At 32.5% G+C, this 72,089-nt stretch overlaps 3 protein-coding genes and 1 pseudogene across 4 annotated transcripts; 1 reads left to right on the top strand and 3 right to left on the bottom strand.

Annotated features, from left to right (window-relative positions):
* Positions 1–32,377: 32,377 nt before the first annotated feature.
* LOC139867598 (probable protein phosphatase 2C 33) lies at positions 32,378–36,616 on the top strand. The gene is made up of 5 exons (XM_071855967.1): positions 32,378–33,253; positions 33,939–34,292; positions 34,386–34,503; positions 35,324–35,547; positions 35,868–36,616. The coding sequence occupies exons 1-5, from the start codon at positions 33,002–33,004 to the stop codon at positions 36,342–36,344; spliced, it is 1,425 nt and encodes a 474-aa protein (XP_071712068.1). The 5' UTR covers positions 32,378–33,001; the 3' UTR covers positions 36,345–36,616.
* Positions 36,617–37,307: 691 nt separating this feature from the next.
* On the bottom strand, positions 37,308–39,920 carry LOC139866734 (aquaporin TIP3-1-like). The gene is made up of 3 exons (XM_071855022.1): positions 39,788–39,920; positions 38,148–38,398; positions 37,308–37,974 (listed from the first exon to the last, which is right to left on the bottom strand). Exons 1-3 carry the CDS (start codon positions 39,918–39,920, stop codon positions 37,585–37,587), a joined length of 774 nt encoding a protein of 257 aa, XP_071711123.1. The 3' UTR covers positions 37,308–37,584.
* A 1,376-nt stretch (positions 39,921–41,296) lies between these two features.
* LOC139866082 (uncharacterized) lies at positions 41,297–47,064 on the bottom strand. 2 transcript variants are annotated; one of them, XM_071854213.1, is made up of 7 exons: positions 46,407–47,064; positions 45,589–45,827; positions 44,390–44,981; positions 43,391–43,724; positions 43,151–43,248; positions 42,547–42,741; positions 41,297–42,248 (listed from the first exon to the last, which is right to left on the bottom strand). In XM_071854213.1, the coding sequence occupies exons 1-7, from the start codon at positions 46,590–46,592 to the stop codon at positions 41,583–41,585; spliced, it is 2,310 nt and encodes a 769-aa protein (XP_071710314.1). In that variant the 5' UTR covers positions 46,593–47,064; the 3' UTR covers positions 41,297–41,582. The 2 variants fall into 2 exon arrangements, with proteins under 2 accessions (XP_071710314.1, XP_071710313.1); XM_071854212.1 differs by having other exon boundaries at positions 41,299–42,248; positions 43,370–43,724; positions 46,407–47,061.
* Positions 47,065–64,445: 17,381 nt separating this feature from the next.
* LOC139869010 (endoribonuclease Dicer homolog 2-like) lies at positions 64,446–70,915 on the bottom strand (annotated as a pseudogene).
* Between the last annotated feature and the right edge of the window lie 1,174 nt (positions 70,916–72,089).

Below are 72,089 nucleotides of genomic sequence, written 5' to 3'. Positions count from 1 at the left end.
TCTCCCCACACTTAGTTAGCTGTGGTATCAAAATTGTGATTAACTTCGTTGTCAACTTCCATTGGACTATCTATGTAATGTTTAACTCTGTGACCATTAACCTTAAATTCAATCCCATTTGAATTTATCAATTCTACTGTTCCGTATGGGAAAACTCTTTTGACTATGAATGGTCCAGACCATCTTGATTTCAATTTTCCAGGAAATAGCTTGAATCGTGAATTGAAAAGAAGAACTTTGTCTCCTTCTTTAAATTCTTTTGAAATTCTGATTCTTTTATCATGCCATTTCTTCGTTCTTTCCTTATAGATTAACGAATTTTTGTATGCTTCTTGTCTTAATTCTTCTAATTCGTTTAGTTGACTTAACCGTAGACGTCCAGCTTCATGTAAATCAAGATTACATGTCTTCAAAGCCCAAAATGCTTTGTGTTCAATTTCTACTGGAAGATGACATGTTTTTCCGTAAACGAGTTTAAAAGGTGTGGTTCCAATTGGAGTTTTTGTAGGCTGTTCTAAAAGCCCAGAGTGCATCCTCCAATTTAATGGACCATTCCTTCGGATTTGATCCTACGGTTTTCTCTAGAATACGTTTTAAAGCTCGGTTGGTATTTTCAACTTGTCCACTTGTCTGTGGATGATATGCGGTGGAGATTTTATGAGTTACTCCATATCTTTTAAGAACTTTCTCAAGTTGATTATTACAGAAATGAGTACCCCGATCACTTATTAAAGCTTTCGGTGTTCCAAACCTTGCAAAAAGACGTTTTAAAAAGTTGACTACAACTCGTGCATCATTAGTTGGGAGAGCTTGTGCTTCCGCCCATTTAGATACATAATCAATGGCAACGAGAATGTATAGATTATTATGAGATTTTGGAAATGGACCCATAAAGTCAATACCCCAGATGTCAAATACTTCACATACTTGAATGACATTTTGTGGCATTTCATCACGTTGACTTATTTTTCCGGCCCTTTGACAAGCATCACAGGATTTGCAAAGAAGGTGTGCGTCTTTGTAAATTGTAGGCCAATAGAATCCAGCATCATAAACTTTTATTGCTGTTAGTTGAGGCCCATAATGCCCTCCTGTTGGTCCTGTGTGACAATGGTTTAAGATTTTACTAGCTTCCTCCCCGAATACACATCGGCGTATTATTCCATCGGGATAACTTTTAAACAAATGTGGATCTTCCCATAAATAGTGTTTTATATCACTAAAGAATTTCTTTCATTTTTGGTACGACAATCCTTTTTCAAGGAATCCACATACTAAATAGTTTGCATAGTCTGCAAACCATGGAATTTCATTATAATCTATCGTCAATAGATATTCATCAGGAAAGTTGTCTTGTATGGCCGATTCATTTAGAACTTCTAATTCGGGATTTTCAAGACGAGAAAGATGATCAGCGGCGAGATTTTCTACTCCTCTTTTATCTCGGATTTCAATATCGAACTCTTGTAAGAGTAAGATCCAACGGATTAATTTTGGTTTAGCATCTTGTTTCGAAAATAGGTATCTAAGAGCAGAATGGTCAGTATAGACCACCGTTTTAGCTAGAATGAGATATGATCGAAATTTGTCAAAAGTAAAGACAATAGCAAGGAGTTCTTTTTCAGTAGTTGTGTAATTTGTTTGTGCTCCTTGTAACGTCTTACTAGCATAATATATAGGTTGAAATCGTTTTTCAATCCTTTGTCCTAAAACGGCTCCCATTGCAAAATCACTTGCATCGCACATAAGTTCAAATGGTAGATTCCAATTTGGTGTTATCATGATCGGCGCATTAGTGAGTTTTTCTTTAAGAATATTAAAAGATTTAATGCATTCATCTGAAAAGATGAATGGAGCATCTTTTTCTAGGAGTTTATTCATAGGAGTGGCAATTTTAGAAAAATCTTTTATGAAACGTCGGTAAAAACCGGCATGCCCTAGAAAACTCCTAACTTCTCTAACATTGGTGGGATGTGGAAGTTTAGCAATTACATCTACTTTAGCTCTATCCACTTCAATTCCTTCTTTTGAAATTTTATGACCAAGAACGATGCCTTCTTTAACCATGAAATGGCATTTCTCCCAATTAAGAACTAGATTTGATTGTTCACGTCTAATAAGCATTCGTTCAAGATTAACTAGACATGATTCAAATGTATCACCGAAGACTGAAAAGTCATCCATGAAAACTTCCATGCATTCTTCTATCATGTCGTGAAAAATCGCCATCATGAACCTTTGAAAGGTTGCAGGGGCGTTGCAAAGTCCAAATGGCATGCGTTTGTAAGCAAAAGTACCATAAGGGCACGTGAACGTGGTTTTTTCTTGGTCCTCGGGTGCTATTAGAATTTGAAAATATCCGGAAAAACCATCAAGAAAACAATAGTAACTATTTCCGGCTAATCTTTCCAACATTTAATCAATAAAAGGTAAGGGAAAGTGATCTTTTCTGGTGGCGTCATTTAATTTTCTATAATCAATACAAACACGCCATCCTGTTACAGTCCTAGTAGGAATAATCTCATTTTTCTCATTTGTAATGACAGTCATGCCACCCATGGACTATCAGAAATTGGATAAATTAAACCTGCATCTAGCAGTTTAATAATTTCTTTCTTAACAACATCTTGCATATTAGGATTTAGTCTTCGTTGGCGTTGCACATATGTTTTATGACCTTCTTCCATAAGAATTTTATGTGTGCAATACAAAGGACTTATTCCTTTAATATCATGAATCTTCCATGCAATAGCTGGTTTATGAGCATTCAACACAGAAATGAGTTGAGATTTTTCATTTTCAGTAAGAGAAGACGATATTATTACAGGTAATTTAGATTCATCATGTAAATAAGCGTATTCCAAATGGTTTGGAAGTGGTTTTAACTCTAATTTCGGTGGTTCTTCTATCGATGATTTATACCGATATATGTCTTCCTCTTTTAGCATTTGAATTTCTTCTATTGTTGGTTCGTATCCATTAGCCATAAGTGTAGCTAACATTTCAGTTTCATCAATTGGTTCAGTTCCTTCTCCTAAAGAACATTCTCCTGTTCCTTGTAATTCTGAAAATTCTTCTAACAATTCTGCATGTGATTCTATAGTTTGAATATAATAACATGTGTCATCTGCAAATTGCAGTTGTTGCATTGCTCTTTCAACTGAAAAAGTAACACTCTCATCCTCTATACTTAGGGTCAGTTTCTTACCAAACACGTCTATCATTGCTTTAGCCGTGTTTAAGAATGGTCTTCCTAATATGAGAGGAACTTAAGAATCTTCTTCCATGTCCAGAATAACAAAATCTACTGGAAATACTAAAGTACCAACTTTAACTAGCATGTTTTCCATTATCCCTCTAGGATATTTTACTGATCGATCGGCTAGTTGTATGCTTATTCTTGTTAGTTTCAATTCTCCAAGGTCTAGTTTAGCGTATAGTGAATACGGCATTAAATTTATACTAGCACCTAAATCTGCCAATGCTTCTATTGAACTAAGACTACTCAGAAAACATGGAATTGTGAAACTTCCTGGATCAGATAGTTTTTCTGGTATCTTATTCAACAGCACTGCAGAACAATTAGCATTCATAGTAACAGCCGAGAGTTCTTCCATTTTCTTTCTATTCGTGATTAGATCTTTCAGAAATTTAGCATATCTAGGCATTCATGAAATCACATCAATGAAAGGAAGATTTACATTTATCTTTTTAAACATATCCAAGAATTTGGATTGCTCGGCTTCAAGTCTCTCTTTTCTCATTTTACTCGGGTAAGGAAGTGGTGGTTGGTATGGTTTAACATAAGGTTTAGCCTTAACTGTGTTATCTTCATTAACCTTTTCAACTACCGGTTCTTTTTTCTTATCTTGATTAGGTTGTGGTTCTTGTGAATTAGGAATATCTTCATTAGAAATTACAGGTATTTCAGGTGATTTAAGTGTCATACCACTTCTTGTGGTAATGGCTTTAGCTGTTTCATTCCGGGGGTTAGCATTTGTATCACTAGGTAGACTTCCCAGTTTTCTTTCACCTATTAACCTTGCTAGGTTACTTACTTCTTGTTCCAGATTTTAAATAGAAGTTTGTTGATTTATAAATGCTTGAGCATTTTGTTCATTCGTTTGTTTATGAGATGTGAAAAACTGTGTTTGAGATTCAACTAGCTTCGTCATCATATCTTCTAAATTTGGCTTTTTATCATCGGTTTGTGGTGGTTTGTTTTGAAAATTAGGTCTTTGCTGATTGTAAGTATAATTGGATACTTGTTGATTGCTAGGACCTTGTTGGTTGTTGTATGGAACATTTCGATTATAATTCTAGTTTTGATTGTAAATCGGTCTTGGCGGTTGATAATTATTCTGATAATTATTTCCAGGCCTTTGGTTTAGATATGAAACATTCTCTCTTTGTTCCATTGTTAGTTCAATACTGAGACAATCTTTTGTCAAATGTGGTCCTCCACACTGCTCACAACTAATTCGTATTGAGTGTATATCCTTAGTCATCTTTTCCATTTGTCTCTCGACAGCATCTATCTTTGCGGAAATGGAATCTAAGTCATGACTAGAATCGGCTCTAGCTGCTTTAGATGATCTAACGATATCTTTTTCTTGGTGCCACTCATGTGAGTGGGAAGCAGTGTTATCAATAATTTTGTAAGCATCAGTTTCTGTTTTCTTCAAAATGGAACCACCAGCTGCTATGTCTATGTATTTCCTTGTAGTGATGTCGCATCCTTGGTAGAATATTTGTACTATTTGACAAGTGTCTAAACCATGTTGCGGACATCCTCTCAATAACTTTCCAAATCTGGTCCACGCCTCATATAGAGTTTCATTTGGCTTTTGTGTGAACGTAACAATTTCTCCTTGAAGTCTTACGGCTTTAGATGCCGGAAAGAATTGTTTAAGAAATTTTTCAACTAAAACGTCCCATGTATCAATCGCCCCTTCAGGTAACGATTCTAACCAATCTTTGGCTTCTCCCTTTAAAGTCCAGGGAAATAACATGAGATATATCTGTTCATCCTCCACTTCTCTTATTTTAAACAGAGTGCAGATCCTATTAAAGGTACGAAGATGTTCATTTGGATCTTCCTTCGGCGAACCACTAAATTGGCATTGATTAGTCACCATGTGTAGAATTTGTCCTTTGATTTCATAATCTGGCGCATTAATGTCAGGATGAGTAATTGCGTGACCTTGGCCAGTGCGTTTAGCTCTCATTCGGTCTTCCATACTTAAAGGTTCCAGATTTTCCATGATTGAATTTGTTGAATCTGAATCACTAGAGTATTCTGTTTTAATGGTTCGTTCCTCAACAATCTCTGTTTGAATGGTTGGTGGTTCCGGAGGAAAGATTAGTGGTTCAGGATCTCAGAATCGTCCCTGAATATTCTCCGGATTCTCAATTGTGAGGTCGGGTTCAAAAAATGGATTATCGGAAATTTGAATTGGAGTACTTGGTCGACTGGATGACGATTCTAAAGAAAAATCAACGGCGACAATATTTGCGAGATGTCTTGATCGAGTTACAGGTGGTGAACGTATAAAAGGTGGTGAACGTTTTGCTCGGTGCATTCACTGAATATCCTATTAGTTTTTAAAAAGAAAGAAAAATTATATAAGTTATCCAATTAATAGACTTTTCTGATTTTGCCCACGTTTCGAATAGCCAAAAGATGCAGCAGAGGGGCAGGATTCGTTTGGTCTCAATATAATTGAGTACTGTTTGGATCCAATAACCCGGTCCATGTACAAATCCAACTATTACTACGAACCAGAAAATTTTGATGTCTATCAATTTAACCGCTTAAAATAATTTTTCATAATTTAAAGAAATTTAGAGAAGAAGTAGAAAATTCTATGTCCTAAAAACTAGAATGGAGAGAAATAAGAAAGAAAAAGTGCGCGTCGGTATTAATATTGGAGAAATAAGAAAGAAAAAGAGTGACTTATAAAACTTTAAAACACTCGACTAACCCAACCTTATTATTATCACTAACTTAAAATTAAAATTGCGAATTGAGATTACTAATTGGAGTGATAATTGATACATAGGTAAAAGGCGTCGAAAAAATAAAAATAAGAAAGTAGCGCGTTGAAACTTAAAAAGGAACTAAAAACTAAGAATTAAAAGTTGCGTCTAAAAATATTAAAGCTTACAAGTAAAACTATATCCCAAATGGTAATATCTTAAAAAGGAACTAAAAATTAAAAACGGCTTCGCAAAATTCTAAAGCACCTAAATCTTAGTCTAAAGAAAAAGTACTTAAGGGATTTTACGGCAAAGCCTAAAAATCTATAAGTAAACACAAAATAACTATGGCAAAAACTATGACTTAAAACTAAATACGAGCGAAAAATACAAAAATTACGCTAAAAACAAAAAAGGAACAAAATATAAAAATAAACTAAAAGTTGTAAAAATTACAATTTTTATAAAAATATTATTTTTATATTATTTATTTAATAAAACTATTAATTTTATAAATTAATTAAACTAATTATAACTTAATAATACAAATTAAATAAATAACTAAATTAACTAATTAAATAATCTAAACCTTAGGGTTTAAATTAAATTATAATAATAATAATTACCCCGTAATGATTACAGAATTAGGGTTGTTTGTGTGGCCTGTCAGAAGACATCCGCGAGTGCGGATAGTCCCAGTTCAAAACCTCCGCGAGTCGCGGAGGGTTCAATTTCAGCTCAAAAGGGGTCGATTTTTACAGGTTCAGTTTTTTTTTTATTTTTAGCATTGCGCTTTCGGCGTTTATGTTCCCCGGCAGCGGCGCCAAAAATACTTGATGTTATGCGAGGTGTATATGAAATAGCTTATATTTTACTAGGAAAAACTATTAAATACTATACAATTTTACACAAGATATTTATTTATTTATAGAATGGATATACTTAAACCTTGCTACAACACTTATAGGCAGTGTACCTAATCGTACAGTAGTGTAGTTTTTAGTAAGTCCGGTTCGTTCCACAGGGAAATCTTTTAAACAAAGCTTAACGCTATATTAGTTTTATCTTATAAAAATACAAATATATATAAGTAATATTATTATTATAAAAGGGGGGTTTTTACCGTTTAATGACCGGTTTGTCGATTTTAAAACTTTAGTCTCAGTTAAAACCTAATGTAAAATATTAAATAAATAAAAGACTTAATTTAAAGCGTAAAATAAATAACGATAATGAAATTGCAATAAATAAAAGTGTGATGAAATAAAATTGCGATAATTAAAAAGTGCGATAATTAAAAGTGCAATTAAATACAATGACAATAAATAAAAATGTGATAATTAGAAGTGCAATTAAATATGAAAATAAAGGAATTATATATGGAATAAAAGAATTATGCTTATTTAAACTTCCATAATCATGATGTTTGATGTGTTGATTTTAGTTTATTCTCATGGGTTAATTGTTCTTTGTCCTGGATTATTCAATATGTCCGTCTGGTTTTTGTCCATAACAGTCCATCAGTCATAAATATAAAGTGCGAGTGTCCTCGTCAAATTATCCTTATACCCGAAGTTAAATATTCCAACTAATTGGGGACTTAAACTGTAACAAGGTCTTAATACTTTGTTTAACAATTACACCAGGATATTGACTGCGTGTAATCTAAGGTTTTAATACTTTGTTATCAATTATGCCAAGTGTCCTTGTACATAATTTCACCCATGTTTTAATAATTCCATAGACTATTAATCCATTCCCGTGTCCGGTTAAATGAACGATTATTCGTACATATAAATATCCCGCCCATCGTGTCCGATCGAGTGTATATGGTTATTTATAGGGATGTCCAATTGTAAATCTTTATATTAAAATTAACAAACTATCATTTAGTTAAACAAATATAAAGCCCATTAATAGCCCATAGTCTAATTTCCACAAGTGTCGTTGATGTTATGCGAGGTGTATATGAAATAGCTTATATTTTACTAGGAAAAACTATTAAATACTATACAATTTTACACAAGATATTTATTTATTTATAGAATGGATATACTTAAACCTTGCTACAACACTTATAGGCAGTGTACCTAATCGTGCAGTAGTGTAGTTTTTAGTAAGTCCGGTTCGTTCCACACGAAAATCTTTAAACAAAGCTTAACGCTATATTAGTTTTACTTTATAAAAATACAAATATATATATAAGTAATATTATTAATATAAAGGGGGGTTTTACCGTTTAATGACCAGTTTGTCGATTTTAAAACTTTAGTCGCAGTTAAAACCTAATGTAAAATATTAAACAAATAAAAGACTTAATTTAAAGCGTAAAGTAAATAACGATAATGAAATTGCAATAAATAAAAGTGCGATGAAATAAAATTGCGATAATTAAAAATTGCGATAATTAAAAGTGCAATTAAATACAATGACAATAAATAAAAGTGCGATAATTAGAAGTGCAATTAAATATGAAAATAAAGGAATTATGCTTATTTAAACTTCCGTAATCATGATGTTTGACCTGTTGATTTTAGTTTTATGCCCATGGGTTAATTGTCCTTTGTCCTGGATTATTTAATATGTCCATCTGGTTTTTGTCCATAACAGTCCATCAGTCATAAATATAAAGTGCGAGTGTCCTCGTCAAATTATCCTTATACTCGAAGTCAAATATTCCAACTAATTGGGGACTTAAACTGTAACAAGGTCTTAATACTTTGTTTAATAATTACACCAGGTTATCGACTGCGTGTAACCCAAGGTTTTAATACTTTGTTATCAATTATGCCAAGTGTCCTTGTACATAATTTCACCCCTGTTTTAATAATTCCATAGACTATTAATCCATTCCCGTGTCCGGTTAAATGAACGATTATTCGTACATATAAATATCCCGCCCATCGTGTCCGGTCGAGTGTATATGGTTATTTATAGGGACGTCTAATTGTAAATCTTTATATTAAAATTAACAAACTATCATTTAGTTAAACAAGTATAAAGCCCATTAATAGCCCATAGTCTAATTTCCACAAGTGTCGTTCTTTTGTCCAAACCCCAATTATGGTACAAAGCCCAATTACCCAAATTTAAATATTTAGCCCAACATCATGATTACTTCGGTATTAAATAGGCATAATAATAACTTAGCTACGAGACATTAAATTAAAAAGGTTGAACATAACTTACAATGATTAAAAATAGCGTAGCGTTACACGGACAGAATTTCGACTTACACCCTTACAACATTCGCTAACATACCCTTATTATTAGGATTTAAAATTAAAATTAAAATTAAAATTAAAATATATATATATATATATATATATATATATATATATAAGTTTACGTATGAGTGAATAGAAAAAGATGTGTAAATTTCGGCCGAATGCTTGGCCTTTTATAGGCCCACGTCTTACTATTTGACCTCCGCGAGTGCGGATGTTTTTTGCCTTTATAAGCTCCGCGAGTGCGGAGCTGTGGATTCTAGCTGACACAAGCTTGGCTCCTAGCTTGCCGACGGTTTTATAATATAATATAATATATATATTAATTTTAAGAATTAATTATATATTATATTATATTCATGTGCATAGTTGACTTGTAATTTTTAGTCCGTTGCGTCGAGCGTTGAGAGTTGACTCTGGTCCCGGTTCCGGATTTTCGAACGTCCTTGCGTACAATTTAATATCTTGTACTTTGCATTTCGAATCTTGTACTCTTGTAATTTTGAGACGTTTCTTATCAATAATTGGAACCACTTTGATTGTATTTTGTACTTTTGAGCTTTTTGGTCGTTTGGTCTTCAATTCGTCGAATCTGTCTTTTGTCTTCACCTTTTATTATTTAAACGAATATCACTTGTAAATAGAACAGTTGCAACTAAAAGCATGTCTTTCTTGAGGGATAATGCTATGAAATATATGTTCTTTTTTAGCATTATCAGTCGTTCTTTTGTCCAAACCCCAATTATGGTACAAAGTCCAATAACCCAATTTTAATATTTTTAGTCAAACATCACGATTACTTCGGCATTAAATAAGCATAATAATAGCTTAGCTACGAGACATTAATGAAAATAACATAAACATAACTTACAGTGGGTGTTATTAGCGTAGTGGTACACGGACAGAGTTTTGACTTACAAAACCTTAAAACATTCGACTAATCGATCCTTATTATTATCACTAACTTAAAATTAAAATTACAAATTGAGATTACGATTTGGAGTGATACTTAATACATAAAAATGGAAAGAAAATTATATATAAAATATAAAAGGTATCTCAAAACCGTCGAATTGCATGGGCTTTTAAAGAGTTCTATGCTCCGCGAGTGCGGTTGATTTTACTCTTCAGAGCTCCGCGAGTGCGGAGCCCACAATTTCAGCTCACCAAACCAGGATCCTAAGCTGCCGACGATTTTTATAATATAATATAATATATATATTAATTTTAAGAATTAATTATATATTATATTATATTCATGTGCATAGTTGATTTGTAATTTTTAGTCCGTTGCGTCGAGCGTTGAGAGTTGACTCTGGTCCCGGTTCCGGATTTTTGAACGTCCTTGCGTACAATTTAATATCTTGTATTTTGCGTTTCGAATCTTGTACTCTTGTAATTTTGAGACGTTTCTTATCAATAATTGGAACCTCTTTGATTGTACTTTGTACTTTTGAGCTTTTTGGTCGTTTGCGTCTTCAATTCGTCGAATCTGTCTTTTGTCTTCACCTTTTATTATTTAAACGAATATCACTTGTAAATAGAACAATTGCAACTAAAAGCTTGTCTTTCTTGAGGGATAATGCGATGAAATATATGTTCGTTTTTAGCATTATCAGATAACTTCGGACATGATAAATTCACCATCATTCTGGGAAAACTTCTGACATGATAAATTCGCCATCATTCCGGGACAACTTCGGACATGATAAATCCGCCATCATTCCGGGACAACTTCGGACATGATAAATTCGCCATCATTCTGGGACAACTTCGGACATGATAAAAAGGGCATATTCGATTTCGATAATTCAACCATAGAATGTAGTTTCGATTACTTGTGTCTATTTCGTAAAACAGTTATAATAGTAGCGCATGTATTCTCAGTCCCAAAAATATATATTGCAAAAGCATTTAAAAAGGGAGCAAATGAAACTCACGCATATAAATATTGTAAAACAGTTAATAAAGCATTTGCATGTATTCTCAGCCCAAAAATGTAAAGAGTAAAAAGGGCAAATGAAACTCACAATATTGTATTTTGTAGTAAAAATACATATGACGGCATTGAACAACTGAACAATGCAAGGTTGGCCTCGGATTCACGAACCTATATCATTTATATATATTAAAACATATTCTTGTAATCGAATAATTCTATATATTATTATTAATGATGTATTTGTTATATTTAATAATTTATAAATTTCATTATTTATTTATATATTTTCATTTTTGTTTATAGAAATTTTAATATAGTTAGGTTATGTAATTTAAATATATTTGTGTATATGTAATCTTTACTTTTTTTTATTTTTTTTTATACTTATAACCTTAACAATATCTTAAAACCTTTATTTTCTTAATCATAATAATTTTAATGGTATTGATAATACTACTAATAATAATAATAATGATAGTAAAGATGTTACTTTTAATGACACTATTATTTTTAACAAAAAAACGATAGGTTTGAAAATAATGTTACTTTTAGTAATAATAGTATTACTAAATATACTAATATTGATAATAATAATAACTATAATAATTTTACTACTAATGATATTAATGATATTATTAGGAATGATATTCATGTTAATACTGATTCTTATAATAATAATAATAGACATCTTATTAATAATGATAATATTAATAGTCATATTACTTAGTAATAATACTTTTATTGATAATAATATTAGTAATAACATTAATAATAATCATAATCATAATCGTAGCTAGGATTATAATAATAATAATAAATGGTAACTAATATTTATATTAGTAATAGTTTTATAAAAATTAATAGTAACGATCATATTAAAAATATTTAGTGATAATACTAGTAATGATAATAGTAATAATATTAGTAATAACAATACAATTATAGTATTAATCTTTGTGTATATAATAACAATTATAATTACTAATAATAGCAATAACCATAACAATAATAATAATACTAATAACAACAACAACAACAACAATAATAATAATAATAATAATAATAATAATAATAATAATAATAATAATAATAATAATAATAATAATAATAATAATAATTAAACTAATAATAATAATACTAATAATAATAATAATAATAAAATAGAAAACTACCTCATAAAAGGGCTTCAAAAAAAATTATGTGCCTCTCACGAGGCTCGAACCCCCGACCTCTCGAAAACCCGAAACACTCCTAACCATTGGGCTGTCGCCCATTTATCTGCTTCATAATCCCTCGAATTTATTATAACCCGTATATCCATTCCTGTTATATAATCATCTTCTTCACTATTTGATCGACCAGGGAAATCCAACTCTTAAGCAAATAACTAATTAATGTTTGACATATCATTTGAAATTTAATTGCAATTAATCTGTAATGAACGCTGGTTCAATTAAATGAAATAAAAGAATAAAAGAAAACTGATGTGCAGTTCGTGAAGAACACAGTTCATCATAAGTCCAAATTTCAAATTCCAAAACGTTTTAGCTAACAATTATAACATAAATTAGGTAGTAAAACATTCCTAAAAACTATCTGGGTCATTAATTTAACTTGAAACATCAGTTTGATTACGTATTTCACCAAGAACAAAAGTTTGACTTTTTGGATAATGAACTTTGACTCGTAAATTAGAAATTTATACAAAGAATTAGAAATTGAAAACTTACAGATAGTTAAAAGGGATCATTCCTAACAGAACTGTATTAATGGATTTTGAAATATTATTTGAATTCGAGCTTTTGATCAAATGGGTCAAGAACAGAGGTCGTGTTCCTGTTCTTCAAGTTTTTAATTTGATTCTTATGATTTTAAATTGAATTACGTTTGCTGAGTATTATATAAAGATTAAAAGATATAATCACGGCTATTGTGACCCAATTAACATTGTTTTCTAGCTTAATTGGCTCCACAGGATTATTCGTTCAGTACTTATAATAATAAAAAAAATTACGAATTCCATTTAGTTGTACGATCGATCGTGATGTTTTACAATTAAGGAGACAGGAGACAAGAGTTAAATACAGTTGATAGCAACAAGAAACATAATTTGATACTTTAAATAAAAAAAATTACGCATTTAATTATTTTTATATATGTATATACTATATTTTGTACACGTATATGTATATGTATCTGATCATAATATACACGTATAATCTATGTTAATAATATACAATAAATAATCTGTATTAATAATAATATACACGTATATTAATAATAATGTTAATATATATATAAATAATAATAATGTATTTCATACTAATGGTAATAATTTCAATAATTCTCTAAATTAATAATTAAATAATTTAATAATGATACTAATATTCCTAATAATACTTTATTAATAAGAATAATAATTGAATAATAATAACAAAGATAATAATAAATATTAATGATAATGTTCATAACATTGATAACGATATTAATAAAATACTGATACAAATATTGACAATATTAGACTACTAGTAATATTAATAATAATACTGTCTAATAATAATACTAATATTTATAATAATAACTGACATTATAACTTTACTACTAGTTATAATAATGATATTAATAATAATAACAATAATTAATCAAATTTCAATTAGTACAATTATAATAATATTAATAATACTAATATTATTATTAATAATAATAATGAATATAATAACTATAACTAATCTTGTAATTATATCTAATATATTAATATTATAATTTATTAATTATGTAATATTATATCATATGTTACATGGTAACATTTATTGAATATTTAATTACAATATAACAATTATTGGTAGTAATCACATATATATAACTAAATAATACTATCATATGTATATTTATATATATATATATATATATATATATATATATATATATATATATATATATATATATATATATATATATATTCTTTTTAATAGTAATTTTAATTATTCTATTTATTATTTTACATAATTAATTCTAATTGTCTAAAAGTATTTTATTAATTCAGATTGTTATATATATACATGTATTTATATTTATATATGTATATTTACATATTTGTTATACACAATTGTTCGTGAATCATCGAAAGTAGTCAAAGGTTAACTGAATCCATGTAAACAATTCCAGAAATTTTAAGGCTCAACTTTATAAACTTTGCTTATCGTGTCGAAATCATATAAGAATAAAGTTTAAATTTGGTCAGAAATTTTCGGGTCGTCACAGTACCTACCTGTTAAAGAAATTTCGTCCCGAAATTTGATCGAGGTCATCATGGCTAACAATAAAAATATTTTCATGACGAATATGAGCTGTTAGATAGAGTTTTATCGTCAGTGAGTAATATGGATAAAACGATTCATTTATGCGAAGCGTACGAGTGAAGTTATCACAAAAGTTTGAAACAAAGAAATAGAAATTCGTCTTAACTTTTGATGTAGTCATGGTTGATTTCCGAAATTCCAGAGATTTAAAGATAATTTCGAATCTATATAAGATTTGATTCTTCGGTAATTCAGAAAATTAGGATATCTCTAATTCAATGCGGAGATCTGCCTTGATTTCTTTATCAGATATTTCATTATAAATTAACTTCTTCTGTTCCATTACTTTTACCATTCCTATACTCAATTTCCAAATTCAAAAGATTGTGAAAATGCTTAATCCAGTTCCGATCCTTGTCCTTATCATGACTATCACAACAATCATTCTCCTTTCCAACTTCCACTAGAGGAATCGGTTTACTTCTACTTAGCCCTTGGGGTTATAGTGTTTTTAATTCTCCCGTGTCTTTATGTTGCGATAAACATTGATATACACGGTTTGTAATTTATGTGCTGTTATCGGGCTTTATATTTTCCCTTATATGTCGGAGTTCCACGCTTTTGTTATTCTCTTCCCGACTTCAAGTCAAGCGAATAATGTTCCAGAATTCGTAGGTATGAAGTTTCGAATGAACATGACTGATGTTCTAAGAGAGAGATTTTAATAGCACGATCTTGATTGATTAAATTACCAGAATTCAGGAGAAGAGATAGAACTATCAGGAAGATATGTTCTTGATATGTTTAGAGATTATGTAGAACGTAAGAGTCGTGTAACATGGCACATGATGATGTTATGATCTGTGAATCATCACGTTCCATTAGAAACTCAGCAGGACTTACTGTAATATAATCACGTTGATCAAGTGTCATTATATTATACTAACTCATGCTTCAGTTCCCAACACTACTTCAAAAACATTCATAATTCAACCCTAAGTTTTCAGAGATTTAGAAACTAAAACAGTTTTCACAGATAGTGTGGAGAGATAATTAATATCGGACAAGAATATTTATGAAGATATTTTCAAAAATATTGAGGATATTAATAAAGAAAGATACGGTGATATCTTAGAATTTCAGAATCAAATTGTGATGAAGATATTCATTCACGATGATTTAGAGCGGTTAAGGAGTAAGGTATTCGCTAAAGATTTCATCAAAAACAGAATCATTAGGATTCTTTGAAGGCAGATTTATTCTCTGTGATTTGTCTACAGCCTCCTTCTTGGTTTACTCAATCCGTTTTCCAGTTTCAACTTTTTTGAGCTTTGCAAACATACTATTATTTATCATCAAACTTCCGACTGTTAAAGTCGTGTACAGTTTTTGCTGCTGTATTCAACTTTTTCAGAATTTGAAGTATTGATTTGTAGACTGGTGCTTTTCAGAATTTCAGAATGAAAGATCATAATTCTAAGAGATAAATGTTATATGTATACATATAATTGTTGATGTAGAAACGTTGCGAGATTTGAAATACTGATTGCTGATTCTCAGTAATTGGTATGGCAATTCTCGTTATAAGATGCGGATGAGTATATGATAGGGTTTCAATGAATATAATAATTTTTTTTTCGAGAAGTCAAAGATAAATGAAGTTGTTGGTAAGTTCACTACTAATGTGGTGGGATATAAACGATTCTCCGGTAACGATGACGAAAGACGAACTTATATATCAAAGTTATAATAGAGTTTATTCAAATGAAAAGTCGAAATTGATTTGCTGAAGCTGTGAAAAAATTTGCTAATTTGAACAGGGATTGCAAAGCTATTTTCGATAATAACAATGCTAAATGAGCTAGCACAGATACATGTTAAACGTTTACTCATGTTCCGAGTGTTTTCAGGTGCATAACTATATGCATCAATCTTTCCTTCCGTAGATAAGATGAAGCTGGTTCATTCTCTCGATTGAGGTATTTTCAAGAATCATGAATGGTTTGAACGCAGATTGTAATTGTCAAGATACAAATGAGGTTTAAGATGAAATCAAGTGGCAAACTTGAAGAAGTATTTAGTTTCATATATTATAATCAATATTTTAATTCATTTTAATTGTCCACTGTTATTAGTCCACAATTAGTAGTCCACAGTTTGCAGTTCAATAATTCATATATAGTTTAATATATTATATTTGAATTAATTAATATGTATCGTGACCCATTGTATACATGTCTCAGACTCGATCACAACTCAAAGTATATATATTATTTTTGAATCAACCTCAACCCTGTATAGCTAACTCGATCATTACCGCATATAGAGTGTCTATGGTTATTCCAAATAATATATATAGATGCGTCGATATGATATGTCAAAACCTTGTATACGTGTCCCAATATTTAAAGTGCGTAAAATAAATAACAGAAATTAAATGACGATAAATAAAATTGCGAAAATATAAATTGCGATAATTAAATTGCGATAAATAAAATGTAATCAGTTAGCTAGGAACAGTTAGCGTGGATTCTTAAATTTTTTTTTCTCATAGTTAATTTGTTTGTTTCCAACAAATTTTATTTTGTCCAGTGTTTTCTTCATTATGCCACTTGTTGGATTCTGATAAGTCAAAATTCAAATATGAAATTGAATGAAGATGGTTATTTTGTGGTGAACAGATTCGTATATCTGTGGATGTAAGTAGGATAGTAGATGACTGTTGAATCAGATTCGAAGAATGTACAATTTAACTTATTAATGTGAAATCTAAATATTCCTCGGGTATTACCTAACCGTTAAAATATTTTCACCATTTACAGTTTGTACAAAATAACTTTCAATTACAATCTTTATGAAAATATATATACATATATATTTTCTTCAGATGTAATCATGGATTTAATGAGTTAATATGATATTAAACTCATTTGGTTTTCGGTTTGAGCTAGAATAAGAAATCTCTAAAACTATTAGGAACTACATATTCTTTGCAGAATGTTTCTTCAATGAAGTTATGGATCAATACTTCATCGTTAACTATTAGGAACCACATATTCTTCGCAGAATATTTCTTCAATGAAGTTATGGATCAATACTTCATCGTTCATTGTTGTTGGTACTCCTTGGTATCTATGGTGCGTATGATGTTGATGTTTGTGGGACATTTTGTGATATTGAATCATGGGATGTGTATGTTGTGGATGGTGGTACTGGTTATGTTGCTGATGCTGCTGATGGTGGTACTGTTGCTGCCGGTGTTGCCGCTGGTGTTTGTAAGTTGTGCACCATATTCTCCAAATTGATTACTCGAGAACGAAGTTCGTTAACTTCTACAATTACACCGGGATGATTGTCGGTCGGAACGAGCGAATGAATAAGATCTAGAATTCGAGATAGTATATAATCATGACGAGATACCCTGGAAATGAGAGAGAAAATGGTATTACGAATAGGTTCGCCGGTAAGTGCTTTAGGTTCTTCGTCAAGAGGGCAATGTGGTGGATGGAAGGGATCACCTTCTTCTTATCTCCAATGATTAAGTAGGCTACGAACCCATCCCCAATTCATCCAGAATAGATGATGGCTAATTGGTTGATTCATTCCGGTAACACTATTTTCGGAGCTTGAGCGAAAATCCATATCGGGATAGCTGTCGGAATTCGAGGGACTTGAACTAGTTGCGAGTTCCATCTTGTAAGGTTAGATAAAGGGTTTTCAATATGAAATGATTCTCGGATATCGGATGATATTCTAATTACATAGAATACCTATGTATATAGTACAGAAGATCTCATAGATTACGGAGGGAAATAAGGAAACGTGTCAGACAAGATTTAATGTGATGGGATATGAATTTGTCTGTACACCATCCATGCAATAACTGCAATAAGAAGCGTCGAGACCAGAAATGATAGGTAGATATTTTTCGACAAAGAACGGTAAGCAAAACTTTTGACATGCAGACCAGGTCCAAGTCCAGACTTATTAAGGTAACCTAACAACTACTAGGTCGAAGTCCAGACTCACTAATGCATCCTAACAACTACCTGTTAGACACACTAATGCAAGACCTGGTTCGCTACGACCACCGCTCTGATACCAACTCTAATGACCCGTCCTAATTCATCTGGACGAATACATTACATTTGGTTACATTGCGAGGTACTTGACCTCTATATGATACATTTTACAAACATTGCATTCGTTTTTAAAAGACAAACTTTCTTTACATCGAAAGTTGACGGCATGCATACCATTTCATAATCTATCCAACCATAATTGACTTAATAATAATCTTGATGAACTCATCGACTCGAATGCAACGTCTTTTGAAATATGCCATGAATGACTCTAAATAATATCTCTAAAATGAGCAAATGCACAGCGGAAGATTTCTTTCATACCTGAGAATAAACATGCTTTCAAGTGTCAACCAAAAGATTGGTGAGTTCATAGGTTTATCGTAAATAATAAAATTCATCATTTTAATAGACCACAAGATTTAATATTCCCATTTCTCATAAACATCATGCATAAAATTCATTCATATAGATTGAACACCTGGTAATCGATCTTAACAAGTTGCATATAGAATATCCTCATCATTCCGGGACAACTTCGAACATGATAAATTCACCATCATTCCGAGAAAACTTCGGACATGATAAATTCGCCATCATTCTGGGACAACTTCGGACATGATAAATTCGCCATCAATCCGGGACAACTTCGGACATGATAAATTCGTCATCATTCCGGGACAACTTCGGAAATGATAAAAAGGGCATATTCGATTTCAATAATTCAACCATAGAATGTAGTTTAGATTACTTGTGTCTATTTCGTAAAACAGTTATAATAGTAGCGCATGTATTCTCAGTCCCAAAAATATATATTGCAAAAGCATTTAGAAAGGGAGCAAATGAAACTCACGCATATAAATATTGTAAAACAGTTAATAAAGCATTTGCATGTATTCTCAGCCCAAAAATGTAAAGAGTAAAAAGGGCAAATGAAACTCACAATATTGTATTTTGTAGTAAAAATACATATGACGGCATTGAACACCTGAACAATGCAAGGTTGGCCTCGGATTCACGAACCTATATCATTTATATATATATTAAAACATATTCTTGTAATCGAATAATTCTATATATTATTATTAATGATGTATTTGTTATATTTAATAATCTATAAATTTCATTATTTATTTATATATTTTCATTTTTGTTTATAGAAATTTTAATATAGTTAGGTTATGTAATTTAAATATATTTGTGTATATGTAATCTTTATTTTATTTTTTATTTTTATACTTATAACCTTAACAATATCTTAAAACCTTTATTTTCTTAATCATAATAATTTTAATGATATTGATAATACTACTACTAATAATAATAATGATAGTAAAGATGCTGCTTTTAATGATACTATTATTTTTAACAAAAAAACGACAGGTTTGAAAATAATGTTACTTTTAGTAATAATAGTATTACTAAATATACTAATATTGATAATAATAATAACTATAATAATTTTACTACTAATGATATTAATAATAATGATAATGATAATACAAATAATAATAATGATATTGTTAGGAATGATATTCATGTTAATACTGATTCTTATAATAATAATAATAATAATAATAGAAATCTTATTAATAATGATAATATTAATAGTCATATTACTTAGTAATAATACTTTTATTGATAATAATATTAGTAATAACATTAATAATAATCATAATCATAATCGTAGCTAGGGTTATAATAATAATAATAAATGGTAACTAATATTTATATTAGTAATAGTTTTATAAAAATTAATAGTAATGATCATAATAAAAATATTTAGTGATAATACTAGTAATGATAATAGTAATAATATTAGTAATAACAATACAATTATAGTATTAATCTTTGTGTATATAATAACAATTATAATTACTAATAATAACAATAACCATAACAATAATAATAATACTAATAACAATAATAATAATAATAATAATAATAATAATAATAATAATAATAATAATAATAATAATAATAATAATAATAATAAAATAGAAAACTACCTCATAAAAGGGCTTCAAAAAAAATTATGTGCCTCTCACGAGGCTCGAACCCCCGACCTCTCAAAAACCCGAAACACTCCTAACCATTGGGCTGTCGCCCATTTATCTACTTCATAATCCCTCGAATTTATTATAACCCGTATATCCATTCCTGTTATATAATCATCTTCTTCACTATTTGATCGACCAGGGAAATGCAAATCTTAAGCAAATAACTAATTAATGTTTGACGTATCATTTGAAATTTAATTGCAATTAATCTGTAATGAACGCTGGTTCAATTACACGAAATAAAAGAATAAAAGAAAACTGATGTGCAGTTCGTGAAGAACACAGTTCATCCTAAGTCCAAATTTCAAATTCCAAAACGTTTTAGCTAACAATTATAACATAAATTAGGTAGTAAAACATTCCTAAAAACTCTCTGGGTCGTTAATTTAACTTGAAACATCAGTTTGATTACGAATTTCACCAAGAACAAAAGTTTGACTTTTTGGATAATCAACTTTGACTCGTAAATTAGAAATTTATACAAAGAATTGGAAATCAAAAATTTACAGATAGTTAAAAGAGATCATTCCTAACAGAACTGTATTAATGGATTTTGAAATATTATTTGAATTCGAGCTTTTGATCAAATGGGTCAAGAACAGAGGTTGTGTTCCTGTTCTTCAAGTTTTTAATTTGATTCTTACGATTTTAAATTGAATTACGTTTGCTGAGTATTATATAAAGATTAAAAGATATAATCACAGCTATTGTGACCCAATTAACATTGTTTTCTAGCTTAATTGGCTCCACAGGATTATTCGTTCAGTACTTATAATAATAAAAAAAATACGAATTCCATTTAGTTGTACGATCGATCGTGATGTTTTACAATTAAGGAGATAGAAGACAAGAGTTAAATACAGTTGATAGCAACAAGAAACAGAATTTGATACTTTAGACAAAAAAAATATGCAATTAATTATTTTTATATATGTATATACTGTATTTTGTACACGTATATGTATATGTATCTGATCATAATATACACGTATAATCTGTGTTAATAATATACAATAAATAATCTGTATTAATAATAATATACACGTATATTAATAATAATGTTAATATATATCTAAATAATAATAATGCATTTCATACTAATGGTAATAATTTCAATAATTCTCTAAATTAATAATTAAATAATTAAATAATGATACTAATATTCCTAATAATACTTTATTAATAAGAATAACAATTAGATAATAATAACACAGATAATAATAAATATTAATGATAATGTTCATAACATTGATAACGATATTAATAAAATACTGATACAAATATTGACAATATTAGACTACTAGTAATATTAATAATAATACTGTCTAATAATAATACTAATATTTATAATAATAACTGACATTATAACTTTACTACTAGTTATAATAATGATATTAATAATAATAACAATAATTAATCAAATTTCAATTAGTACAATTATAATAATATTAATAATACTAATATTATTATTAATTATAATAATGAATATAATAATAATATAATAACTATAACTAATCTTGTAATTATATCTAATATATTAATATTACAATTTATTAATTATGTAATATTATATCATATGTTACATGATAACATTTATTGAATATTTAATTGCAATATAACAATTATTGGTAGTAATCACATATACATAACTAAATAATACTATCATATGTATATTTAATATTTATATATATATATACATAACTAAATAATACTATCATATGTGTGTATATATATATATATATATATATATATATATATATATATATATTCTTTTTAATAGTAAATTTAATTATTCTATTTATTATTTTACATAATTAATTCTAATTGACTAAAAGTATTTTATTAATTTAGATTGTTATATATATACATGTATTTATATTTATATATGTATATTTACATATTTGTTATACACAATTGTTCGTGAATCGTCGGAAGTAGTCAAAGGTTAACTGAATCCATGTAAACAATTCCAGAAATTTTAAGGCTCAACTTTATAAATTTTGCTTATCGTGTCGAAATCATATAAGAATAAAGTTTAAATTTGGTCAGAAATTTCCGGGTCGTCACAGCTTAGACGTTGTTGCTTCCGCTGTTAGACTTGCTGTCTTGGTGTTATAGACTTGCCGTTACAGACTTGCTGTGTTAGACTTCCGCTGCATTACTTAGAGATGTCTCAATCATGGAACTTTTATTTTGCATTCGTAACTTATGTTATTTTGAATAATGGCTTTGTAACGACCTCTGTGTCACGTTATCTTTTGTAAAACGTTATCTTTTCATGAATGCAAAACTGGTTTTCAAATAGCATATAGTGTTTGACCTTGTAATGATCCTGTTGTTGATGATCCGTACACGATGGTTTTGTACGGGGCGTCACAAATAGTCACCACTATCACAAACTCCAACCCAAAATGAAAATCAAACAACAAAAATTCAGATTAGGATATACCTCAAACACCAAAAGGATGCCTAGAGGCTAGATACACCAAGATGAACTCCAAATCAAGCATGCATCACCATCTTCCTCCTCCTCCAAAGCTTTCTCTCACTAGAAACCCCTTTCTCTCACTAAGGGTTGAGTTTTGTGAGTGATAATAAAATGAGATATGCTCCAAAATCAATTTTAGGTGTTTAAAACCCGCCACATGCAAATTGTATCTAAGTGCCTAAAATAAAATAAATTGCAAAACAACTCAGTTCTACCCGCCCAGGGTCGCGGCGCGACGAATGCCCAATTCAGAATTCGGGGTGTTACACCATATTACACTATTTTATTGCAAAATTGAAACTCTTATGAATATATTTACACAAAGAAGACAAGAAAGTTTGATTGGAGTCTAATTTTTGTTGTTTCAATGTGTCATATTAGATCTTATAAATTGTTTCAAACTAGATTGTTCATGGGACTTGGTCGGCTTTGTTTAATTGATAAAACTTTTATTGAGTAATGACTTCATCTATGTTAGAGTTTTCTCTTGATTGTTAGAATGGAATGGGTATTAAGACGAGGAAGTTTTGAAGGTTAACTAGATCGGCAACATTTAAATGCGGGAAAATTTTTATTAAACTAAAACACTAGCAAGGTGCTAGTGATTAAAAAACGATTACAAGGGGGTGTTAAACCAAGTTAACCATGAAGTGATGAAGGTACAACTTTACATCTAGATTGTAACCATGAAAAAGCAAATAAATGAGGACAATAGAACAATTCACCTTTCCGAATACTATTGGTACCAAAGACAGTATCATTGCAAAGACGCCATATCCACCACATAACGACCGAGATAATACACGAGAGTCTATCCATTTGCAAAGTCGAGCCCGTATAGGAATCCAACTGTGCAAATATATCATCTACTGAAGAAAAATTAGGCCATGAACCGCCTAACCAACTCCTTTTTTGCAATCCAAAGTGCAAAAAATGTGTGACACGAAGTAAACAAATGATCTTGACTTTCAACACCGAAACTACATACATGACAAATGATCATGCCAATGTCAAGTCCTCGGAAAATAAGATTCAACCATGTTGATAAACGATCTCGTATAAGGCGCCAAATAAAAATATTAACCTTGGCAGGCAGAAATTTACTCCATCTTGTGCAAGGCAATAAAGAAGGTAGAAGCTAATCATCATCTCTCGTTCCTTTTTACCATGAACAAGCCGTCACTTTCAATATTTCAAACCCAATTATCCGGTTAATCTGTGATACTAACCGGTTGCAAATCAATCACTAACGAATCAATATGATAATTTCCCAAAGGAGATCGAAACCAGGACCAACTAAAACCATTCCCATGTATGCGATCACGTACAAGACAGTTTGGATTATTGTCTAACCTGAAGAGGCGATTGTATCGCGATGCTAGGGTGAAATTAAATGAGTTTTAAGTAACCGAACCCATAGTAAGTCTGGTACAGTAGTCGATCTCCAGCACTATATTAAATGAGTTTAAACTCCCGATATCTATACCTCATTCTCTTTCGAAGCTAAGATAGAATTCCAGCTGGACCAATGCATCTTCTTAGTAGTCAATGTGTCTCCCCAGAAGAAAGAAACTCGAGTTTTTTTCAACATATGAAGCACATACTATTTAATGTGTAGCCATCGATCTCTTCTCCTTCCGTTCTTATGTTGTATGATGATGCCATTAGTGAATTGATCAAAATTATTCCAGATTGAGTTTTTGATAATGAAACGTAATGTAACAATGTTATGGTGGCAGAGGAAAATTAAACGTCGATTGTGTTTAATTTTGAGTGGAAACTATAGCCTGTAGGGTATTGTGAGGTTACGTGGTAGTGAGTTCTATGTTAAAAGACGAAAAATCCCAATTTGTGGAGATCACGTGATAGGTTTAACCCGATGATATTAACTTCAATTAAATCTTGAGACCATTCTTGTATAACTAAAAACTTTAACCAACCTAGATCAATTTAAAGTTTAGATCCTCTCTTTATTTTTGGTTTAAACTTTGAGGACCAACTATGATATTTTTTTTCATTAAAAATCATGATAAATACCACGTGATTATTGATTTTTAGTGTTGCATTAAAATCATGAATATATTTCTTAACAAAATAGTGGAACATTCTTTCGAACCCAATCCTTTCACTGACGCTTTCATGAACAATCAAGGCTTCGTAAATGCCTCGTTGGGAGAAAATCATTTGGCAAGCCACAAAATGAACGTGTAGATATACAATTTGGAATCACCGAACAATAAAGTCTTTCGCAACAAGCCATGGTTACCAAGTGCCATCAGAAAATTCAGATTCATAGCTTTAATTGGTTATCTAAAAGACTTAAGAAGGTATCTCTCGATTGACACCAATAGTTAATCAACCCCGATTTATACGTTTCGTCAGCCAACAAAAGGACCGGAGTGGGTTAACTTTAATGAGACATCTCTCCTCACTTTCATCATCGGTGACAAAAGAGAAATGGAAATACTCAAATTGATATGTATACTTGGTCTTGTACATATTCGATGTCCAACAGAATGCTCAATTCGTGTTTGGGCCTGGCCCATTTATTTGTAAGTTTTAGTGATGTGATATATAAATAAAATTTCTTGCTTTTTTATATAAAAAAAAAAGACTATTGTTACCTGCTATGTTCTTGGTTTTGAGAATTTTCGGTTTCAGTATTTTTGATATCAGTAGCGGTTTGGTATGGCGAAAGTGATTATGGAAACCAAATTTCGAATATTAAGTTTTTAATGATACATCAATAAGTTAAAGTGTCCTTCTCAGGGCCGGTCCTGAGTTTTCCGGTGCCCCGAGCGAGGCGGTAAAAAAAGGCCCCTATGAATATAACTTAAAAGTTCATACTTCATACTATATTTTAAAGTGAGATTGAATACAATATACAATATATACATACATAATATATACAATATACAATGAATCATAATTCAAAAGTTCATACCTCATACTAAATTCATTATTTGTTAAAGTACATAAACAACTTGATGCATAAAAATATACATTTGTTAATTATGAAAATTGTCAGTCGAAATATAACTTCAAAGAGCAAAAATGTTGAGTACCCATAAAAAAAAGAACTCACATATCAGTATATAACCACTCATGCTAACAAACATTTTAATTCAATAGCTGCTATCTAAATTCTAACAGAGGTGTTTGTGTGATTTTAAAATGAAACTAAAAAGTAAATGTTGTAGGTGACGTTAAAAAGTAATCTAACTTTGTTGGAAATCAGAAAGAACATTGATTGGGCCTGATTCACTTGTTTAAGACTTCTGTCAAATGTTAAGTCTTGGACCCGGTGATTCTTATGTGGGTATTTATATAAATATTGGGCCCCTAAAAATTTTGGGCCTGTGCAAATGTTCATGTTGCACCCTCATTGGGCCGAGCCTGGTCCTTCTTTTTACAGCTAATTGTGTTATTTATATTTACATTCTAAGTAACATGATTCAAGTTGTAACAAGGATATAATGTAACCTCTAAGTTCAATCAATACTGTTGTGCACTTCAGGAGTTCAGGGCATCTAGTGAAGATCGGATCTAATATAATTGGAGGAAACTTAGGAAAGCCAATGAGAATCATACAACCAAATCAACTTCGTCAATAACAGTTAAAACTAATGTTGAAATTTGTATGAAGCTATAAAGTATTTTCACTAATAAAACATAAAGAACTTAAAGTTTTTTTTTTGGTAGATTACAATTGTAAAGCGTCCATTTAATAAATGGTGGAAGAACTCAAATGTTATGTAAATTCGGGATCATTCGGTATTATACCGATAATACCGATACCAGTACCGGTACCACCGTACCGTTTTATTAATTCAATTCTTGATTTTGAACAATTCCGGTTTCGGTACTTTCGGTATCGGTAGGGTACTCGTATCGATCTCATCCCTGATCACGACTAACCAGTTTCATACAACTAATTACTATAATTCTAGATCCGTGCATCACACGGGCATAAAAATGCCGTTTAAAATAGTCCTACTCCTCAAGTTAATACTCCATTCATTTACTCTATGGTTATATAAATGTTAATGTTATGATGAGAGTACAATGTATCATGTGGCTTAGTTTACTATTGACAGGTTTACATAACTTTGTCTGGTTTTAATGCTCATTGAACAAGATTAATTGGTCATACAACTTTTAAGACCCTTCATAAGGATATGGTTAATTTTTGATTACTCGTATTAATTATCCCAATTCATGTTGATGGCAACGGAGACAGAAGCCAGGACCACCACAGAATATTGTCCGCTTTGGGAACAGCGAGCCACCAGCGACTCAACTGCCCTCACGGGTTTAAAACGCGTCCTGTGAGGAAGAGGTATCAAGCCACATATAAGGGCCTTTGTTTTTGCCTCTCCAACCGATGTGGGAAAGGGGTGAAGGTCACCCCAACAATCCCCCCCAACATCGGTGTGGTAACCCCAGCTCTGATACCAGTTGATGGCAACGGAGACAGAAGCCAGGACCACCACAGAATATTGTCCGCTTTGGGAACAGCGAGCCACCAGCGACTCAACTGCCCTCACGGGTTTAAAACGCGTCCTGTGAGGAAGAGGTATCAAGCCACATATAAGGGCCTTTGTTTTTGCCTCTCCAACCGATGTGGGAAAGGGGTGAAGGTCACCCCAACAATTCAGAGTAACAACTACTATTAGCCAACCAGAAATATTATATTAATAATTTTTTAATATAAATTAAATTTTAGCTTGTAGTTGAAACATGTAATTATCTAATGATCTGTTGTTCACGTTGCCACATATATACCACATGTTGATGATGTGGACCAATAATTTAGACAGTTATTTTGCTAAATATAATTATGATCATTTAATCTACTTCACTTTTTTCCTAATTATCTATCAATTTAAATTATTTTGTTGACTACTCACTGATTAATTTTTATTAGTCACTGACTTTGATTCGAACGGGATATCGGAATCCACCCACATGATCATTTTCTGGGACGAACATTATAGTCCTACCGTTCCTCAGGAGGAAACTCTTACGACGAATCCATACGTGCATTACATTGGTAAAACCCCTCGGGTGAGGTTGAACGCAAAAGGTTTGCAACTTCCGAGGCCCATGAAATGCCTCAAAGGAAATATTTTGTAGTTCAAGGGAATCGAACCTCTGACATCCCTTGTGAAAAATCATGTCATCAACAATACACCAACACTCTGAGGTTACACTCACTTATTAATTGCAAAGCATAAAATAAAGTCTGGCATCAAGTATTGAAATGGTGGGGTCAAGGTTGCAAAATTCGCTATTCGGGGATTAATCGGTCGAGACTTTGAAAGGATTAATCGGAAATTCGGAGATTAATCGGGGATTAACCGGATTGTATTTTATACAATTAAAAGATAAATCTTAAAAATTTATGTGTAAATATAGAAGAAAACCTTAAACATAAACATAAACTTTAACATAATCGTCTAAAATTGTTCGTTTTATTCAAAAACTCTAAAGTATTAGTTTATATTCATGTTAAAATGTTGACCAATTTTAACTTTGACCGACTTTGATTATCAAATTCGATTTTGAACCATCAATCTACGTTGACCGACAAATTAAACGGATTTTGAAAAAACGGAACGGACTGCTCTTAGAAATGAGTAATCGGGTTTTTTACAACAGTGGGTGGGGTATCTAACCATTGTCGTTCAACACCATCGAAGATGACTTTGCAATCGACCAAGCTTCATCAAATTGGAATCCGGGAAATGGATTTGGCAGGCTATGAAATGAGTCACTTGCTACACGGTTTGGGTTAACAAGAACAAGCCAATATTTCAAAGCAAAAAAACTGATCCCGCATCTATTCTCTCAAAAAATTCAAATCAAAGGCTTAAAACGGATCTCAAATCATTGTAGGAAACTCTCATTCGACTGGCATCAATGGTTAATTAACCTATGATACTTAATTCAAGATTCGTTCCATAGAACCAATCAACCAAAGTAGGTTGATTTAAATCTCATAAGCCTCTTGATCGATTTTTGATTTTGTCGTTGAATGTGTAGCTAATTCCGATTTCAGCTTGATAGTCACTGTACATATTGTAAATTCCATAGTTTATAGTAATATAACTGTTTCTTGCTTCTTTTTTTTTTTTTTTTCTAAAAAAGAAAATAACAAAAATATTCATTTTCACTTTCTATATTTTAAATATGAAATATTATACTCTGGAGTAGTTTTGCTTATGTGTTCCTGATTGTTTTCTTATCAGATAAGTAGCGCATGTAATCAGATAAACAATACATGTTATATGAGTAGCAAACTAGAAATGCAAAGCATATATCCATTAAAATGTCCATATACATTTTTACATTTATACAATAAAAGAAACAAATCATGAAAACCAAGGAGATGTGCACAAGAATTGTACTAGAATCCAACTGACATGATAACATGTGCAGTAAATGTATGAAAACTACAAACTCAGAACATCATGTGTTTATTGAAATGTTGTTGGCTTGATTTGGATTTCATGATTTATCTATTGCATTTATTTTATCTTTAAATGCGTTGATGACATTTCCATTCATGATTTTGATAAATTCACTTAAAAAGTTTAAAATATTCTTAAGTGATGTCTTACACAAATTCTATGTTTGAAATTTATGCAAGAGTATTTCTAGAAGATATTGTTAAATGAATCATCGAATAAAGGCTTTTTGGCGGATCAAGGTCGAATTTCACCTTCATCGGGTACATTGATTGGTGATGGTACCTCAAAAGTTCTCTATTTCAAGATCGAAAATCGTTTCGTAATGATTTTCGGCGGGAGATCGTCGACGGTAAAATGATCAAGGTTGAACCTCAGTTTGTGTGTCCACACGTTGGTTGTATTTGTCTAGGCTTTTCAGGTTCGTATGGTTTGATTCTTACATTGCCCTATTCATGTTGGATTCTTTTGTTTAGTTTTGGCCCATCACGTTGTCGGTTTTTCTGTACGGTTTTAATTTAGGAGATGCTCGGTACTGATACTTGTTTTGTAGTACCGCTTTCTAGGTACGAGCCTCATTAGGTTTCTCCTTTGTTGCCTTCGTTGAAGACGTTTTCTTTTCGAAAACGTTTTTTGTTATTTGTGTAAGTTATCATATTTTTGCAAAAGAAAAAAAAATCACTGTTAATGAAATGTTTTATCTCTATAATTATAAATTCAAATAATAACAATAGGAATGAGAATACTAGCTAGTTTAAGCATAGTATATATATAATTTAGTATCATATTTATAACTTAATACCATTAAAAAATATAAATACTAAAACTAAACAAGAAAATTCATAATAATATGGAGTAGTATACTTTCTAATTAATTCAAATAGTAACCTTAAAATTTTTTCCTAAAATATTGATGCTTTATTTTTATTTATTTATTTTTTTTTTGCAACCGAGGAACCACTACTACGAATAGGCACATTGGCCTCCGCGCAGCGCGTAAACCTTGGGGCAGCATGCAACCAGGTATCACATGTGCCAGGAAAAGCACCCTCTTGTCAGGGGTCACTATTAAGTTCATCTGCCTATGACAGGATTCGAACCCGTGACCTCCCGCTTCACAGGGAAATATTTTATTGGAGCTTGGTAGGGCATATTTTGCTAGATAGATATGGATTAAATTATGGATTTGGACGTAAGATAGATTCATAAATCCATCTATTGGCCACAAGACAGGTTCACAGTTTCATTTATTTTTAATTAATTTTATTATTATTATTATTATTATTATTATTATTATTATTATTATTATTATTATTATTATTATTATTATTATTATTATTATTATATTATTTATTTTTTTAACGATAACTTTTATTATTGTCGTTAACATGCATTAAATTATTGTACATAACGTTATTTTAATTTTTACAATGAAAGTTACAAGTTTATAATACTCTAAAGCATGTTACGAGGGTTTTAAATATTATCGTTGGAAATATTCTACAAATATAATAATAATTATTATTATTAGTTATTTAATCATAAATATATAATTAGTATTAATTATTAAATAATTAACTTTTGGTACACACGACATATCCATGGTTTTCGATCTTATCTTCTCATTTCTTTTACTATTATATCTCCCTCTTTTTTGAATCTTTAATTTCTAAATCATTAACAATCACATCTTCAAATGTAGAAACTTTCATTTATTTTATTTTCTATAATACAACCAGTAGTTTTAGTTTTTAACAATATTAAACAATAATTATATAACTCCATTATACCAATTTTAATTAAATAACAATAGTATGATCATGATGATGATGATAATATTAATGGAGAAGTGAATACGATAATGTTTTGCTTATATTCTTATACTAGTGAAATGATCCGTGGAACCACGAGTTTGTTTAAACGAAACAGTTTAATGATATGTTTTAAGTATTAAGTGAATGTAAATGCTACAGTTATTTAATTTAATGACTCGTGAAACTACAGAGTCCGACCCAGAAATTCGTCAGCTGAACATTTCATCAAACACCTAAAATACATAATAAACAATCCACATCCAATCATAAGAGATAATATTGGTTGTTATTTTATTTTAAAAGTATAAATTAAAATATAAATTTGAATTGATTTCCTTCTGTCTAGCTTTTATACCTTCACGTACTCAATTCAAAATAATTAATTAAAATAATTCAAAATTATTTAATTTTTAATAATTAAAATAATTATTAATAAAATTTAATAATAATACATAATTAATAAGATTTAATTTTAATATAAAATTAATATTAATGACATCACCCACCATGCTTAGATTTTTTTTCTTTTTCTTTTTAATTTTTTTCTTAACATAAGAATTATCCTAATAATAACATTATAATTATAGGATTTTAATATTAACTATAGATATGACAACAACTCAAAATAACATTATAGAATCTTAAGTAAATAATAAAGAATTGTTTTACAAAAATTTATGTACAAATTTAACTATGTATGAATGATATCTTATTTTAAAGTGAAAATTTTTATGTAAATATGAATCAACTAGAATTTAGTTGTTTAAAGTAAATGGTTATTTTAATTTTTAGTAAAATAGTCTAAATGAATTTTAATAGTTAATTAAATAATTAAATAATTAATAATAATGATTTGATGTAATCCACAAATTTATAACTCACCTTATATCATTTCATGTGACCACTCACTAAATACACACATATGCAGATATAGACATATCTATACAGATTACATATATAGATACAGAAGTTACATACAATATATTCACTCCTGTTCTATTCTGTCTGCATTCTGCTGCCAATTAATTTTCTAATTTTTATTATTTAGTTTTTGCCAGCTCCGTCTCTCATATCTCTATCGTTTGATCTACGTTAATATATTTTAATAATAACCGTATTATTACTATTAATCGCACACATATACGCACACTTCTATCAATTTGTATCCAATTAAGGTAATTTGCATGTTCCGATCTGTTATTCTCATGCTAGATTGATACGAAGCCCTAATTTCGTATCTATTTATATATGTAGATATAGATACATAATAAGTATATATTCTTTGTGTATTGTGGTTCTGTTATGATGTCTGTATGATATGAAATGGATATGATCACATTTATCTATTAGGGTTAGGAAATTGTGGTGGAGGTAATTATGTAATTAGGTTTCATGAATTGTTGATTTGCGTTGGTGGAATTATATGATTAGGTTTGGTGAATTGTTGATGAAATTTGTGATTTGTGGTGATATATATGAAGGTGGTGAATTAGTGAGATTGATTGAAAATTGAGGTAAACACGAGTTTTTTTCGTGTTTGTGAAAGAAATATTGTGACGGATTCGTTAACCGAAAACCGTAGGGAGGTTGGTTGTGCTGCGGGCCTGGAGTGCTTATTAAGTATTGTGAGGGCCCTGCGGATGGGGTCCTGCTTATCAGGTGAAAGCAGGAGCCCTAATCCGAGCTCCCCAACAACACCTAGTTATGGGAGTAAGAAAAGGAAAAGTTTGAAGAAGAAGACGTCTAGAAGCTCTTCGTTTAATACGCAGAGAGAAGATCGTCTTCATAGGATTCCGGGAAGGATGTTTTTAAATGGTTCGAGCGAAGTTGCTTCGCTTTTTACGCAACAAGGGAAAAAGGGTACTAATCAAGATGCCATGATTGTTTGGGAGGTTTGATTCTTGGACTTATTTTATTTTATTTTTTATTTTATGTTTTCATATGATATTTTGTTTCATGATTTCGGGTTCATGTTTGTGAAGTTTGTGCCTCTTTTAGAGTAGACTAGTATATTGACTATGCTCTTTTAGAAGTGTTTGGATGTGCATATCAAGTATAAGAGGATGTTTGGATCATATATATATATATATATATATATATATATATATATATATATATATATATATATATATATATATATATATATATATATATATATATATATATATTATAAGTTGCAATAATCAAACAATTAAAATGTCAAGTGTTAGTCAAATACTGATTTAGCTAAGAAATAACTGATAATGTGACCTTATTTTGTAAATATAGGTGCTTAACCTGTAGTCAATAATGTTAAAATGAGGTTACACAATTAGTCTTATTCTATCCTTTGATATTCAGCTTTATTGTATCTGGTAAGAAATTGATTAACCATTCTTATATAGTCAGAAAGCGTAATTTATTCACTTGAATGGATCAAATGATATATGAAATCACAGTATTTGGTTAACAACCAAGACACATAACATGACTATTTACCGTTCGTTTTCTTGAAGACAAATTCGACCATATGATTTTTTTCTCTGCACTAAGAAATGACAGATCTGATGTTAGTTATATTTTCATCTTACATTTCAGAACTTCTGGTCAAGAACAGACACCGTCTTCTGTGGTGTGTTCGACGGTCATGGTCCCTACGGTCACATGGTTGCTAAAAGAGTTAGAGATTCGCTCCCGTTAAGGCTCAGTGAAAAATGGGATGTAAATATAAAGGGTAGTAGCGATGTCCTTCGGGAACTCACTCTTAATGAAGAAACACCCTTCGGTTCTGAGGCCTTTTTAGACCTCGAGATCAGTAAAAATCCCGAAAAATTACAGGCACTAAAGGACTCGTTTTTAAAGGCTTTTAAAGTCATGGACAGGGAATTAAGGATGTATGCTAATATCGACTGTTTTTGCAGCGGAACAACAGCAGTAACCTTGATTAAACAGGTTTAAATGATTGAAAATATTTACTTGTTTATGATTCTTGATATTAGGGTTTTGATGTTAGAGAATGTGAATGGTTTAACGTGTTGGTTGTAGGGTCAGGATCTTATAATCGGAAATGTTGGGGACTCGAGAGCTATATTGTGCACAAGAGATAAAAGCAATTCTCTTATTCCTGTTCAGTTGACTGTGGATCTTAAACCAAATCTTCCAGGTTCCTATCTGACACCAATATTTGTCCGTTTTCGTTATTTTTTAATGGAGTAATTTGGATAGGATACAAGGTTTGATATTGTATAGAAGGAATGATATAAAACTAGATTGAATTGCTTATAAATGGTCGATATAACTAAAAGTAGCAAATTGGGTGGGTCAGGCAGGTTGGGAAAAGTGAATGTGTCATAATTTTTGAATGCAGGTCCAAACTGTTCTGGTTCAGCCAACCTGTCACAACTTCTTTTAATTCTGTAAATGGTTAAATTATTATATATTATTGTTAAACAATTTAGGATGTTCTAAGCATCCGTGAGCACTTTGAGTTGTGTTTCCTTTCTAGGTTACTTTCAAATTTATTACCCATTTGACCCGTTAAAGATAAAAAGACAAACCAAGTCAGGCCAATTTTAAGCCACCTCAAAATGTAACCCTACTCACTTGTTACATAGTTTATAGCATTCAATTCGATAACTCAACTCTGGGGTATTTATATTAGAAAGGTCAAATGCGTGCTTTTAGGAATCACATGTATTTGTGCATTTGTACCTATCCAACCAAAATTTCATTATCTATCCCTAAACTCAAGTCTTACTTTATTTTATCTTATCGTCAAAAACAATATGAAAACCACGCTTAAACATTCCATTAGATGATATGTTATTTCTTTGTGCCCAACAAAATCTGTACCTTTGTACACAGACATTATCGAAATCACATAGCATCATATCTCTGCTTTCCTAGTAAGTTATCTGATGAAAAATCAAGAAAAGTTGACAAGATTTCAGTTTTAACAAAATATTTGCATCTTAATGTTTCAGCTGAAGCAGAGCGGATTCGTAAATGCAAAGGGCGTGTTTTCGCCCTTCAAGATGAACCCGATGTCACTAGAGTTTGGCTACCTAATAATGACTCTCCCGGTTTAGCTATGGCTCGTGCTTTCGGGGACTTTTGTCTTAAGGATTTTGGTCTCATCTCTGTCCCAGACATCTTTTATCGACATTTAACCGAAAACGACATGTTCGTCGTTTTAGCAACTGACGGGGTACGATTACTATCACCATCTTTACATATTTCTAATTTCAATTTGCATGATAATCTGAATAAAGCCATTATCGTCCTCATATATGAAAGCCCCAATATCTATTAGTTTCTTGCATTAATCAGAATTTGTTAAACCTTCAAAAATGATGTGTGTTCACTTATGGGTGAGGATCCTTGCACCATAAAATAATCCATACAACACTAAATACACATTATAATGTTGTACTGTACAACTCTTTAAAAACAGTTTTAGTGATCTGCCGATAAATTTTAGTGGTGTACGAATCACTCGATGTACTTATTAGTGTCGTGAAATGACAGATTTGGGATGTGCTCACAAACAAAGACGTGGTGGACATCGTAGCCTCAGCCGAAACACGTTCTAGTGCGGCTCGAGCCGTAGTTGATTCCGCAGTACGTGCGTGGAAGTACAGGTACCCAACTTCTAAAGTCGATGACTGTGCAGTCGTTTGTCTTTTTCTCACCCCGCACACAGACACTATATCTACCGCTTCCGCCACTGATTTGACCATTTCCATTGAAAAAAACGAGCCGGTTTCCTTAAAACCTAGTGAGACTGTCCGAGCTGCTGACGGGTTTCCGGGGGACATAACCGATGCAGACGATGACTTGGCGGATGACAACCTAAACGATGATCCAACAGTTAATATGGAAGAAGGTGGAATTGACTGGTCTGCCCTTGAAGGCGTATCTCGTGTCAATACGATGTTGACTTTGCCTAGGTTCGTGCCCGAGGAGGTAGAGAAACAAACAGGCGGACCGAAAAAGACTAATTGATCAGGACAGGTTTTGAGATTTTGCTTGTCATTTTTTAAGATTAATTTTGCTTAAAGAATACAAAAAAGATAAAATAAAAAGAAATTGCAAAATAATCAATGAAAATGAAAAAAGAACAAAAGCCTTGACTGTATTAGAGTGTTGAGGCAAATTGATAATTTTGTAAAACCAGTTATTCCTGGGTACACTTGATTTCCCTGTTTTTTGTTTTGTTAAAGTTATGTCATTTGTTGATCAAATCAAATAATATGTAATATCAGAGTTTCCATTTATTTATTTGATTATTATTTGAACTGAATTATATGTTTCAAGAATACTATCTGATTCGTCCAGGTTCCTTCAGGGCAACAGTTGGGGGTTGGGGGTTGATTATGCAACTGCCCGAGATGATTGCGTGGGTGGTTTAATCTTCTAGGTATCTCTCGCGTGGGTGGTTTTGGGATCCTATACTGGTGTTAAAAAAAAAAAATTGTTGCATATCATATGCTATGTAGAAGTTGATTGTTATTACGGAAAATTGAAAATCGAAAATAGTTGGTACATGGAAAATTGAAAAAGACGGGTCCCGTCTATTTTCGTATTTTTTTTTTATTTAAATTTTTTTTTTTTTTTTTTTTTTTTTTTTGTTATTTGGTTAATATGTATGTAATTATTTTCGAGAGGTTAGGAGACTCGCCTACGCCTATAGATGATTTTTTTTTTCTTAGACTCGCCTACGCGTATAGATGATTTTTTTTCTTCTTTTGTTTAGCTATTTGTTTTCTAGACGCGAACCTTTGTTTTCCCTTCTTTTGTTTTCCCTTTCGAGGGTATTTTCCCTAAAAAAAACGACCTTGTTTCTATATAATTCTATATACGAGTATCCGTTTCTTAAAGGAAAAAATTTGCTATGTAGAGAGGTGACGAGATCCTCAAAATCGCGAGGAGTTTATGAACTGATCACGGATTTTAATATAGGCAACGTTCATTAGTATCTACCTGAAACTGAAACACATATACGTACAAAAAGATAAAAGCACCCGTAGTTTAGGCCACACACACGTACACAGTAAAGGGTAGGTGCACAATTTATTGTTTTTTCCTAAAGTCTGAACACAATAAAGAAAATACACATACAAGTAAAACACAAAAACTTACAGTGACAGTTAAAAAAAAACAACACGAAATACACATAAAGTAAAACCCCAACCCATCTTTTTCTTTATTACACAACTTATAATAACATGACTAAACCATCTCTTTAGTAATCTTCTGGAGCAAGCGGCTGGTGGTGCGTATGAACTGGCACCTCAGGTTGAATTATACCAAACTCATAGATCAAACCGGCTATTGCAGCCCCAATGAAAGGTCCTAGCCAATACACCCAATGTTGGTGCCACCTCCACCCAACCAATGCCGGCCCAAATGCTCTAGCCGGATTCATCGAGGCTCCAGAGAACGGTCCTCCAATGAGAATATTAGCACCCACAATGAACGCGATTGCTAGTGGTGCTATGGTTCCCAATGTCCCTCGTTTGTGGTCTATAGCTGTTGCGAAAACAGTGTAAACCAACCCAAATGTTAGCACAATCTCCATTAGTAAAGCGTTTAAGTTTCCGACACCAGTTGCCACTGCAAACCCAACTGGTCTCTGCAAAATGGAAAATAATCAAAACTAAAGATGTTGATTGCGAGTCAAATCACTTGTTGAATTCGTAACTTATCTACTAAATATATGAATTATTCGAAAAGTAAGCTACTTATGTGATTATATCATGCCACAATTACAAATCAAAGATGAAAAGTTCAGGCTCGATGATATACCATGCCGTCGGTGGCTAGCCGGAGTAATAACGAGGCGACAACGGCACCAAGAAGTTGGGCTACCCAATAGTACAAGGCGCGAACAACTGACACTCTACCGGCAACAAGAGTACCGAACGTGACAGCAGGGTTTATGTGTCCACCGGACACGTTCAAACTCGATGCCACGGCAGCAAACAATGCTAGCGCATGTGCCAAAGCCACCATCAGTAGCCCTGATGCTCCTAAGGCATGATCACCATACATCCTATCTGCATGTTTAAAGTTTCTACATTAAAACATATTACTAACTGACTAGCATAATTGAACTATCCATCATAATCTTATTTAGTTTTCTTATACATAAGAGAACACTGCGAAATGTGCCTCTAGCAACTAAATTTTGTATAGAAAAAGCGGTATAAAATGAATCGCGTATCTAGTGGGGAACTAAAATATATTTTTTCACCGGGCCTCATTTTTTTTTAGAAAAATTCATATAAATTTTTTCTTCCATCCTTCCATAAAAATACAACCTCGAGTCATGGACTTTTGAGTTGGAGCAACGTCCGTACGTTTTTGGGCAAAATATGGAAGCTTTTTGACACAAAATCAAATTTTAAGCCTGAAAATTTCAAATCTACCGGGCCAAAATAAAAAAAATGGAAATCTTTAACCCTGAAAATGGGGCGTGCCCCTGCCCCCCATGTAGTTCCGCCCATGCGCGTATCTACAAATGTGAACATAATCAATGTATCAATTAAAAAGAGCCAAGTTCGAGCTTAATATATTAGGCTCGGAGCCGAGCCGAGTTTGAGCTTAATATATTACAGGCTTGAAAGGAGTCGAGTTCAATATTAATATATTATAGGCTTGTAACGATCCGAGTTCGAGACTTGCATATTAGGCTTGAAATGAGACACAACAACAACAACAAAACCCAATCCCACAAAAGTGAGGTATGTGGGAGGTAAGATGTAGACAATTCTTCTCCTACCATACCATATCCTAGAATAAAGAGAAGTCATTTGTCTATCCAGGGTGTTCAAGAGTAGAGAAAGTCCTTTTCTATCTAGAGACTCTGACTCTCTATCCAGAGAGATTGCTTCCGAATGAAGCTCTGGTCGTAGGCTTGATTTAAGAGCAGAGAAAGTCCTTTTCTATCTAGAGACTCTGACTCTAGATTGCTTCCGAATGAAGCTCTGGTCGTAGGCTTGAAACGAGAGTTCGAGACTAATATATTAGGCTTGAAAGGAGCCGTGTCCGAGACTAATATATTAGGCTATATTAGGCTTGAAAGGAGACGTGTTTGAGATTAATATATTAGGCTTGAATTGAAACGAACCAAGTTCGAGATTAATATATTAGGCTTGAAACGAAACAAGTTTAACCGGCTAGTATTAAATCAAACGTGTCAAATTCAAATTTAAGACATTACGCTCGAAACGAGTAAAACCCAAACCGGTATTACACTAGAAACGACTCTGAGTCCTACTCATTTCACCCTATATTCCCAAGGTAGAACGGATATGTAGCAGAAAGTGCATGTGATAGTAAGAGAAGTTTTGTAAAAATATAACTAAGGACGCCGATTAAAACTCGAAACCAGATATCGAGTTATTCTCAATAAAGACAAGTATATAACAAAATAAGATCCATACTGAGAGCAAGTGTAGAGCCTTCTGCTGCAAACACGAACATAAGCGTCGATAAAAATTCCGACAAGGTAGCCCTTGCAGAATCCGGGTGGGTCGCCTCATCAGCCCGACCAATAGCGTATCTACGTGGCGGCATACTTTCGTTTTGTTACTATCAAATATTAAAAAAAGTTTTAAGTTTTGATCAGGATCACTCAACAAACACTAGTTGATTGATAAATGGAATTAAATTTTAAGTAGAATGATTTAGGGAATGAAGAAGGTGGTGATTGAAAGGCATTTAAATTGATTAATGTGAATGAAGCTAAACAACAATGCATGGACACTTGGGATGAGATATTGTAGAGAGTTTGACACGTATGTGTGTGTGTTGGCATGATTCAAGTCCAATGTGACTACCTACCATTTCTCTTGAATATTTTTATATATGCGATAACTTAGAAACTTGGATTTGATCTAATCGGTGATATGGGGTTTTTGTGCTTTCTAGTTTATTTCTTTTTTGAAGTAAAAAAACTTTGTTTTATATTCTTAAATTGGGACCCTATTTGACTTTTTGGACTTTTGTGTCTTTTTACTCCAAAGATTCTATGAGCCATCTTTGGGTTGTTTATGGCTTTTGGGACTCTATGGTCTTTCAGTTTTAAGGATGTACATGCGAAAAAAAAAAGGTTCAAAGACGATGGTGATAACCCAATTTAAGTACATTTGGGTGGTAATATTCACATTGATCGATTGATATCCTGAACACGAAAAACCTCATTTGTATATATATTAGAAACTTGAATTGAATCGGCTGTAAACTATTTAGTAATAATCCTATAAGCAATCGTGGTTACCTTGTGTTGACCCCCATCTTACTCAACTCGTTAAGGGAACACGTTAGACTCGGGCTTGACTTGTGGTTTACGAATCTGAAAGACTACGTATACTGTATCAAGTAACATGACAACGTAATAGCAAACGAAGAGGCATTACAAAAAAAATGCATTGAAATAATGTTAGAATAGTCTATTAAACTGGCACAAAACAAGGCTCGCGTTTCATGGTGGTGCAAGCAAGGCTCAAGATGCAGAACCAAAATGGGCAGTTGAAAAAAAGAGACTTAATGGCTTCATGTTGCAGTCTTCACCGTACGTGGCTAGCTACAAGATTCCGATGGGAATGATGACAAATACCGATCACGTCCTTCTCATGTACCAGAAAACAAATAAAATTTTCCTTTCATGAGTAAATTTCAATCCAACGTAGGTGGCCTAACCATTTATCCCGTGACCGTTTCGATCATTTTCCCGGTCCATCCCGACTAAATACTTATAAGAAAAGTAGAGTTCAATACTTCAAATTATCATCAAATGCTGTGACAGAGGTGTGCAACAATCAACAGTATTTGTTAACTTATATGATTCAAATTGTGAGTTTGAATACTTTTTATTGTTCTTACCAATATTTGAATTCATATTAATCATTAAAAACTCTACTGTACGACATTTTTGCTCATCGATTTCGATCATATAACACCAACACCAAACTTAGAGTAGTAATCTTACCTGTTCCAATCAAGTACTCTTTATCTCCTTAAGTAGCTTGGTTACAGATCACACAACACTACTCAAGAAGATTGATAAAAGAAAAAAACCCGATTACTAACCAATCGTGGAATTAGTATAAGACGACAATACTAAATTTATCCTGGAAAATAAATAATACATGTTTTCAATCATATAATCGCCATTCGAAACTCTACACGTACCAATAACGTACACATTACGACCCAAAAGACAAAAAAATACAGACATCAAATTCCTCCCGGTCCTCGCATCTTCTCAACTATATGTCGCCCTTTCTCTTCGATGTTACGTCTCTTTTCTTCAAGTTTCTCCCCCATCTTTTTCCGTAACCCTAACATCTTTGCTTTCGTTCCCAATCTCCTTAACCTAGCTTCATCCCCTTCCACCGTTTCGTTACTTTCTTCCGACGACGACATCATCGCTTGAGGCGGCGACGGTTGTTGCCAATTCGGAAATGAAACTTCTCGATTCTCTTCAACCACATTACGGGCCACTATTGACACCTCTTGCGGTTGTGGTTGTGATTGTTGTTGTTCTTCGCTTGCTAACAATGGTGTTTTTTCGTCCGAAGAATTTTCATCAACCGTAAACTTTTTATCGTCGACTTGATTGATTGGTTTTTTATCGTGTGATACATCTTGCGTGTTTTCTGTACTACGTTTGCTACTCGAGCTGCCTTCTTGAGGTTCTTGTGTGTGAAAATCTTGAGAAGATGGGGCCCGGTTGACTTCTTGTACGGTGTTTGGTTCAGAGATGGGATCGGTGGTGAGTTCGTGACTATTCCATATGAACGGAGCGACTTTTTGTGGGACCCAATCGTTCTTTTCAGCTAACATAAACGGAATCGTTACACTTTCGGAGTTCGGTAGCACCATAGATTCCCGAATGGCAGCCTGTTGAAGTCAAAACATGCATGTTTTTTTGTAAGGGTTTGACTTATAAAGTCAAATACAAATCAGATTAGGTATAAAATGTTAATTTTGTTGCAGACTAAGTTCCATAATCTTTATTTGGATTTACCTGAATATCCGATCCGCTTTGTGAACCGAATAATCCCAGAAATTTTTGGTATTTTAATTGAATTATAAAATAAAGTCAAATTTTTTGGTATTTTAATTGAATTATATATATATAATAAGTTGGTATTTTGACAAGAAAAGTCAAAAATGTAGATAAGAGACATGATCTAACCTTGAATTTACTGATTATGAACAACGCGATATGTCCGCTAGTTATCTTGTGATCACCGACAGAAGACTCCAAACTAAAATCTATTTCGGGCATCGACGTAAAACCGAACCATATTTGATCTGATGGAGGAGGTTTTATGTGTACTCGCAAGGTTCCTCGAAGAGTTGTTACCCGTATTGCCAGTGAAAGGGGTACCTTCACCAATGAGAAAAGCAAACTTATTACAAAAAAAAAAATAATAATAATAAAAAAAATCTTCTCTCTAATTTCTACGCCACCTAAATTTGACTAGAAACATTTTTCCGTTCATTAGTTTAGGAAAAATCAATGTGCTAAGCGTGATAACAAAAAACGATATCATTAAGATACAGAGTAATAATAAAATAATTTAAAAGAGGTCTTATGCATTCAAAATATGTATTTGGTGACTTTCAGCCCGTTTGACCCGTTCCTCCTTTAGCACGAAAAAAAAAAAAAAAAAAAAAAAAACTTTTTGACTTGTTTTGGGTCAAACTAAATCCAAATATGGTCAAGTCTTTACTTAATTAAGTCAAAATTGCAACCTCTACACAATTAATAAGCATCGAAATATTGTTGTACGAACCTGAGAGACTTGTTTGGCGACAGAATTCAATACAGACTTCCACTTGGGTACAGTAGAAGAAGATCCTTGTTCGCTGCCCTTAAAACTTTTGGCCTCCTCTGCAAAAAAAAAAAAAAAAAAAAAAGTTGTATTAGTTTATTAGGTATAACAGACATGTTATTATAAAATTTAACATTTATTTCTGAAATTCCGATTGATTATCGAAATTATTATAAGTACCTAATTTGCGTGTTTCATTACCCTTATGCTCCAAGGTGTGATTTTTCTGTTTATCGAGTTTCAACTGTTCTCCATACTGTTCAAAACCTTCTAGAAGATCTGTCTTGACTTCATCGACAGACGTGGAATCTGAATTTGTATCTGGATTTTGTAGCTCCTGCACTTCAAGCCTTGTTTCAATATCTAAAACCGCACCACCGTAATATTCGATATCGATTTCCATGGCAACCACTTCTTTTAAATCAGACGGCAGAACCCGCATGCCGTGAATATACGGTGGAATATTTCCAGTTTCTACACCCGTACAGATCACTTCGCCTATGTAACTTGGGGTCCTTATGGTAGAAAGCGTTCTCTATACACAAATAATCAGTTAAATAACTAAACCAAGTTCTAAAAAAAGGAAGTTATTATATATAGAGGGTGGTAAATTTGACCCAAATGGGATGTAAATAGCCTGAAATGTATTTTTAGTGCATACAACCTGATATAATAGGAGTCCTTATGGTAGAAAGTGTTCTCTATACACAAATAATCAGTTATATAACTAAACCGAATTCCAATAAAAATGAATTTATTATATATAGAGGGTAGTAAATTTGACCCGCTTACTAAATGAAGGGGGTCGACTTATGTAGTAATCATAATCAAATGGGATGAAAATTGCCTGAAATGTATTTTAATGCATACCAATCTGATTCAACAGGCTAACTTGTTACTGTAATAATATGCTTGTTCAAAAATATTATAGTAGTTAAAACACTAAAAGAATGTTAATACAGTAATATTTATAGGTATAATGACCAAAAATACATTTTTACAGGAAAAATAAAATATAAAAACTCCGTTGGAACAAAATCAACTAAATGCAAACTGATTGTTTTATCAGAAATAGAATCTAATCATCAAAACTTAAAATATCATTAACTGACAAGTTTCAAACCGCAAATCCATTCACCCACTTTATTTCGGGGTAAAACTCATCAAGATTTTGTGTTATACGTAAAAGATGCTATAAACCTGAATTCGCGCTTGTATAGACTTCCTCAAATCCAAATTATTTTTGGCATCAAAAAATAACCGTGATATCAACAAATTGCAACATAACGTTCCTTCATCACTTGTTATCTTATCATTAGAATCAGTATCATTTAATCTTGGTGTTAACGCTTGTATAATCTCTTCAGCACCATAACTAGATTTCTTTACTATTTGCGACGGCTTAACCGACCCACCAACCGAACTTTCGATAATCTTTTTATCTTCTTTGCCAGTTTTAGAAGTTTTCTTTGCAAGTTTTTTCAAAAAGTGGCGAACTTTCGATGATGAACCGTCTATTTTAATCGATTTATCTCCCATTTCCGGGTTAAAACCAATAGAAGGTTTCAAAAATGAAGGATATTCGACGTTTAAAGATGCCAAATAACTGTGAAACTCTGAACGTGATGAGTGAAACCACTTAAGTTTTGCTTTGTCTTCACATGAAGCGATACGTAATGCTTTACACCATGATTCCTTCTCGCAAGACGTCTCGAAATACATATAGAAAAGCTTGTTTCCATTATATAGTACCGATGATTTGTTCTCCACTTTAATCGGGTACTTTTTGGCCCTGCAAGAATAAAAAACGATGAAGAAATCACATCAAGATGCCAAAAAACTAAAACATAACTACAAAAAGGGTGAGTTTGGTTGCATAAAAGTGGAGGTTTATACTATAAACGTGTTCAAATATGACCGTACATGAAAAAATACATTGAAAATGGTAAAGCAGTTTTCTAAATTAGTGATAAGACTTCTAAAAACTCAATATTATAGTTTCAACTATTTTTATTTCCAAAAATGGGAGAGTTCTATTTCTATTACTAAACTGATAAAATTAGAACACTTGAATAACTGAATACATATTCAAAATTTCTTTTAGTTTTTTAAAGTTTAAAAACAATCTCAAATTTATGAAAATTCTCTACAACATCAGATTAAGCTGCTTAACTACAATTTTGAGTTTGATAAAGTTGCATTAGATGTGAATACATCCTTCAAAAAACTTTATATTTATTTAGTTCAGGAATTTCATTCTAACAAAAAGTATACCATTAGCCCATTACATCAGATAAAAATTGAGCAATTAGCTTGCTTTCAGAAATAATTCTAATAAACAAACTATGATGACAACTGTAATTTGTAATTAACAGGGTATATGGTACAGAAAACTCAACCATTTTCGAGAGGGTAAATTTGTCGCAGAAACGGCTTCTACGATACACCCTAATAGAGGAATTCTTTTGAGGGACCCATCTGGTTCCGTAATGTGCAGAAATTGATCTTTGATGCTTGCTTGCTTTCTGACAGGTGAAACCTCAACGATCTCAGTTTTACGTTTTTGTTGATGTAAATTTTTATCAGTCAATGGTGTAATTTTCGGGATCTTTTCATTTTCTAAAATCCAAACCCATCCCTGAAAACACAAGTAAATCACAAAAGAATAACATGAATGAAGTAAGCTTCTTAAAAAGTAACTAACTGCAAACTTTTCCCATTCGAACATAATAGGCTCGGAATTAGGGTTAATAGACATTAGCACCTAAAAGTTCATTCCTTTATAGTTGAATATCGAATATCGATTGAACTCCAATCATGTATGCTTGTTACTATTAGATGGACAAGCTATCATGCATTGTGTTATGAATACACATAGTTTACATTCTAAGTTCAAGAATCCTTAGTATGTACAGATAATTGCAAACAACTTACTGAGGCTAGATAGATCAACATTTTGCTGATCTTTACACTCATTTGTATTATAAAAGAAAGTTTCCAAATACAATCAATGTTTCGTAAGAATAACAAAACAAACAAATACAACAAATATAGCATAAACTGACATATTTTGGTGATCTAATCATAACCAAACTTTTCAAATACATTAAAATATAATGTAACAGAACAAAAACAAAGGAACTTATATATCACATCATTACAAATACCCAAATTAGATAAAAAGTAATAATATTAAAATAGAGGGAAAATATCTAACCTGCTTATTAGGGTAAGTAAAATGGAGCTCATCTTTTTTGGACAACTCAGAATTTGCAACCTTGATCTCTTCTTTATTTGCCTTTTTACTCAATTTTTGAATAAAATACAAAACCCCCAAAACTTCAACACCAATAACAACCAATGCCCCAATAACAAAACCCACACACAACGCAACAGCCACCATCAAATCCTTCTTTTTAACTCCTGATCACATTCAGATACCAATTTCCCACTTTCAAGAATGCATAAAAACATGCAGTAAACACCAAACTGACCTAAAGATCATATTTTTCCACATACCCAACTTTCGAAAACGCATAAAAAGGTGTAATAAACATCAAACTGACCTAAAGATCAAATCTTTAATCAAAATTTCAAGTTTCAATTGACTAAAGATTCAAGATTTCAATTGGGGTTTTGTGTTTTTTGTTGAATTAAGAGGAGAACGTGGAGGTGGAAATTTAGGGGTCCGTCGTACACGGTTGCTTTTAGGGAAATTAAAGATTTATGATAATCTGATTCTGATTTGATTTGATAACAAAAGAATAATACTCGTAAAAGTTAGTTTAGAAGTAGTTTGTAAGATGGTACCATATGGCGTGGTGGTATCGCATTTGAGTCGGTTGATTATGACCCTAACCCAAATAGTCATTTCAAATGAAGCATGTTTAGGATAGGACTTAGGGTGAACAAGACAAATACTTTACTATTAAAAGGGGTTTGTATTTGTATGCATTGTTTAAGTTACAAAATTAAGAAATCAATAAAAACATATTTTAAAAAATAATGGCTTTTAGATCAACCATATTCATGGCATGTAGATAAACCAAATATGTCAATACCTTAATACTAAAGCGGGCAAATCAATTCTTTTCTTCAAAGTAGAGAATAAAATTATTAACCCATAAAAATAATCGACTAGTGATTGGTGAAGCCAAGTGGTTCCATTGATGGTTTATAGGAAATTGCTATATCTCCTTTAAAGAAAGGTTGTTTGCATAGATGATCGCTTTAGGCCGTACAACTTGTTATACACATAAGTCCAAGAACCACTTAGTAATATAAAATCAATTAGTGGTGTATGAAGATTTACCTAAGTTTATATGCATATATTTGTTTCTTCTCAAATCCGATGAGAGACACAATTAACCGATTAGCTCCAAAAATCACCCCCTTAATCGGTTTGGCCGCGCTACTCCTACGAACACGTTCAATGTCATCTCGACTTTTCCCGGACCCCCACCTCTTCCCCAGTCATGTCCATAGTCATCTCGTTTGAACCTCCGTTGTCACTCTGCGTTGTCCACACATCTGGGCTACAACCGTAGCTCTGATACCACTTATAGGAGCGGTTTAGGTCTAACAACATGTCCTACACATAAGCTCAAGAGTCACTTAGTACTCTAAAACTAATTGATGATGGAGGGAGATTCTCCGACGCTTAAATGCATACATTTGTTTCTTCTCAAATCTGATGTGGGATACAATTAACCGATAAGCTCCAACGGTTACTGCTTGCTTGAATGCTTTGATGTGTTTGTTGCTTGGTTTTTGTCTCTGGCTTAATTACCACTTTTCCACTTATCGTGGTTGCTTTGTTCGTTGCCTTTTTTCCTTTGTGTTTGACAAGTTCAAGCACAAACAGGGAGTTTTGGCCAAATCTTAAGGTGGAGCGATTGGTTGGTGCACATATTGATCTTGTTTCAAAAGAAGAATATTCAAGAATTGGAAGTGTGGTACATACGTTAAATATATATGTACATATTGGAAAAATCGAGAGTAATATTTGTTTGTTTATGCTTGAACTTTTTAGTATAAGATGCCATGTGGAAAAAGACCTTGGATTAACAGTGTAGTGACCCGAACTTTTTCATGTTTATATATATTAATTGATATTGATATTTACATGATTAAATGTTTCCAACATGTTAAGCAATCAAACTTGTTAAGACTTGATTAATTGAAATATGTTTCATATAGACAATTGACCACCCAAGTTGACCGGTGATTCACGAACGTTAAAACTTGTAAAAACTATATGATGACATATATAAGGATATATATATATAGTTAACATGATACTATGATAAGTAAACATATCATTAAGTATATTAACAATGAACTACATATGTAAAAACAAGACTACTAACTTAATGATTTTTAAACGAGACATATATGTAACGATTATCGTTGTAAAGACATTTAATGTATATATATATCATATTAAGAGATATTCATACATGATAATATCATGATAATATAATAATTTAAAATCTCATTTGATATTATAAACATTGGGTTAACAACATTTAACAAGATCGTTAACCTAAAGGTTTCAAAACAACACTTACATGTAACGACTAACGATGACTTAACGACTCAGTTAAAATGTATATACATGTAGTGTTTTAATATGTATTTATACACTTTTGAAAGACTTCAATACACTTATCAAAATACTTCTACTTAACAAAAATGCTTACAATTACATCCTCGTTCAGTTTCATCAACAATTCTACTCGTATGCACCCGTATTCGTACTCGTACAATACACAGCTTTTAGATGTATGTACTATTGGTATATACACTCCAATGATCAGCTCTTAGCAGCCCATATGAGTCACCTAACACATGTGGGAACCATCATTTGGCAACTAGCATGAAATATCTCATAAAATTACAAAAATATGAGTAATCATTCATGACTTATTTACATGAAAACAAAATTACATATCCTTTATATCTAATCCATACACCAACGACCAAAAATACCTACAAACACTTTCATTCTTCAATTTTCTTCATCTAATTGATCTCTCTCAAGTTCTATCTTCAAGTTCTAAGTGTTCTTCATAAATTCTACAAGTTCTAGTTACATAAAATCAAGAATACTTTCAAGTTTGCTAGCTCACTTCCAATCTTGTAAGGTGATCATCCAACCTCAAGAAATCTTTGTTTCTTACAGTACGTTATCATTCTAATACAAGGTAATAATCATATTCTAACTTTGGTTCAATTTCTATAACTATAACAATCTTATTTCAAGTGATGATCTTACTTGAACTTGTTTTCGTGTCATGATTCTGCTTCAAGAACTTCGAGACATCCAAGGATCCGTTGAAGCTAGATCCATTTTTCACTTTTCCAGTAGGTTTATACAAGGAACTTAAGGTAGTAATGATGTTCATAACATCATTCGATTCATACATATAAAGCTATCTTATTCGAAGGTTTAAACTTGTAATCACTAGAACATAGTTTAGTTAATTCTAAACTTGTTCGCAAACAAAAGTTAATCCTTCTAACTTGACTTTTAAAATCAACTAAACTAAACACATGTTATATATCTATATGATATGCTAACTTAATGATTTAAAACCTGGAAACACGAAAAACACCGTAAAACCGGATTTACGCCGTCGTAGTAACACCGTGGGCTGTTTTGGGTTAGTTAATTAAAAACTATGATAAACTTTGATTTAAAAGTTGTTATTCTGAGAAAATGATTTTTATTATGAACATGAAACTATATCCAAAAATTATGGTTAAACTCAAAGTGGAATTATGTTTTCTAAAATGGTCATCTAGACGTCGTTCTTTCGACTGAAATGACTACCTTTACAAAAACGACTTGTAACTTATTTTTCCGACTATAAACCTACACTTTTTCTGTTTAGATTCATAAAATAGAGTTCAATATGAAGCCATAGCAATTTGATTCACTCAAAACGGATTTAAAATGAAGAAGTTATGGGTAAAACAAGATTGGATAATTTTTCTCATTTTAGTTACGTGAAAATTGGTAACAAATCTATTCCAACCATAACTTAATCAACTTGTATTGTATATTATGTAATCTTGAGATACCATAGACACGTATACAATGTTTCGACCTATCATGTCGACACATCTATATATATTTCGGAACAACCATAGACACTCTATATGTGAATGTTGGAGTTAGCTATACAGGGTTGAGGTTGATTCCAAAATATATATAGTTTGAGTTGTGATCAATACTGAGATACGTATACACTGGGTCGTGGATTGATTCAAGATAATATTTATCGATTTATTTCTGTACATCTAACTGTGGACAACTAGTTGTAGGTTACTAACGAGGACAGCTGACTTAATAAACTTAAAACATCAAAATATATTAAAAGTGTTGTAAATATATTTTGAACATACTTTGATATATATGTATATATTGTTATAGGTTCGTGAATCAACCAGTGGCCAAGTCTTACTTCCCGACGAAGTAAAAATCTGTGAAAGTGAGTTATAGTCCCACTTTTAAAATCTAATATTTTTGGGATGAGAATACATGCAGGTTTTATAAATGATTTACAAAATAGACACAAGTACGTAAAACTACATTCTATGGTTGAATTATCAAAATCGAATATGCCCCTTTTTATTAAGTCTGGTAATTTAAGAATTAGGGAACAGACACCCTAATTGACGCGAATCCTAAAGATAGATCTATTGGGCCTAACAAACCCCATCCAAAGTACCGGATGCTTTAGTACTTCGAAATTTATATCATATCCGAAGGGTGTCCCGGAATGATGGGGATATTCTTATATATGCATCTTGTTAATGTCGGTTACCAGGTGTTCACCATATGAATGATTTTTATCTCTATGTATGGGATGTGTATTGAAATATGAAATCTTGTGGTCTATTATTATGATTTGATATATATAGGTTAAACCTGTAACTCACCAACATTTTTGTTGACGTTTTAAGCATGTTTATTCTCAGGTGATTATTAAGAGCTTCCGCTGTCGCATACTTAAATAAGGACGAGATTTGGAGTCCATGCTTGTATGATATTGTGTAAAAACTGCATTCAAGAAACTTATTTTGTTGTAACATATTTGTATTGTAAACCATTATGTAATGGTCGTGTGTAAACAGGATATTTTAGATTATCATTATTTGATAATCTACGTAAAGCTTTTTAAACCTTTATTGATGAAATAAAGGTTATGGTTTGTTTTAAAAATGAATGCAGTCTTTGAAAAACGTCTCATATAGAGGTCAAAACCTCGCAACGAAATCAATTAATATGGAACGTTTTTAATCAATAAGAATGGGACATTTCAGTTGGTATCCGAGCGTTGGTCTTAGAGAACCAGAATTTTGCATTAGTGTGTCTTATCGAGTTTGTTAGGATGCATTAGTGAGTCTGGACTTCGACCATGTTTACTTGAAAAATGATTGCTTAACAAATTTGGTTGGAAACTATATATTTTTAACATGTGAATATTATGTGATATATTAATCTCTTAACGCGTTTGATATTATGTGATAGATGTCTACCTCTAGAACAAGTCCCATTGACTCACCTAATAATAATGAAGAGTCAAATGTAAATTGGAATGATTCGTGGACTGATTCACAAGTTCCCGAAGAGGAACCGGAAGAAGAGTCGGAACCGGAAGAAGAATTGGAACCGGAAGAAGAATCGGAACCGGATGAAGAAATAAAACCGGTGGGGGAAATAATAAAACGGTTAAGTAAAAGAAAATCCTCAACCAACCGACCAAGGTTAATTATGGTCAATGGTGTTTCCGCCAAGGAAGCAAAATATTGGGAGGATTACCAATTCTCCGATGAATCGGATTCCGACGAGAATTCCGATGATGTTATAGAAATTACCCCAACTGAATTTAAAAGGCAAAAGAAAATAATAAGGGAAAGGGCATAAAAATAGAGAAATCTAATTCCAACCCCGATGAACTTTATATGTATCGTCATCCCCCGAAGTCCTTAAGTTGTAACAATGACCCGGGAACCTCTAAACCACCAGGTTTTTCTAAACCAATGTGGAAAACGACGGCTCGTATTAGGGGAACATATATATCCCTAGAAACTTGGCAAAACGAACCAAAACCGAAGAAGAAGAAACAAGCGAGTCGGAATAAGATAGTTGTATTCGTGTGGTGTAATATATGTAATATAGTGTGCTTATGCTTTATGATATATGCAAAAATTGCTTGTATTAATAAGTATTTTTTTTTTTTATTATGAATCTAACTCTTGTCTATTTTACAGAATAAAAACACAAAATGGATAGACAACCCAATATTTTAAGAGACCTACCCGGAGACATGATTGATGAAATCTTGTCTAGAGTCGGTCAGAATTCTTCGGCACAACTATTTAAGGCGAGATCAGTTTGTAAGACATTCGAAGAACGTTCCAAGAATGCCTTGGTTTATAAAAGGCTTTCGTTCGAAAGATGGGGGATATCACATTGGGAAATCCATAAGTTACGATGTGTTTACTTTGACGCATATATTGCGGGGAACCCAAATGCTATTTTACGCAATGGGTTAAGAAATTATTTTGACTCAATATATCCGAATATTGGACTTCGTGATTTAGAAAAAGTGGCTAACATGCAACATAAAGAAGCATGTTATGCTTACGGATTAGTAATGTTCGCTTCTCACCAAAGTGAGAACAAGAACATCGGGCTACAACTATTAAACAAAACGTTCCCACAAGTGACGGAGTCGGTAATTGAGGTAAGAAATGAGGTTTTTAGATTGTTACGGGACTGTTGGACATTACGTAACCCTCGTCCCTTTGACGACGTTACAACACGCTGTCTTATCAACGGCCATAACGGTTATGTTCCACAAGACCAAGGATGGGAAGTAATCCTAGTAAAACCAGAATGCATGACTTGTTTCTGGACGTATGAATTACGTGTCTTTATTGCCTTTGCTGAACGACTTGTGTACTAGCTAGAATTATCTTCACAACCATCTTGTATCAAATTTATTGTGTGCTATATTTCATGCTATATGTAAAATAAGCGGTATTGTAAGTTTGTAAAATATTGTGTAAAAGTTTGAACGCGAAATATTATTATAATCAGTTTTTCATATAGAATTGTAGTATTTGAATTGTATATTAGCTACTAAGTATGAACTTAACGGGTAGGTACTACCCGAATTTAAACTTATAAAACGCTAATATGAAGAAAAAGCTTTTATAAATGAGTTCATATTATGCTACGAAATACTATTAACTACTCTTAATATTCTGTATGATTAACTTGTTCCATTTGACTATTTTGAAGGAAATGGCACCGACTACTTGACACACCGTGAATATGAATGAAGAGGAATTCCGTACTTTTCTAGCTTCAAACATAGCCGCAGTACAGGCTGCGCTACATACCAACAATAACCTTGGATCTAGCAGTACAGGAAATCGTGTAGGATGCACCTACAAAGAATTCACTGCCTGCAAACCTTTGGAATTTGATGGAACCGAAGGACCGATCGGATTAAAACGGTGGACCGAGAAGGTCGAATCGGTGTTTGCCATAAGTAAGTGTACTGAAGAGGACAAAGTGAAGTACGCTATGCATACCTTCACAGGTTCTGCGTTAACATGGTGGAATACCTATCTAGAGCAAGTGGGACAAGACGATGCGTACGCACTACCGTGGTCAGCATTCAAGCACTTGATGAACGAGAAGTACCGTCCCAGAACCGAGGTCAATAAGCTCAAGACAGAACTTAGAGGGTTACGAAGCCAAGGATTTGATATTACCACGTACGAAATACGATTCATAGAATTGTGCCTATTGTGTCCGGGAGCATTCAAAGATGAGGAAGAGAAGATCGACGCGTTTGTGAAAGGATTACCGGAAAGAATCCAAGAAGATATAAGTTCACACGAGCCCGCCTCCATACAACAGGCATGTAGAATGGCTCATAAACTAGTGAACCAGATTGAAGAAAGAATTAAAGAACAGACTGCTGAAGAGGCCAATGTGAAGCAAGTCAAAAGAAAGTGGGAGGAAAACGGTGATAAGAATCACCAATACAACAACAACAGCAATTACAACAATAATCGCAACAATTATCCCAACAATCGCAACATCAATCGCAACTACAACAAACGGCCCAACAACAACAACAACAACAACAACAACAGCAACTACAATAATCATCTCAACAATAATAACCGCAACAACAACAACAATCAGAAGCAGCTTTGCCAAAGGTGTGAAAAGTATCACTCGGGGTTCTGCACCAAATTTTGCAACAAGTGTAAAAGAAATGGTCATAGCGCGGCGAAGTGTGAGGTCTACGAACCAGGGGTTAATAGAACAAAAGGAACAAATGGTGTCGGAACGAGTAATGGCGGAGCAAGTAGTGTCGGAGCAAGTTATGCCAATGTAGTTTGTTATAAATGTGGAAAATCGGGCCACATTATTAGAAATTGCCCGAACCAGGAGAACACAAATGGACAAGGCCGCGAAAGAGTTTTCAATATTAATGCGGCAGAGGCACAGGAAGACCCAGAGCTTGTTACGGGTACGTTTCTTATTGACAATAAATCTGCTTACATTTTATTTGATTCGGGTGCGGATAGAAGCTATATGAGTAGAGATTTTTGTGCTAAATTAAGTTGTCCATTGACGCCTTTGGATAGTAAATTTTTACTCGAATTAGCAAATGGTAAATTAATTTCAGCAGATAATATATGTCGGAATCGAGAAATTAAACTGGTTAGCGAAACATTTAAGATTGATTTGATACCAGTAGAGTTAGGGAGTTTTGATGTGATAATCGGTATGAACTGGTTGAAAGAAGTGAAAGCAGAGATCGTTTGTTACAAAAATGCAATTCGCATTATACGAGAAAAAGGAAAACCCTTAATGGTGTACGGAGAAAAGGGCAACACGAAGCTACATCTTATTAGTAATTTGAAGGCACAAAAACTAATAAGAAAAGGTTGCTATGCTGTTCTAGCACACGTCGAGAAAGTACAAACTGAAGAAAAGAGCATCAATGATGTTCCCGTCGTAAAAGAATTTCCCGATGTATTTCCGAAAGAATTACCTGGACTACCTCCACATCGATCTGTTGAATTTCAAATAGATCTTGTACCAGGAGCTGCACCAATAGCTCGTGCTCCTTATAGACTCGCACCCAGCGAGATGAAAGAACTGCAAAGCCAACTACAAGAACTATTAGAACGTGGTTTCGTTCGACCAAGCACATCACCGTGGGGAGCTCCTGTTTTGTTTGTCAAGAAGAAAGATGGTACATTCAGGTTGTGTATCGACTACCGAGAGTTGAACAAACTTACCATCAAGAACCGCTACCCACTACCGAGAATCGACGACTTATTTGATCAACTACAAGGCTCGTCTGTTTATTCAAAGATTGACTTACGTTCCGGGTATCATCAAATGCGGGTGAAAGAAGATGTTATTCCAAAGACTGCTTTCAGAACACGTTACGGTCATTACGAGTTTATGGTCATGCCGTTTGGTTTAACTAATGCACCAGCTGTGTTCATGGACCTTATGAACCGAGTGTGTGGACCATACCTTGACAAGTTTGTCATTGTTTTCATTGATGACATACTTATTTACTCAAAGAATGACCAAGAACACGGTGAACATTTGAGAAAGGTGTTAGAAGTATTGAGGAAGGAAGAATTGTACGCTAAGTTTTCAAAGTGTGCATTTTGGTTGGAAGAAGTTCAATTCCTCGGTCACATAGTGAACAAAGAAGGTATTAAGGTGGATCCGACAAAGATAGATACTGTTGAAAAGTGGGAAACCCCAAAAACTCCGAAACACATACGCCAATTTTTAGGACTAGCTGGTTACTACAGAAGGTTCATCCAAGACTTTTCCAGAATAGCAAAACCCTTGACTGCATTAACGCATAAAGGGAAGAAATTTGAATGGAATGATGAACAAGAGAAAGCGTTTCAGTTATTGAAGAAAAAGCTAACTACGACACCTATATTGTCATTGCCTGAAGGGAATGATGATTTTGTGATTTATTGTGACGCATCAAAGCAAGGTCTCGGTTGTGTATTAATGCAATGAGCGAAGGTGATTGCTTATGCGTCTAGACAATTGAAGATTCACGAACAAAATTATACGACGCATGATTTGGAATTAGGCGCGGTTGTTTTTGCATTAAAGAATTGGAGGCACTACTTATATGGGGTCAAAAGTATTATATATACCGACTACAAAAGTCTTCAACACATATTTAATCAGAAACAACTGAATATGAGGCAGCGTAGGTGGATTGAATTATTGAATGATTACGACTTTGAGATTCGTTACCACCCGGGGAAGGCAAATGTGGTAGCCGATGCCTTGAGCAGGAAGGACAGAGAACCCATTCGAGTAAAATCTATGAATATAATGATTCATAATAACCTTACTACTCAAATAAAGGAGGCGCAACAAGGAGTTTTAAAAGAGGGAAATTTAAAGGATGAAATACCCAAAGGATCGGAGAAGCATCTTAATATTCGGGAAGACAGAACCCGGTATAGGGCTGAAAGGATTTGGGTACCAAAATTTGGAGATATGAGAGAAATGGTACTTAGAGAAGCTCATAAAACCAGATACTCAATACATCCTGGAACGGGGAAGATGTACAAGGATCTCAAGAAACATTTTTGGTGGCCGGGTATGAAAGCCGATGTTGCTAAATACGTAGGAGAATGTTTGATGTGTTCTAAGGTCAAAGCTGAGCATCAGAAACCATCAGGTCTACTTCAACAACCCGAAATCTCAGAATGAAAATGGGAAAACATTACCATGGATTTCATAACTAAATTGCCAAGGACTGCAAGTGGTTTTGATACTATTTGGGTAATAGTTGATCGTCTCACCAAATCAGCACACTTCCTACCAATAAGAGAAGATGACAAGATGAAGAAGTTAGCACGACTGTATTTGAAGAAAGTCGTCTCCAGACATGGAATACCAATCTCTATTATCTCTGATAGGGATGGCAGATTTATTTCAAGATTTTGGCAGACATTACAGCAAGCATTAGGAAATCGTCTAGACATGAGTACTGCCTATCATCCACAAACTGATGGGCAGAGCGAAAGGACGATACAAACACTTGAAGACATGCTACGAGCATGTGTTATTGATTTCAGAAATAGTTTGGATCGACATCTACCGTTAGCAGAATTTTCCTACAACAACAGCTACCATTCAAGCATTGAGATGGCGCCGTTTGAAGCACTTTATGGTAGAAAGTGTAGGTCTCCAATTTGTTGGAGTGAAGTGGGGGATAGACAGATTACGGGTCCGGAGATTATACAAGAAACTACCGAGAAGATCATCCAAATTCAACAACGGTTGAAAACCGCCCAAAGTCGACAAAAGAGCTACGCTGACATTAAAAGAAAAGATATAGAATTTGAAATTGGAGAGATGGTCATGCTTAAAGTTGCACCTTGGAAAGGCGTTGTTCGATTTGGTAAACGAGGGAAATTAAATCCAAGGTATATTGGACCATTCAAGATTATTGATCGTGTCGGACCAGTAGCTTACCGACTTGAGTTACCTCAACAACTCGCGGCTGTACATAACACTTTCCACGTCTCGAATTTGAAGAAATGTTTTGCTAAAGAAGATCTCACCATTCCGTTAGATGAAATCCAAATCAACGAAAAACTCCAATTCATCGAAGAACCCGTCGAAATAATGGATCGTGAGGTTAAAAGACTTAAGCAAAACAAGATACCAATTGTTAAGGTTCGATGGAATGCTCGTAGAGGACCCGAGTTCACCTGGGAGCGTGAAGATCAGATGAAGAAGAAATACCCGCATCTATTTCCAGAAGATTCATCAACACCTTCAACAGCAATAAATTTCAGGACGAAATTTATTTAACGGGTAGGTACTGTAGTGACCCGAACTTTTCCATGTTTATATATATTAATTGAGATTGATATTTACATGATTAAATGTTTCCAACATGTTAAGCAATCAAACTTGTTAAGACTTGATTAATTGAAATATGTTTCATATAGACAATTGACCACCCAAGTTGACCGGTGATTCACGAACGTTAAAACTTGTAAAAACAATATGATGACATATATAAGGATATATATATATATATATATATATAGTTAACATGATACTATGATAAGTAAACATATCATTAAGTATATTAACAATGAACTACATATGTAAAAACAAGACTACTAACTTAATAATTTTTAAACGAGACATATATGTAACGATTATCGTTGTAAAGACATTTAATGTATATATATCATATTAAGAGATATTCATACATGATAATATCATGATAATATAATAATTTAAAATCTCATTTGATATTATAAACATTGGGTTAACAACATTTAACAAGATCGTTAACCTAAAGGTTTCAAAACAACACTTACATGTAACGACTAACGATGACTTAACGACTCAGTTAAAATGTATATACATGTAGTGTTTTAATATGTATTTATACACTTTTGAAAGACTTCAATACACTTATCAAAATACTTCTACTTAACAAAAATGCTTACAATTACATCCTCGTTCAGTTTCATCAACAATTCTACTCGTATGCACCCGTATTCGTACTCGTACAATACACAGCTTTTAGATGTATGTACTATTGGTATATACACTCCAATGATCAGCTCTTAGCAGCCCATGTGAGTCACCTAACACATGTGGGAACCATCATTTGGCAACTAGCATGAAATATCTCATAAAATTACAAAAATATGAGTAATCATTCATGACTTATTTACATGAAAACAAAATTACATATCCTTTATATCTAATCCATACACCAATGACCAAAAACACCTACAAACACTTTCATTCTTCAATTTTCTTCATCTAATTGATCTCTCTCAAGTTCTATCTTCAAGTTCTAAGTGTTCTTCATAAATTCTACAAGTTATAGTTACATAAAATCAAGAATACTTTCAAGTTTGCTAGCTCACTTCCAATCTTGTAAGGTGATCATCCAACCTCAAGAAATCTTTGTTTCTTACAGTAGGTTATCATTCTAATACAAGGTAATAATCATATTCTAACTTTGGTTCAATTTCTATAACTATAACAATCTTATTTCAAGTGATGATCTTACTTGAACTTGTTTTCGTGTCATGATTCTGCTTCAAGAACTTCGAGCCATCCAAGGATCCGTTGAAGCTAGATCCATTTTTCTCTTTTCCAGTAGGTTTATCCAAGGAACTTAAGGTAGTAATGATGTTCATAACATCATTCGATTCATACATATAAAGCTATCTTATTCGAAGGTTTAAACTTGTAATCACTAGAACATAGTTTAGTTAATTCTAAACTTGTTCGCAAACAAAAGTTAATCCTTCTAAATTGACTTTTAAAATCAACTAAACACATGTTCTATATCTATATGATATGCTAACTTAATGATTTAAAACCTGAAAACACGAAAAACACCGTAAAACCGGATTTACGCCGTCGTAGTAACACCGCGGGCTGTTTTGGGTTAGTTAATTAAAAACTATGATAAACTTTGATTTAAAAGTTGTTATTCTGAGAAAATGATTTTTATTATGAACATGAAACTATATCCAAAAATTATGGTTAAACTCAAAGTGGAAGTATGTTTTCTAAAATGGTCATCTAGACGTCGTTCTTTCGACTGAAATGACTACCTTTACAAAAATGACTTGTAACTTATTTTTCCGACTATAAACCTATACTGTTTCTGTTTAGATTCATAAAATAGAGTTCAATATGAAACCATAGCAATTTGATTCACTCAAAACGGATTTAAAATGAAGAAGTTATGGGTAAAACAAGATTGGATAATTTTTCTCATTTTAGCTACGTGAAAATTGGTAACAAATCTATTCCAACCATAACTTAATCAACTAGTATTGTATATTATGTAATCTTGAGATACCATAGACACGTATACAATGTTTCGACCTATCATGTTGACACATCTATATATATTTCGGAACAACCATAGACACTCTATATGTGAATGTTGGAGTTAGCTATACAGGGTTGAGGTTGATTCCAAAATATATATAGTTTGAGTTGTGATCAATACTGAGATACGTATACACTGGGTCGTGGATTGATTCAAGATAATATTTATCGATTTATTTCTGTACATCTAACTGTGGACAACTAGTTGTAGGTTACTAACGAGGACAGCTGACTTAATAAACTTAAAACATCAAAATATATTAAAAGTGTTGTAAATATATTTTGAACATACTTTGATATATATGTATATATTGTTATAGGTTCGTGAATCAACCAGTGGCCAAGTCTTACTTCCCGACGAAGTAAAAATCTGTGAAAGTGAGTTATAGTCCCACTTTTAAAATCTAATATTTTTGGGATGAGAATACATACAGGTTTTATAAATGATTTACAAAATAGACACAAGTACATGAAACTACATTCTATGGTTGAATTATCAAAATCGAATATGCCCCTTTTTATTAAGTCTGGTAATCTAAGAATTAGGGAACAGACACCCTAATTGACGCGAATCCTAAAGATAGATCTATTGGGCCTAACAAACCCCATCCAAAGTACCGGATGCTTTAGTACTTCAAAATTTATATCATATCCGAAGGGTGTCCCGGAATGATGGGGATATTCTTATATATGCATCTTGTTAATGTCGGTTACCAGGTGTTCACCATATGAATGATTTTTATCTCTATGTATGTGATGTGTATTGAAATATGAAATCTTGTGGTCTATTATTATGATTTGATATATATAGGTTAAACCTATAACTCACCAACATTTTTGTTGACGTTTTAAGCATGTTTATTCTCAGGTGATTATTAAGAGCTTCCGCTGTCGCATACTTAAATAAGGACGAGATTTGGAGTCCATGCTTGTATGATATTGTGTAAAAACTGCATTCAAGAAACTTATTTTGTTGTAATATATTTGTATTGTAAACCATTATGTAATGGTCGTGTGTAAATAGGATATTTTAGATTATCATTATTTGATAATCTACGTAAAGCTTTTTAAACCTTTATTGATGAAATAAAGGTTATGGTTTGTTTTAAAAATGAATGCAGTCTTTGAAAAACGTCTCATATAGAGGTCAAAACCTCGCAACGAAATCAATTAATATGGAACGTTTTTTTTTTTTTTGAAAGGCAAGCCCCCCAAAGTGTAGGTAATGAGGATTGAACATTGGTCTCCTTTGAAGATTTCCAAGCACCTAACCACTAGGCCACCCTTTGGGGTTATATGGAACGTTTTTAATCAATAAGAACGGGACATTTCAAACAGGGAACCTTTTGGTGGAGCGATTGGTTGGTGCACATATTGATCTTGTTTCAAAAGAAGAATATTCAAGAATTAGAAGTGTGGTACATACGTTAAATATATATGTACATATTGGAAAAATCGAGAGTTATATATATATATATATTTTTTGTGCTTGAACTTTTTAGTATAACTTGAAGGTGGGAAAATGGGTGGGTTAGGTAAGTGGTAAAAAGGTTGTTATCCACACGGGTCTTATCAGGTTGCCCTGACCCGTATACTTTTTTTTCTTTTTTGTTGTTGTTAAGCTAGATTATCTAAACATACAAATCACTTAATAGGTTTACAAAATGATTTGAAGTTTGTTAGGATATGGAAGGCATTTTGGATCAATTGGTGAAAGAATATATAACTTGATACGTTAAATGAAACAAATTTTATCTAATAAAAAGACCTACTAATGTAACAGATACGTGTTTTTGGTTGATTTAATTTCACGCACTTACTGATTTGTTGAAAGAAAAATTGATAAATGAAGGAAGAAAACCGTATGTAATTCCTGTTGGCGGATCAAATTCTTTGGGAACCTGGTGAGATTGAATAGTCAACGTTGACTTCTGTACTTGATAAATTCTAGTATTTAGAAATTAATGGAAAAAATTGACCAGAACTGAGCATTTTTACTAAGTAAATTTTGTTGAATCAAACCTCAAAAGCTGTTAAAGGATATATGAGACGTTGTTTCGGTTAGATCGTTAGCTATTCCACTTATCTTGGCATATTTGTACTTGTTATTTCGGTTTAGTTAACTAATTGCTGGGATACCATGGTAACAAGTACTTCATTTGGTTTAACCGATTTTGTTGAAACGGTTTAGTTTAATCGTTTAGTATAGACCTTTTGGTTTTAACATGTTTGGTTTACATGTTTGTGTTTAAACCTGCTTGGTTAACCGTTTGAGTTTAAACTTGTTTGGTTTCCTTGTTTGGGTCGAAAGCTATTTGGTTTACCCGGTTGGGTTTAAACCTATTTGGTTTACTTGTTTTAGGTTGAAACCTGCTTGATTTACCTATTTGGTTGAAACCTGATTGATTTAACCTAGTTGAGTTGAAACATGTTGAGTTTAACTCAATTTGTTCACGATAAAATGAGACTTTTATTTGGGTTGAAAACCTACGTTAGTTCAGTTCACGTGGTATTTGATGACTGAAATTTTCTGTTTTCAGTCAAGTTATGTAGGTTTAGTAACTTTTAGTATGGGTAGTGGGTCACTTTTATTTAGTCTATATGGTCACCAAAAAATTAACTAGAAGTGACTAAATTTTCAACCCAAATAAAACTAATTTAGGTTTCCAAATTTTCTGTCTCATGATTAATAAGGGTTAAAGCTGAAACGGATACATACAGAGTGCATTTCTATCGTCAAAATTCAGGTACAAATTATGCGATTTTGAATTGATAATCTTTGGTCATAGGTCTTTGAATAAGTAATTTTAGGAAATTAATTTATGTATAGTTTGGTCATAAGTCGTAATTGCATTTTTGTTTAACTGATTTTCTTTTTATTAAGTTATGACTTCCTGAATCAAACTGAAATTTCGTAATGTTAGCATATGATTTCATCCTGTCCTAATGAAAAAAGAGATCCGTAATTATGATGTATGCTAACACAGGATACAAGCCAAATAAAGCTAAGCATATAAGTGAACAAAGAGCTGATGGACTGCAAGGTATTCGTAAATTGTACAGGATCTGAAATTATGATGTATGCTAGCGTATAACAAGTTTCATTTGTTTACATAAATTTATAACCTTTACTGATAGTTATTAATGTCTTTACATCTTTTCAATTCTCGCAAGACGATTTTGAATATATCAAAGGCATTCAAAAAAATATCAAACGCTACAGTTGGGATTATAAGAGATGATGAAACTACTACTATTCATACTCATGCATTTATTCACATAGAGGGCACATCTGAGAAAGTTAATGAAGCGGAAAAACGCATTATTGATAAAGCCATAGAGGTTAAACCGTATATCATTAAGTGCCCTTTTTCTTTTTTTAATTGGTTTGTTCTAAATACTCCAAATTTATTTTTTGTATGCAGACATATAGTTCTAGCGCCAGATTTCCTGTGATACTAATGCCTGTAAAAGTTTATGGGCTTCAAATGAAGATTCACATGGAAAAGGTTGTAACTTTACTCTATTTACCTACCAAAAACTCATTAATCATAATTTTTATTTTTATATTTTTTGTATGTATTCTTTTAAATAGCTTTCGCTTCTTACTAAGAACAACTGCGAGAATATCATGCGAATCCAAGCAGAGTCTTTATCATGGATGCAGGTAGGTGCTTATTCTAATTGCATATTTTTTTATTGATTAATAAAAATAATAATAATAATGAATTTTTTTTATAATTAAATAGCAATAATCTTGTGTTTTATTAGTTTGATAATGAACCCACTCCGGGTGGTAATGATTGGGAAAGAGTATTACACATATATGCTCCGACGACGGAAAATTTGTTAAAAGTTGCATTATCGATCAACCTAATTGTTTACGAGGTAAATTAGTTTTTTTTTTTTTTTAAATTGATTTGTTGGTTGGAATATTAATTTTTTTTTATTTTATGCTGCAGAAAGATGAACAAAAATCTGTAAGTGAACAACTTAAAAGCTTCATTGATAACCTAAATTTGGAGGATATTGCAGACCAAGTATCAGAGTTATTCATTGAAAAGCAGAAACTTCAACCTGGAGAAGGTGGTTCGGGTTTTGACACGATTTAAGAAGGAGAGAGATGTTGCTGTACAAATAAATTTACAAAGAGACTTGTTTCATTTCAGTACTTTATGTTTATAGTTGTGTAGAATTAAAAGTGTACCCCATAAAAGTCAAACTTATCTGGTGAACAGGTTGAAATCAAACCATACCCATATTGACCCATTATCAAGTAAACTGGTTGAAATCAACCCATATTGACCCTTTATCAAGTGAACTGGTAAAATCTACCCATATTGACCCATTATCACGTGAACTGGTTGATATCAACCCAGATTGATCCATTATCAAGTGACCTAGTTAAAATCAACCCATATAGACCCATTATCAAGTAAACTTGTTGAAATCAACCCATATTGACCCATCATCAAGTGAAACTTGCTTTTAGTAAACATTAGATATCTTTAATTGGATGTGTTGTGAGGGTTGGGTGACAAGCCAGACCAGATTGCGGTTAAATGGTTTGGCTATGATTGGGCAACTTACAAATATCATATTAACCAATTCCTTTTGAAAATTAAAGATTTTTTTATGTTATTTATGATCATGATTATCATTATTATGATAAATGATAAATGATAAATGATAAATTAGAACTTTTCTTAACATATAGTTTGTGAAGGTTTAATGGGTTCAAATTTGAAGACCATTTTTAAGCGACCAGAAGCCCATCTTCTGAAGCGTTCCATCTAGTTCACCAAGTAAACTTTTGTAGCGTTTCATTTAGGGCATCTTGTACCTTTCACGTTCACCAGGTAAGGTTTTGCAGTTATATGTAATACATTATACTTTAATCTATGCAATTTTAGTTGGTAAGCTTTTGCCTTTCATGTTCACCAAGTATATGGAATTATAGCAAGGGTAGTGTCTCACCAACTAACAATCGAAGTTGCAAAAATTGTGGCATGGTGAATATTGGTGATGGATTACGCTTTTGTCAAAAATACATTGTCCAAGTAATTGTTAAAACAAAACTCTTAGATAAAAATGATGATGTTATGGATTGTCTTTATACAAGGTTAGCCTCGCGACAGGTTTTAATCTGTTTTTGACAAACCACTATCCTTAAAGTTTTGTCATTTTTATATTCAAAATAAGATCACATAGTTCCACCAATAAATACTACAGTTTATATCTTAAAATTCCCTTCAAGATGAGGCATACAATGTTTCCTCATATATAAACCAAAACAAGCATATGTAACACCATTTAAATAGTGTACACATAACACAACAGATTTAAAGGACTAAACAACAATGTTCCTAGTCTGGTTCAAAACCCATCATACCATAGTTTAATTTCATCACCTACAACATTACAAATCAAGTGAACAACCAAATAAGACTCTCTAAATACTTGCCATTTTTTCTTTGAGTAGCTTAAGAACAGGTATAGATGCGACTCTTTCGCCCATTTTCTTGTCTCGTGCCATGCACGATTCTTTAAAAACATGACCTTCAGCTTTCACTTCGACGGTGAAAAAGATTATACCATCTTCAGTGTGTTTATGTGATTTTTTCAATTCATAATGATGTTATTGAGTAAGATCATGCAATTCTTTCACTGGGTGCAATTTTAATGTCTCTGGTGTGACCAATGGCCCCAAAAGAGGCATTATGCACTAAAAAACTCGCTCTTTATTATACCCCGAATCAACAACTATTGCACCCGCTAAAGATTCGATAATATCCGCAAGTACCTATATACAATTCCCCACAAACAAAAAGTTAATTGTAAGCAAAAAAAAAAAATTAATTCTTACCGATTACCTAAAATTAGATATCAACTGTAAAATATACTATCTGGATGAGTGCTTAAGAAAAATCTAATCTAATTTTCAAGAAACCAATAAATAGTTAACTTTTTTTGGGTGATCTGTTTAGTAGAAACTTGTATAAAAGTAGATAACCGAAACTATACCCAGCAATTGAGACTCATAGCTTGAAAAATGGGTCCGTTGGGTTAGATATTTAACCAATCGGGTCCGTATAAAAGGTAAAGAATCTGTCCAATTTAGACTCACATAAAGCCTAATATATATATATATATATATATATATATATATAAGGTCCAACAGGTCCTTAATGGGTCTTAATGGGTCATTACGAGATTTTCATAATACTATTATCTGAAGATTTTATGAGTTTATGAAAGTTTGAGAAACGGACCTGACCCAACCCAACGGACCCATTGAACCCGACCCGTTTTGACCCATCTAAAAAATCTGACCCATGACCCGTTTCGACCCAACACGTTTGCCAGGAATACCCGATGCATATGCTTTGAACATAAAGAAATACTCATTTGATATTCATGCATAAAAACATGAATTTGAAATTTAATCAATTATGACTGACCTTAGGAAAAGTGGTCCGGGACTCCCATCCAATAGTAGATTCTATGCACAACTTGTCGAAGTTTTAAACGGTAGAGATGATATGACGATGAAGGTCTGGAGATCCATGAAGAATGTGTAAGTGAAATCCATTTGTTCACTACAGATTGTGCATAACAATCGTTGTTAACTGATGCCGTTCTCAGATCATTCCAGGCGATATCCCGGGATATTAACCCTTATATACTAAATGTGGTAGGAACTATTGTAGTTTTAGTTCTATCGGATTGTAGTTTTGAATTTGCGTTCACATTGCAAACGGCCCTTCAACTTCGGCTATATTTACATAACGACCCCTTAAAATGTGGTAGGAACTATTGTAGTTTTAGTTCTATCGGATTGTAGTTTTGAATTTGCGTTCACATTGCAAACGGCCCTTCAACTTTGGCTATATTTACACAACGACCCCTTAAGTTTACACTTTCTCAGGGGTTCAAAGTGTAAATATATAATTTTATTAAAATAAAAGAAACCAATTCCACCCGAATTTATAACGGGCCATATCTTCTCGCTCGGTGCGAGTTAAATTTTTTTGAGACCACCGTTCAATTATAAAAAATCTTATGAACCCAACGAGAATAACTACACGAGAAACGGATAACTTTTAAAAAACGCTAAACACAACGACAACCCATATCTTCCCGCTCGCAACGAGTTAAATTTTTTCGACGGCAGCGTCAGACTCGAAATAATTTTATGAACAAAATGAAACTAACCACGTTCGAAACGGACACTTTTTAAAAAATGCTTAACACAACGACAGCCCGTATCTTTTTGCTCTCCACGAGTTAAATTTTTCCGACAGCACCGTTACACTCGAAAAAATTTATTGAACAAAACAAAACTAACTATGTTCGAAACAGATACTTTTTAAAAAACGCTTAACACAAGGACATCTAAAATGGCACTTAATACATGGGTCGTGTTCCCCTCTGTAAATATACAACACTACGTTAAATATGAATACGCAGCCCGAAAGTCTCCGCCGCAACGCGCGGGCTGATCCGGACTAGTTTTGTGTATAAGTGCAACGTAATCAGATAATCCAACACCGCATCTCCCAAAAACTCCAAACGCTGCAGAATAGAAAAATATAAATTCATTTTAATAACCAACTTGCTTATAAGTAAAACTAAAAAAGTGAGCATTGTTTGACAAAGAGTTTTGGCCAAACATTGTACACAAAATCTTTCGCAGGTGCCAAAATGGGCGGGTTGGGTAACAAGAGATAATAATAAGGATCAAACACGTGTTAACATAGGTTCAGGTTTTCCAACTTGAAGTGTTAAAATTAGATAGCACTTTAAAATTAGATAGCATTTTAAGTAAGTAAAAGTGTATAAATATATACAACTTTACTATAATGATTGAGGTTGAAAAAAACATTTAAGTAACACTTCAGGCAATTCGAAATGCCTGGCTTGTTCAACCGATTTGATCAGTTTCATCTTTAGATTTAATTTAATAAAAGTATGTCCTTAAAACCAGTTGGCAACCAAACCCATATTTACCCAATATCAAGTGAACTGGTTGATATCAACCCATACCCATATTGACCCTTAATCAAATAAAAAGTGAATATCAACCCATATTGACCCATTATCAAGTGAAATGGTTGAAATCAACACATATTGACCCATTATCAAGTGAACTGGTTGATATCAACCCATATTGACCCATTACCAAGTGAACTGCTTGAAATCAACCCATACTGACACATTATCAAGTGAACTGGTTGAAATTAACCCATTTTGACACATTACAATGACAAATAGACATTAAAGTTTACCTGGTAACATCTTGGTATCTGAGATAGCATGTAAGATGCATGAGTAAAAGCCTCAACAAGCAACGACGAGTCACGAAATTTATAATCTAACACACTTTCCACATGACGTATGTTTATAAATTTCTCAGGTTGAGTGGTCAACTCTCGAATGTACGGCATGTTTCCGAAATCAACACGTAAACCGAGCCACCCCATAAAAGAAAGAGCTGCCATTTCACCCCCTTGCTTAAAAAAACACCAAATAAGGCTTCTATAACATCTGCTATAAATTTCTTCTTTATGGTTCTTTTTCGAGAAGTATAGACTTTTCTTCCATTTGAAAGAACCAATTCTTCCATATTTGACGGGCAAGAACGATCACCAGGAATAACCCATGTTTTTGGATCAAACGCCTCGTTACATATAAACCCCTGAAAATAATAAAAAATTACCCAAAATACCCATTACATTAATTAATAAGATTAATTAAAGGTTAACATTTCTTAAACATTTAAATTTTCATATTACAACCATTAGATAACATGATCCGGGTATAGTTTCGTGTTTTAGTTTTCAGTTTTATTGTTTTAGTTTCGCGTTCCAGTTTTCATATTCACACGGCATATCTGGAATAGTCTGTGACCGTTTCTAAACCCGTTCCTAGGAACACTAAGATTTGAACCTGAAACCTCTTGCAAAGATATGAGGGTCCAGTGCAATTTTGTAATGTGTACAATATGACTAGTGATTTTTTTTATATATAAAAATTAATAGGTTTTAATCTTGTTGAAAAGTTCCCTTTAAAGTTGACTCTTTAATATACCACTTACATTATCAAAGGGCGGTTCGTACACCACCACTTTTTAGCCATACATAACTAACTATGCTTTAATGTACTGTACTGTACAACACAACAATGCACATTTAGTGGTGTGTGGCAAAAATGTTAGTGTACGAATCACCTCCCATTATCAAAACTTAGTTGAGATATAAAGGGACTCATTATCGGAAGATTGCGTTCGCAGCCCAATTGACATAACAAGTCGTTAGCAATTATCCTTTCCCTTCTTGCACTCAAGATCCCCTCTTGTTTATCCGACTTGTCTTTAAACAGTTGATGGCTAGCAACATACTTAAGAAACGAATCACCAAACTCTCAAATGATTCCAAATGGAATCTATGGTATAATTTAGGAAGAGCCAGTTCTAACCTTTTGTGTCATATAAAGTAACTATCCAGTAATCAATTATAATGACACCGGGTAGCATATATTTGACAATAATAATAATATATAGGTGGAAAATTAATATATTTAAGTTACTCAAAGAAATCAGGACTATCATATAAGGATCAAGTAGGATAAACTATCTCAACCGTAAACTAGAGATGAAAATATAGAAGCATACCTTTTACATTCAAACAACATAATAAAAGTACATGTTCAACATTGACATGTAGAAGAACTGGCTGACCACCAGTGTTTTTTAACTCCACTCATTCATTTAGTTTCAGATTTTAGACCTCACCTACTCTTGTGATTGACAAGACTAGGATAAATAAATAGGTACTAAACACAATACTGAACAAGCGTCAATGTAGACATACGAAATGTGAGATTCTATATAAACCTTTAACAATGCTCAAGATGGACAATGATAAAATTGGGGATACATACAGAGTGAAATTCTATTGTCAAAATTCAGGTACAAATTATGCGATTTTGAATTGATAATCTTTGGTCATAGGTCTTTGAATAAGTAATTTTAAGAAATTAATTTATGTATAGTTTGGTCATAAGTCGTAAGTGGAATTTTGGTTTAACTGATTCTCTTTTTATCATGCTATGAACTTCCTGAATCAAACTCTGAATTTTCATAATGTCAGCATATGATTTCATCCTGTCCTAATGAAAAAATAGATCCGTAATTATGATGTATGCTAACATAGGATACAAGCCAAATAAAGCTAAGCATACAAGTGAACAAATAGCTGCTGGACCGCAATGTATTCGCAAATTGTACATGATCCAAAATTATGATGTATGTTAATGTATAACAAGTTTCATTTGTTTACATAAATTCATAACCTTTACTGATAGTTATTAATGTCTTTACAGCTTTTCAATTTCTCGCAAAATGATTTTTAATATATGAAAGGCGTTCAAAAAATATCAAACGCTACATCAGTGAATGTCTTTCATGTTGCGAATGCCTTTATGTGCTGTAGCATTTGATATTTTTTGAATGCCTTCCATATATTTAAAATTGTCTCTTGAGAAATTGAAAAGCTGTAAAGACATTAATAACTATCAGTAAAGGTTATAAATTTATGTAAACAAATGAAACTTGTTATTAGTTAGCATACATCATAATTTTGGATCCTGTACAGTTTGCGAATACGTTGCGGTCCAGCAGCCCTTTGTTCGCTTATATGCTTAACTTTATTTGGCTTGTATCCTGTGTTAGCATACATCATGATTACAGATATCTTTTTTCATTAGGATAGGATGAAATCATATGCTGACATTACGAAAATTTAGTTTGATTCAGGAAGTTCATAACTTGATAAAAAGAGAATCAGTTAAACAAAAATTCCAATTACGACTTATGACCAAACTATACATAAATTAATTTCCTAAAATTACTTATTCAAAGACCTATGACCAAGGATTATCAATTCAAAATCGCATAATTTGTACCTGAATTTTAACGATAGAATTGCACTCTGTATGTATTTGTTTCAGGTTTAACCCTTATTAGTCATGAGGCGAAAAATTTGGAAACCTAAATTAGTTTTACTTGGGTTGAAAATTAGTTTTATTTAGTCACTTTTAGTATGGGTAGTGGGTCACTTTTATTTGGGTTGAAAACTTAAATTAGTTCTACCCTAAATTAGTTCAGTTCACCCTGGATTTGGGCAGATTTAGTAATTGCTTTTACAGTTCACGTGGTATTGATCAAAGGGAGCTATATCGATTAGATCGTTAGCTATTCCACTTATCTTGGCATATTTATTTGTTCGTTTTTATAAGCAATACAACTTCTCAATTGCTTCATCTTTACTTTGCAATAAGTAAACATAACAATACTTCATGCTATCATCGATAAACGTAATGAAGCACTTGTTACCATTCCTCGTTGGAATGAATTTCAAATCACACACATCTGTGTGGACCATATCAATGGGTTATGGTAGATGATCTCGCTTATTTGACTTTAACACAAGTTTCACATTTATAGGGCATAACCCTTTTAAACATATATTCACTCTTGGGCATGTCCTTTTGAACATACATTCTAATTTTTTTTTTAACGCCAAAGTTGTTCAACAACCACCCGGACACCAGATTCCTTACGAATCTCAGGAGCATACAACACACTATTCAATGTGAGTTCCTATCCAGAGGTTAATATCCAGGATCATCGCTCTGAAATATTAACTAAAATAAACTGTTGTAGCAAAACATAAAATTTCAGTCATCAAATACCACGTGAACTGAACTAATCTAGGTTTTCAACCCAAATAAAAGTCTCATTTTATCGTGAGCAAACTGAGTTAAATTCAACATGTTTCAACTCAACTAGGTTAAACCAAATAGGTTTCAACCAAATTGTTAAACCAAGCAGGTTTCAACCTAAAACAAGTAAAC

This window comes from Rutidosis leptorrhynchoides, chromosome 9 (genome assembly GCF_046630445.1).
Source record: "Rutidosis leptorrhynchoides isolate AG116_Rl617_1_P2 chromosome 9, CSIRO_AGI_Rlap_v1, whole genome shotgun sequence".
NCBI classification, from domain to species: domain Eukaryota; kingdom Viridiplantae; phylum Streptophyta; class Magnoliopsida; order Asterales; family Asteraceae; genus Rutidosis; species Rutidosis leptorrhynchoides.
Note: the sequence above shows the minus strand (reverse complement) of the source record. Positions and strands in the feature narration are given on the sequence as shown.

Coding starts and splice junctions, on each gene's coding strand:
- LOC139866734 (XM_071855022.1), bottom strand. CDS start 39,920: ATGCCGCCACGTAGATACGCTATTGGTCGGGCTGATGAGGCGACCCAC. Junction 38,399..39,787: donor AGGCTCTACACTTGCTCTCA/GTATGGATCTTA, acceptor TTAAACATGCAG/ATAGGATGTATGGTGATCAT. Junction 37,975..38,147: donor GGCTAGCCACCGACGGCATG/GTATATCATCGA, acceptor TCCATTTTGCAG/AGACCAGTTGGGTTTGCAGT.
- LOC139866082 (XM_071854212.1), bottom strand. CDS start 46,592: ATGGTGGCTGTTGCGTTGTGTGTGGGTTTTGTTATTGGGGCATTGGTT. Junction 45,828..46,406: donor TTACTTACCCTAATAAGCAG/GTTAGATATTTT, acceptor TTGTGTTTTCAG/GGATGGGTTTGGATTTTAGA. Junction 44,982..45,588: donor AATTTACCCTCTCGAAAATG/GTTGAGTTTTCT, acceptor TTATTCTTGCAG/GGCCAAAAAGTACCCGATTA.
- LOC139867598 (XM_071855967.1), top strand. CDS start 33,002: ATGGGGTCCTGCTTATCAGGTGAAAGCAGGAGCCCTAATCCGAGCTCC. Junction 33,254..33,938: donor ATGCCATGATTGTTTGGGAG/GTTTGATTCTTG, acceptor CTTACATTTCAG/AACTTCTGGTCAAGAACAGA. Junction 34,504..35,323: donor TCTTAAACCAAATCTTCCAG/GTTCCTATCTGA, acceptor TTAATGTTTCAG/CTGAAGCAGAGCGGATTCGT.